The 72,089-nt window shown below is 41.9% G+C and overlaps 1 long non-coding RNA gene across 1 annotated transcript; it reads right to left on the reverse strand.

Moving 5' to 3' along the window:
* Positions 1-12,744: 12,744 nt before the first annotated feature.
* Positions 12,745-28,417, reverse strand: LOC127017206 (uncharacterized). Its single transcript, XR_007766548.1, has 4 exons — positions 28,352-28,417; positions 15,769-15,876; positions 14,839-14,944; positions 12,745-13,252 (listed from the first exon to the last, which is right to left on the reverse strand). It is a non-coding gene; the product is annotated as an uncharacterized LOC127017206 (long non-coding RNA).
* Positions 28,418-72,089: the final 43,672 nt, after the last annotated feature.

The following is a 72,089-nucleotide window of genomic DNA, read 5'->3' on the forward strand; positions in this document are numbered from 1 at the left end:
AGTTTTCTTCCAACAGTTGGAAGTGCTCATAGCTAGTGTTAATACTAGTTGGGAATACCACTTTTTAAATCACATTAAAGGAAAAAAAAAAAGCACAAGTGTTTCAACAAGTGGGCTTGCAGTGAGTTCTGCTCTCTCCCAGTCTTCTAAGCAAAGAGCTCCTGCCTCTCCCTCAGGGGAGTAAAATAACTGTGGTACTATTACTACTTTGGGTGGTAAGTCACACGATTCATATTTTGACTACACAAATATGTATCTAAGTCTTAAAAAGTTTCTGACTCCATGGAGTCCTCAGTGGGTTTGGATAGAGAGAACTTTATAAAGATGCAATATCAGTTAAAAAAATGTTTCTACATATTTATTTCATAGCTCAAGAAACATAGTCTTTCCTTGAGAAAGTAATTCCAGCTGTATCACTTGTAAGAAAGTATTTTATCTACGGCAGTGTTCCTCCCCTACTTCTCATCTCATTAACTTCTAGATATTTTCATTTTCTGATGAAGGTCTCAGTTGTTAGAGATGTCCAGAAGAAACCTTTGCTGGGTCACAGTATTATATTGATGTAGTAATGTTAAACTCACAAAAAAACTTCCACGAAAGCTTCCCAGGAGATCCACAGCAGGAACTGGACATGCTATCGTTTCAGTCCCGTCCAGCTGCATTTTCCAGAGCAAATTGATGGGGTTTGCCAGTAATAGTAAGGCAGGGTCATGCTGACAGAACCACAAGCAAAGATACTCCTGTAGAGAGCTAACTAGAAGAGCTCCCGGTCAAGACTTCCACTTAAGATAACACAACACGACTTCCACCCACTTCACTGGGGATAGGCGGCAACGGGTAACCCATCTCATGCTCGTTAGACCAAACTAAGCACGTGTTTGCTGAGGGGATAATTTGATTTACATTGCTTCAATCACATCAGTCTGAAGTAATTCATGAAGAAAACAGGCACAATAATCAAGAGAATGGTATCAAAGTGTATGGAAGAACAGAAGGTCATTGGTAGGGTAAAATGGCATGCTAGAGAGCATGGGAATTATCTGGCAGAAGACGAAGAGGTAGTATAAAGCAATCACAGTCCTTTCCTTGTAGTGCCATTCGCTGGTGAGAGAACAGCCCAAGCCGTTCTGATGGACCAGAGCTGAAGATGGGACATCAGTCAATGCACAAAAATGATGGAGGAGAGTCACTGACAGACAGCTGAGAGAGATTCCTGCAAGAAAGGCATTAGAAAGGGGATGGAGTAGAATTAAACCCAGATGTCTGTTGAGTTTCCAGCCATTTCCTTTCCCTACATCTTGTTTCCGACTATGGTTTTTATCTCTAGAAGGGTTGATCTGTAGGCCATGGGAGACCCAGCCATGAAAAATCACTTGATGTGAGTAGGTGCGGAGGATTATTTTACCTTATTACCATAAAGGGGCACAACTGATTCGAAGTTACTCATTTGACAAGTCATACACTTCAGTAAAAGTCGGTACTAGTGAGTAGAGTTTGGTCCGCCATTTAAAACTAATAATCAGGTGATCCGTTTACAGCGTGTTGAAACAGGATAGCTGTTAGCTTTTGCCAGAACGACGCGGCACAGCATTTGCTATATTCAGGTAGTTCATACATATAAGGCAATGTACATCTCTTGTTCCAAGTCTGTTTATCTTGGATTTACATTGTTACCAGATGAAGTATACAGCTGTAGGACTTGACTTCAGTGGGACTACTCATATGTAAATAGTGACATAACTGTTTAGCAGTTGAGGCCTAATTAAGCGGGAATCAGTCATACATTTTTCCCTCTCTTAGACAAAAGAATGTGAAGAATACTGCAGGAGCATTGCTAGAAAGTCACAGTGCCTTGAACCAACCTGCCAAACACCCCAAAATCCTAAGTGAGCCGCAAACATTTGTTCCCTGTCTTAAAACATCTTTGAAAACAATGAGCTATTACTGGTTGCCTTTTTCACATACTTGAAAGGCTACCAAAATGTGTGGATGACTGCTAAGCACACGCTAAAAGACATCTTACATCCATTATGCATGGGCTGCTGGTCAGAGATCACTGAAAACCCACCTCAAACACCAGCGTTAGCAATCTGAGCAGAATCAGACGATAACAGTAGCTGTCAACTTTATGGAGATGCTTCTGAAATAAGAGCTATATTGCATCATTGCTGGTGTGAAATGGGGCTGCCAACTTCTCTCCACGCCAGCAATCTAATGGCGTGTTTGGAAGAAAGGTCCCTCGGGGTCATTGTGTGCTAGTTGGGCTGGTAACCTCCTGCTTCTTCAACAGACGGATTTGGCACCTGCCCTGTTACTGCCCGGAGGGTAAATACCATCCTCTCAGTACATATTTGGGGTAGCCTCCCATCAAGTGTTGATTTTCTGTGCCTGATCTCGTCCTCCTGGAGATTATCCCGCTCTGCTATCTCCATCTTTTCCCCGATCTTCATACTGCAAGCGTTAGCAGTCTTTCACTCTACCTCCTCCCTCCCTGGAAGAGTTTTCCTTTCTTTCCGAGCCTACTCATCTTCAAACTGCTCCCAGTTGCGTATATTCCATGCTGGTAACATGCAGATGAACATCGTAGTCATGATCCCACTCAGATACTAAACAAGCCTCCCACCAATGCCTAGTCCTCCTTTAAAGCGTTAGAACATTTCAGCTTGCTTTCAGTCTCCTGAAAGCACCAGGAAATCCTCTGGAGTAGGCAGGCAGCAGCAAGTGTGCTTGCTGTGTTTGTACCTCAGAGAACAGCTCGGCACGGACTCGCCTCCAAGCGCACGTTTGGAGGGAAGAGAGAGTGAGACCCTCAAGGTGGGGTAGTGGGTCCATAGCCAGCACAAAGCCTTGGCTCCTGCCCACCTCAGCTCTGTGCCCCAGGAGAGGGGCTTCAGCGTCAGCATCAACAGGAGGCATTTTACACGTTGACTTCTTTTAAAATCACAAGTTGTGCCAAGCTCATGTTCACGCTTGGTAAAACCAGGAGAGAGACCCAAGGGCAGCTCAAGCTTGGTACGCCCAAGGAAACCCAGGCCTGATATAAGTCAAGATAACATCAGGGTTTCCATCATCCAAGGTGTTTGGAGCAAACACCCTGAGATGGGCGCCTTGGCCAGTGTTCCCGCACTGTAGAGGCAACAGTGCAGGCTAGAGTGGGAGGAAACGTGGCAGAGGTAGGTAAGAGTAGGTCTGCCAGTGTTGTGTCAGCCACCGATTTGCTCACGCTGGGGAAATCCTTCGCTCTGCACTTTTGGCTGGATCTAGGTCCCCCTGCATCGCTCTCACAGCACACCGGGGCTGTAGCGAGGGTTTAAGAACAGGTCTGAGAGTTTTGCATTAAGTGTTTATTTGCCATCAACTATTGTAAAAAGTTTTGCTTATACTATTTCTGTTATTTATGGAAAAGGTGTGTTTCAGGAAAACTTCTAGAATTAAGGTTTTGTTTTTCTCAAACTACCACTGATGCAAATGTAGTTTTCAGACTATATCTTATCTGCTTGTGTGACACTCATTTAGGTTAGCTGCAAAAGACAGGAGATGAGATAAATGTAATGGAAACTATTGGCCCATGTAAGTTCTCCTGGATGACCTGAGCAAAATGAGCCACTGGGTATCTCTTACTAGAAGAAAACCAGAGATAGGGAGAGAAATCAGAACCTGGAGAAAAAAGAAACATGACAGCCGTAATCTGTTACTATTGCAACCTGATTACGGGATTCATTGACATGGTGGGGGACCCTTTCTTTTGGCTATAAAGAGTACGTCTTCCTTCATGTAACCACAGGGAAAGTGTTTCCAGACACGTCAACCTTTAAAACTGATTCTTTCTTCAATTTCCTTTAAAAAGAGCAAACATACAACATGACGGTGAACAAAATAAGCTACACCACCACCTCATCACATTTTTAAATGCTGTTCTGCACAGTCCTGAGTTAGTAAAGAACTCCAGCACTTCCAGTACAGAAATACCCTTATAAAACTAAAGGGGATTAGCCTTAATTGTACTTATGAGTGAAAAGTAAACACATACTTTAGTTCCTTTCTAAGTTAATGTTTAAAAGGAAACTATCTCCCAAACCATATTAATCTAATTCTCGACAGTCAAATACCCTATCAGCTTCCATGGGAGTTCTCAGTAACAGCTGCGTATTTGAACCTCATTGAGCATGATGGAAATGTGTTATTGTTAAGAACAAAATATCTGTTGGAGAAATTATACACTGAGTTAGCAGAGAGCAAGAGGAACTGGGTGCATATCGTGTAAGGATTATTAAGGGATGCTGGCAAGCTCTGAGTAAGAGCAACCCTTGACTTTGTCTTGGTATTTATATGATGAACTCTTTCAAATGAAACTGTGTTCTCTTTAAGTCCCCTATGTAAAAAAAGGAAGAAGGTGAGATGACAACAGAAGAAGAGGGGAACAGGGAAATAGTAATGTAGGAGAAAAATGCTAAAGGAAAGTAGAAATACAGAGAAACTTTTATGAGGCTACCACTGAACTGAGGGCATTTAGTAAAATAATAACCTCCATCCACGCTCTTGCATAGAGTTAACTAAAAAAACCCATACCAGCTATGTTTGCAACTGTCCGGTATATTTTTATCCTGTCATTTTCTGACTAAAATGACAAACAAATTCTCCCCTGAGACAGTATTCACAACAGCCGGGAAATAGTGCTAATGTTGACCTAAATAAATAAAGCTTCTCCTGCGTAAGAATTCCTGCAAGGATCCTTTAGCACAAGGTACTTTGAAAACATTTACTGAAAAATGCATATGAAACCCTGGGGGACAAACAACCTGCTAGACACTATGGTCTCACTATCCCAATTTGGCAAGCGAGGTGGAGAGCTTTATAAATATGCTGCTGAAGAAAACAGTGGTACTCAGGGTAAGACTTCTGATGCCAAATCAGAAGGTCCCGGATCCTACTGGTAGACCTTTCAGTTAGAGCACAGATGAATTTTCATAGAAAAAAATATTATTTTGTGGAGTTGTATGCATGGGTTTGAGCTAAGGGGTGTTGGCACACATACAGCTTTAACTACCTGCATTGTCTTATGATGATTCGCATGATGTTTTCTGCCTCAGGTGGTGCTATTACTCCTGCTTAACTTTTTGATAGGGTCATTCATTGCTGTTAATGAGAGCAGTTACACACTTAAGAAAATAGATCTCTTTAGATGCACTGTTTATTGAAGTGAATTAGATCTGTTGTTCTTAATCAATCTGAAGCGGTAGAGCTGAGAGCCCTTTCCAAAATCAAGCTGCCTGAAGACAGGGGCAAGTCTAGAGGAAAATTTTGTGGAGGCTTATTTAGGATTTTATTGAAACGCATCAAACTCAGCAGTGTTAGAGGTTGTTGGTAAAAATATTATTGTTAGTCCTACTTTCTATTTGCATCATAGATTTGAAGCTGGTTTTGTTCCATTTGCAGCCCACATACTGCTGCAGCATCCTTCCTTTTGGTCTACCTGATAACCCATCAAAAAGGTGGGCCATTAGCAAAACCTCCACTGAGCAGCAATTAGCAAGTCTTCGGTTCCAGCAGAGATGACAAAAATGGCTTTTGTTTTTCCAAGACTTGGAGCTAGAACGGCAAAGAAGGGCCATTATTTTCATTTAGTGCCCCTGTAATGCTGCCCGCTTACCTTAAAGGTGGTGTTCTGCATGGGCTCTATGAGGCAGTACCTTCCTTACATGCAACATACATACGAAGCCTTTAGGTGTGCAGACGTCATTGTGAATTAATCCACTTCAGCCACGTAAGTCCTTTCTGCCTTTCATCACCTCTACTGGAGTTGAACTAAATATAATCTACACATTTTTCCTTCCACTTTCTTTTCTGATGCACTCTCCTATTCTAATTGCTCCTCATCGAGGCCGACGTAACTTTTGTTTGTGACCCAGGGAACTTTATTGAATAAGTATATCTAGAAGTGTTTCTAACACTGAACAGCACACAAACTGCATGATTACTTTTAGTGTCTCTTATTGAACAGAAAATATTTTAATAACCTGAAAGATTCTTCAGTGAACAGTGCTGGATCTGCGCAATTTATAGTGTATTTAAATATTTTTACTTTGGTACCCAAGATTGAATTCCAATATTTCTCTTTTGTATCTCTGAACATTTTAATACACTTCTGGGAACACTTACCTTTTATGATGAAAACAATATTTTCTAACATAAAGTGGTGATTTCAGCTTAAGTGCAACCATATGTATCTTAGGGCAAGGGCTTTTGGTTCTAAATAACTGTTTAATGTTAAGGATCTTTCACGATGGAAATGTCACAAACTACCATATACCAGCTTTCTTGGAGAAACAAAGATAAAACGCAGAACAGTACAGCTTCTATAGTTAAGAATAAATACTTTGAAGCACAACTGCAAATTGAGATTTTTTCAATGGAAATTGTATAACTACAGAAATATGGGAAAAACACAAAACAAATCTGCTTGATTTAATGAGCCTGTCTCTCTCAGTATGGGTTAGATCATGCCCTATTTTAGTTTACCAGTCTGATTACTGGTGGGTAATAACACCGCTAAACCTAATTCCACAAAACTATGCAAATAACTTATCCCTGGGTCTGTACAACATATACCCGTCATCAGTAGAAACATCACATTCAATTATTTTGTTTCGGGCAAAGATCTCAAATCTTTCAGAAACCTGAATTAATCTTTACGGCTTTGTCCTGGTTTCAGCTGGGACAGAGTTAATTTTCTTCTTAGTAGCTGTTACAGTGCTGTGTTTTGGATTTAGTGTGAGAATGATGTTGATAACACTCTGATGTTTTAGTTGTTGCTAAGTAGCACTTATCTTCAGCCAAGGACTTTCCAGTTTCCCGTGCTCTGCCAGTAAGCAGGTGTGCAAGAAGCTGGGAGGCAGCAGAGCCGGGGCAGCTGACTTGAACTAGCCAAAGGGGTATTCCATACCATGGAACGTCATGCCCAGTATATAAACAGGGGGGAGTTGGCCGGGCGGCGCGGATCGCGGCTCGGGAACTAACTGGGCATCGGTCAACGAGTGGTGAGCAATTGCATTGTGCACCACTTGCTTTGTATAGTTTAATTCTTTTAGTATTGCTATTGTCATATTATTATTATTATCATTATCATTGTTTTTCATTCCTTTCTGTCCTATTAAACTGTCTTTATCTCAACTCACGAGTTTTTTTTCCTGATTCTCTCCCCATCCCAGGGGTGGGGGGGCAGTGAGCGAGCGGCTGCGTGGTGCTTAGCTGCCGGCTGGGGTTAAACCACGACAGGCTTTGAGGGACATTTTCATATCCATTTTACAAAAAGAAAAACTGAGGCAGAGAGCATTTAAACTGCCAGTAAATGACTCTGATAGCGCAGAGTCCCTAAGCAGTTTGCCCACAATAATAATGCCGGTCAAGATTTGGCAGTCCCAACACTGTTTTCTAAGAAGTATATAATAACTCTTCTCCTGTGCCCACTGGGTATATTACTTTGACACTGGGAAAAGATCCATGTAAAAATATTTGTATCATAATATCAAGGATATGCACTCATTCATATCGCCTAACGGCAAAACACTGGCGAGGAGCAATTATTAATTTGGGGGTAAAATGACTTTAGTTCAACTTGTACGTAAATCACAAGAAAAAGCAGAGGACCTGGGCAGACAGCAAGAGAACAGCAATCAGATTTTCCGGCTCTTAAGCCTTCTCAGACTTGCACTGTCTACCCTAAAAGTTAATATTCATCTGTGGGTCACAACATGTTTCTTGTGCATTTACTCCATGGCCTGCACCCTGGGGTACTGAATTTGGAAGAAGTTCTATGGAAGAGACGTGAAATCATCTCATAGAACCACAGAATCATTTAGGTTGGAAAAGACCTTTAAGATCATCGAGTCCAACCACAAACCCAACACTGCCAAGTCCACCACTAAACCATGTCCCTAAGTGCCACATCTACACGTCTTTTAAACACCTCCAGGGATGGTGACTCAACCACTATCCCTGGGCAGCCTCTTCCAATGCTTTATAACCCTTTCAGTGAAGAACTTTTTCCTAACATCCAATCTAAACCTCCCCTGGTGCAACTTGAGGCCATTTGCTCTCATCCTATCACTTCTGACTTCGGAGAAGAAACTGACCCCCACCTCACCACAACCTCCTTTCAGGTAGTTAGGTCTCCCCTCAGCCTCCTTTTCTCCAGACTAAACAACCCCAGTTCCTTGAGCTGCTCCTCATAAGACTTGTTCTCTAGGCCCTTCACCAGCTTTGTTGCTCTTCTTTGGACACGCTCCAGCACCTCAATGTCCTTCTTGTAGTGAGGGGCCCAAACCTGAACACAGTATTCAAGGTGCGGCCTCACCAGGGCCGAGTACAGGGGGATGATCGCTTACCTAGTCCTGCTGGCCACACTATTTCTGATACAAGCCAGGATGCTGTTGGCCTTCTTGGCCACCTGGGCACAGTGCCAGCTCACATTCAGCCGGCTGTTGACCAACACCCCAAGGTCCTTTTCCACTGGGCAGCTTTCCAGCCACTTTTCCCCAAGCCTATAGCATTGCATGGGGTTGTTGTGACCCAAGTGCAGGACCCAGCACTTAGCCTTGTTGAATCTCATACAATTGGCCTCAGCCCGTCGATCCAGCCTGTCCAGATCCCTCTGTAGAGCCTTCCCACCCTCAAGCAGATCAACACTCCCGCCCAACTTGGTGTCGTCTGCAAACTTACTGAGTGTGCACTTGATCCCCTCATCCAGATTGTTGAAAAAGATATTAAACAGAACTGGCCCCAATACTGAACCCTGGGAACATCACTTGTGACTGGCCACCAACTGGATTTAACTCCATTCACAACTCTTTGGGCCTGGCCATCCAGCCAGTTTTTAACCCAGCGAGGAATTATGTCCAGGCCATGAGCATCCAGTTTCTCCAGAAGAATGCTGTGGGAAACGGTGTCAAAGGCTTTACTAAAGTTCAGGTAAACAACATCCACAGCCTTTCCCTCATCCACTAAGTGGGTCATCTTGTCATAGAAGGAGATCAGGTTAGTTAAATGCTCTGGGAGCACCCGGCCGTGGAGGCAGGGGATGTCGCTGCTTGTGAGCCTACAGTGGTTGCGCTCCTCGCCTGGTGCCTGCTCTCCGTTCATGGCCGGGTACCCTTCTGAGCCCTACCTTGCCTCAGAGCTACAGGAGCTGGGTAGCGAGATGAGTGCGCTGCTCGTCCCCTGAGCCCCTGCGGTGCTGGGGTGTGCCGTGCCGGGGCGGCTGGAAGTGCGCGTGCCCGGGCGGGCGCTGGCAGCGAGCCTCACCCGCGCACCCTGCGATGCCGGGGGCCCTCCGTGCCGCCGCAGCCATCCCGTGCCGTGCTGTGCCGCCAGCCTTCCCTCTTTAATCAGGCTTTTAATCAATCAGCACTTGGGACAAAGCACAGGCCTGAAGAGCAGATGATGTATGCCAGTATTTTCCGATCTTTTATGAGTGACTCATTTTTTGTGCAGCCTATTTTCCATGAGGAGGAGAAGGCAACCCAGATACTACCAGGGAAGGGAGGTGTGAAGATTCAGATAACTACAATAAAGATAATTCCAAATTATTTATCAGGAAAACTCAAGATGACTATCGTTATTAATAATTACGGTCTCTGAGGTCTGTGCAGTTACGTGAGACTGAAATGAAACTTGGCCTAAGGTTTCCCTGCCTTTCAGTGGGTTTGATTGTTGGCTTAGAGATGCAGTTGCTGTGAAGATGCTGTCTCTCATAATCTCACATTTATCTTTTTCTCGGGTTTCTCACAAATCTTTCGACATTTCTTGCTTGGGAGTAATCCCCACTAAATCTAAAGTATGTGGCAGTACTCTGAAGGAAAAAATCTGGGAGTAAAATCTAGAACGAAAACCATAGGCTGAAAAACAAATGATTAATCGCAAGTAAGTAGGTAAGAAGAAAGTCATAGAATACGAGTACTTCTCAATTATTTAAACTTAGCAGCAGCATATAAATCACTGTATCTTAACGTGACACCTTCCTGTACCACTAAGCCTCTCTCAAAAAATGTATTTTGGGTATTGGCCTGAAGAGTGTTCTCAGGCAGTAGAGCACCACAAGCAAAAACAATGGTAAGATGAAATGATCCAACAAAAGTTAGATAGTTAATTAACAACATAAAGCTACCTAAAAAGCCTTGAATGCAATTTGAAAAGTGCAGGCTGCATTCTTAGCTGCTTAAATTGACATAGCTCCATGGCTTTGTGGAACTGAGCCACCTTGCACCAGAGCAGGATCTGTCTTACGTGCCTTGGGCCTCTTAGAGAAACAGTAAAGAAGAAAACCAAACAAAACCTGTTCAAATCACTCTAACGATTGCTTGTCTATCTTGATAACTAAATGAAGCTAATTAAAAACTTCTTTTTTTCACTTAATTCTTTATTATGATGAAGGCTTTTTGTTGTGCAACCTCATTAGTAGAGCTTATTCTCTGTCATTTACATTTACTAACATAAGTAGCCAAAAAGCACTGATTAATAACCCACTGGCTCTGAAATCCAGCAGTACGGAGAGGTCTATGCTCGTAGTCACATGAAGTAAATAAGTACAATGTGCTATCCTCTGTTGCTAACATTCCCCATCCTTATATACGCCATTTTATACATTTGATGTCAAGTTATTCTTCCCATTGGAGCTACGTAGGCACCATCAAAAGCAAGAAGCACCTGAAATAATTGTGCCCTGATGTCAGGGTGCATGCTAAGCCCTGGGAGGTGGTGCTGTGCTTTATGAAGGGAGGTAGGAAACCGGCTCTTCCTGGGCCAGCCAGAGGAGCCGTTGGGAGTACGCGGGCTCTCTCTAGCAGCTCCTCCAGAGGAAACAGAGTAGGGTTGGAGCACATAGAGCCAGGAGGGATTAGATGTAGGTGGCACCCGCTCTGCAGGTTTCTAGCTGGAAAGCAGGAATTGCTAATAGGTGAGGAGGTGTTTGTTGAGGTTCAGGAGCAGAGAGGGCAGCAATGGGGCCTGGGAGAGACGATAGTGAGAAGGCCCCGGTGGGAAGTGCCATGCCAGTCCAGTCCAGTAGCACCTGGGGAGACGCAGTGCCGCAAGGGCACAAGAGCTCAGGTATCTCAGGTGCATCTGGACTGCAGGCAAGAGGAGGCATCTCCAGGTGTAACCTCCAGTGCAGACCGAAATTCTTAGGAAGAGATTAAAATCGGAGCCTCTCGCTTGGATCTCAGCCCTTGCAACCTGCTTCTCCTCCCAAAGCAGTCAAGGCTGGGGTTTAGACAAGACTTTCCAAGTTTACCTTATGGAGACACGGCTGGTGGTCATGCACCATGCTTGGGTGAGTCCTACAGCCCACTTGTGGGAGGGGAGGCAGGCAGAGCATGGCCACCCTTCACCACGGCACATCCCCATCAGCGCCAGGGACGCCGTGCAGAGGAGAGGATGGGCTAACATCTGCAGAGATGGCAGAAGAGCTCTGGCAAGTAAAAAGGCTTTTATTGATCTTAGGACTGTGGCTACGTAAAGCAGGAGTGTCACGTCCCAGAGTGAAAGGTTGGGCGTTATATTGGCCTACTGCTTCCCAGCCTTTCCGTACACGTATGCATATATGAGTAACACATATTTACATGCACCTGTATGCATTTACATGCACACAAAGACTGACTGTAAACCAGAATGGAAATATGACAATTTAGAGAATAAAAAACTAGAGATTAGAGAATGACTGAGAGCAATGGCACAAGAAATGGTCTTCCTCAGCTCCTGATGCCCCATAAGTTGGAATGAGCTATCTGAAGCCTTTTCCCTGGAGGTACACTGGAGGAGGGGAGCCAGCAGGAGTGCTACAGTGAGAACATGGCTGGGAAGATTATTTGGATGAGATAGGGTGAAAAAAGTCATGAGGACTTCATGTCTCTGCCATGCTCTCCTATGGATGCGACCCTTTCACGTGCATGGCTCTCATTGGTTTACAGGAGTAAGTGAGACTGTGAGAGCAGGATCTGAAATGTGTGGGCAGTATTTTTCCTCAGTCTTATCAAAAGCAAAGCAACATCAAAATACTGAAGTTGACAGAAATAATTTTAATGTGTAATCATCGTTTCCCACACATAATTTATATCTAGATTAGCAAAAGCATTCTTACTTAACCACTCTCATGGACAATACATGGTTCGATGGCCAAGTACTAAGAAGTTACAATGCTTCTCCCAATAAACTTAGAGCAGCGTGGGGTGTAAAAGCCATTGTAGCTGTGCAAATCTCAGGCTCCCTCACCTTTGCCTCCTACACACGCAGGGTCTATGGAGGACACAGGTATTGGTGAGATAGACAGGAGCACGCAAGGTGAGCCTGGACTCCCCGTGAAAACTCTAAACCCAACCTACTTCACAGTTTTCCATGCCCTCCCGGACAAGTCACCCAATCCCACCTCTGAGAAGACATGAAGAGCCATACAAGCTCCTTACCTCCCAGAGATGTTGGGAGGATGCAATCCTCCGTCTGCAGGGCACGCGGGTCCTGCCACCATGGGGATTTGCCAGGCAGAGGCACCGGAGCAAACACTCGCGTGAGTGAACAGACCAACAAATTTGTACAGATGTAAGGTAGCGGTTGTGTAACAGCCCTGGTGATTTACATTTGCTATCTGCAGATAGGGATGAAACGCGGGTTGCCTGCAGTGTGCTTGCACGCTCGTACACGCACACCCCGGAGGGAGAGTAAAGTGGAGCCCTTGGATCTCAGTCAAGGCAGTGATTCAGAGGCAGAGCAGCATGCGAGGGATGGGTAGCTGCTAGCCAGCTGCTTGTTGGGTGGGCTCAGGCTAATTAAGCTGTCTGATTGGAGAAAGGAATCAAAGATTCAGGAGCAAGAAGAGAACAAAAGTGCAAGTCAAACTTCAGTGCCCGTTAGCTTGATGTGTAATTTCATGACAGTTTACAGACCTGTGCAGGAGAACAAAGTGGAAAGCATCTATTTTTATGTTGCAGGGGGATGCTGAGCTGAAGAAAAGACTCAGTTCATGAAACACAGAGTTTGGCTTCTTTTTCGTCTTAATCCACCTCCTGCTACACACTCCTCTGTTCAAAACAGCACACATCTTCATAACATCACTTGCATGCAGGGTAGCCTTGTTTTGTTACAGGACCGGGTTCAGGGAGGAAATTGGTTTCTGATGCTCTGAATGGCTTTGTAAATGAATGATGAGTGAAGACGCAGGCAAACCGGGAGATACAGGGAAGAAATTGATAAATAGAAGAGAACGCTGTGGAAAAAAACCAAGGGGTTCTAAATTACTTCCACAAAATCCAGTAGTAATTTGCGTGTTTGGTATTAGGTATTAATGGCATCTCTCTCCCTGCTGCACCGAAACATGTTTTATATGCACAAATAAAGGAAACTGCCAACCACCCCAGTGTTTGTGTTAGTTTTAGAAAACCTGCACATTTAATTTCCAAGCTTAAAAGGAAATAAGAAACCTGGAGCTCTGGAGATCATTGCTGTTTCCTTCCAAAGCAATTCTGCATGTTTGACATCTTATCTATTGTTTATGTCAGGCAAACAGTGCCTGGACAACACACAGAGTGGGCTGCAGCGGTAACACGGCGAGCGAATACCTATGAGTCTCGGTGATTCATCGCTCCAAGGAGCTCTTGCTTTAATCACAGAGGACTGGCAGATGAGGAAGACCATGAGGATTTATGACTTTGGGGCAGAGTGACAGCTGTCCCAAGTATTCCAACCCAAATCTACAAATCAATGCTTTTATTAGAAAGTGACAGTATTAATGGTGAAGGGTTGAGCAACCAACCGCCCCCCCAGAACAAAAATGCCACATGAGAGAGCAACCCCGCTTCACCCACAGAAAAATCAATCTGAAATGAAAGCTTTTCGATGGCTGAGGGATCTATCTGTAAGCTCATCTCTAGCTAAGGTAATCTCGCCTTTCTGAGTGTTGGGCTGCCTGTTTTATCACAGACATAAAGAAGTGTAGAGTTTAGTGCCAGGACCTTGTAAGCAGCAATTAGCTGTGGAGCATCCCCCAGCCCTGCCAGCTTCCCTGTGTGGCCACTGTATTTCACTGCTCCACTTTCACAGAGACCTTTTTACACCCACTCCGCTGTTTTAGATGAACAGTTTGGTGTCCACATCATGTTTTACCTAAGAGACCCATGCTCCCTCCACAGCTGCACTTCTCCTCTACCACAAACAGCTGGGTCCTGTCTGAAAGCAGCAATCCCTACGGGTCATGGAAAAATGAAAGCTTCCCTTCAGAACCTGTGGCTGGAGTGTATAACTAGAAATTAAGAGACCTGGGCTCTATCGTCCCTTACAATGCTCACACGTGCAAGTGAACAGTTTCCTTATCTATGCAACTCAGTTTCTCCATCTCTGAAACAGAAAAGCTGCCTCTCTGGAGTGTTTATTCACAAAAATGGATTTGAGGCTTTCAGCTGGGTAGGGACATGAAAGTGCGAAGTGCTGGTATGGGCAGCAGCTGTGGCCTGCTTACACCCAGAAATAAAGAGAAGGAACTTCAGGAGGGACATACTGAATGCGTTCATATCACCTACCACACAACCCTCTGTACAAACCAAGAGATGCACTTTATTTTAGAGAAGGGACCTGCCCCGCGGCTGCTGCTGCCTGGTAGAGCAGAGAGGTACAAGGGACCCTTATGCAGAACCCGCTCCCAGACTGAACTGCTCCAGCAAAGGCAATACCTGCCTTCTAGCCTCAACGAAATTCCACAGGAATTGTGCCCCCTTTCCAGCCCTATTTGAATCACTTAAAGCTGTGAGCCTTTCCAGCCCGCAAGCACTCAATTAATCAAGATGTGTCAGCCCGTACCTGCTGCGAGGACTGAGCCACATGGCCGCTGAGGTGGCCATTACAGTGTCCCATCAGGGTAGTTTAGGGCTGGTTGATTTGTCTGTTTGATTTCAGTTTTCAGTAGCTGTAAAAACAGCACAAATAATCAAAAGAGGAAAAAAAAAAAAAAAAAGAAAAGCTCCAATACTTGCTTTCCGACTGCAAGCCTTGCAGTTCTTTGCAGAAAGCAAAGTCAAAAGCAAGGTTGCATTCACAAGCCAATGACCATTTTGTCATCGCAAGCCATATGGACCACACATTTAATTTAGAGATACTATCTGTGGAGCTAAGTGCCAATACAAGATAATGGTCACCTAGTGCTGCAAAGGCAACGCCAATATGTTTTTCTTCAGAGAGGACGTGAAATCCTACGTGAAGCCCATTACGCTACCATGGTGTCTGTATTGCTGTCTCTGAGTAATGCTTGGGAAGAGGAGGGTCACCGCTCCCAGAGCTGCTGGAGGCTGCCACTTCTCACTTGGCGATAGTTGACAGGGCTATCGTTAATTGGCAGGAGATCAAGCAAGGAGCCCACCTCCTTCTGAGAAGGGGCAACCTGTTCAGAGCTTTAGGGTCATTTGTAATAACACTCTCGTACTAGTCTCCATTTGCTTTCAAGGGTGATCAGAAATGTATCATTTGGGGGGCAGGGTGGGGAAGGGAAGAGAGATTTTTGAGGGACTGATCAACCACTTGAGATTTTGTTGCATCCTCATGGCATACTTTTACCATTTTATTAGGAAATACTGCTATTTTTTCTTGAGCTCTAATCTTTTGGAGAGGCAGCATCAGTAACCAGAATCACCATTGAAGTTTCTGGATGGAAGCATCCTCACCTGAAACTTAAGGGGTTGGCATAACATTTTCCTACTTCTACTTTCACTTCTGCAATGGGTCACTTCTACCCACCTCATAGGCATGATCGAGTGTTACTTCTGAGGATGTTACCCCAGGGATGCGATTTTTTCCAGTTGTTGATGGGAGAGACGAGAACTATCTTCCGAGTCATTACTGTGGCTATAATCAGTCATCAGAGAAAAACATTAAAAATATTTTGGCACTTATATAAAATAGAACAGTATCAAACAAATGCTTAGAAATTAGGAGACAGTAAAAATAACAAGCCAACAGTATCTTTGAAGTTTCTACAGTAACATGAAACATTGTTCTATCATTTTCTTTGGAAAAGGATTTCCTGTGATGTTGCCTCTATATGCACAAGATGACTGTTTACGCAGCTAGTTCCTAAGCTCTATACATTTCCAGCTGAAAGACCAGAAAAAGAATGGACAAGTTAGAAAATGTCACCTCAGCTGGGATTTTTGATCACAGAAGACTCTTAGTAATGACCATGGTTCCCAGGATAAGATGACGGAGTGTTTGAAAGAGGAAAAAAAAAGTGATATTGTCAAGGTATTGCCTGGTGACTTGGTGGCTTGAGGAAGAGTTTCGCAAAGATACAACAAAGCCGATGGTGCTGTGGGCTGTGATGCTCCAAACCATCTATCAGCTTAGCACTTCTGTTCTGGAGAAACTCTGAATTTCACCTATTTTCCCATTCTCCAGAAGGGGACGAATAAGCAGCTTTGGAAAACAACAGATTCCAAGATCTGCCATAAGAGTATTTCTAACATTTTAATGACCTGGGAGCCAGACGTTTTTTTTGGTTTTGGTTAGTATTTCAGTAACATGCCTCAGATGTTTTTCTTCACTTCTTAACCTCAAACGCAGTACAGCATAGCCAGACGCTTGCAATATGCAGCGTCATGGACGGGCACCAAAAGAGTGCTGCATATACAATGGAAAAAATGCAGTAGTGACACATACGCATCTATAGCTATATATACACACACATGCTGCCATTCAGGTGAGCACAGGCAGCCTGGATTTTCCAGGCTGACGTGTTATTTACTCTTCTCCCAGCTTTGGAAGATTTTCCCTGGAGTTCGTAACCTGCCCCCCTCTGACAGGGCTCGGGCTGAGGAACGGACCCACCGCGAGTCTCTTCCGACAGCCTCCAGCTCGCCTCCTTTCCCAACTGATGTTAAGTAAACATCGGCTTTTAGCCCCTAGGGTATTACACTTGACCTTTGCACCCACTGCAAATATCTTCATAAATAAATGATCGAGTAACAAGGAAGGAGACGACAGAAGGATTCAGGGGAAAAATAGCATATGCAAAACTCGATTGAGCTGTCTGGTCACTACATCCTGATACAAAGGTGATTGGGGAGGTTTCGTGATGGATGACATGTCATTTGCAAGAGCTCTGTCTGTAGTTGCCAGCACAGAGAGAGGTCCTTAAAATTCCAGCAGCTGAAGCCCTGTCATCCATCAGGGAGAGGAACACAGCCATCCACCCACCCGCTTGGCCGGCGCGGGAGCCCAAATGATGAGCATAAGTCACAATCATTTTGTTTGTGCAAAACTCTTGGCCATGAAGTAGCAGCCGGTGCCTGGCTTACTGTGTGCGGCACTCCTACTTGTACTGACAACTACATCTGTATACAGGGGCTCCCAAACTCCTGGTGTGCAGGGCTTTTCCTACCTGGCAGCAAACTGGTCAGAGGGGGAGGTGCCGCTGCTTATGGTGGGATTACTCAGTCATGGGAGTAGAGTGCACTTCTACCTGCGAGAATGATTGATTTCATAAAACAGCTTGGAAATGAGGTCAGTGTTGTTTAGGCTTCCATTTGTAGGCATTCAAACACTGTTGTAACCCAATTCATCTTTTTTTCCTGTCAACTGTCACCCATCACGTAGGGTACAAAGCGGAAATGGTTTTTGTCTGCCTTTGTTTGGATCTCAGCAGTGTTAATTTTTAATTGAAAGCCACGCTCTAACACCAAGAAGCCAGATGGAATTGATTCAAACTTCACTCAAGCATTCTTTGACTGAGCTTCGAGTACTTTATATTAGTTTAGACTAAAATAAAAAAAGTGATCTATGCAATGCACTCCCCATTCAGAATGTTTGGGGAACTTTGCAGATAAGACCCACCTTTCCCCCCTGCAGCTCCTGGTTACTTGGTCTGGTTCCCATACTGCTCACACTGGCTAAACGCAGACCAATTCCTAGCAAAATAAATAGTGTTTCTTAGTCAGTACAAAAGCTTGCGGCTTCTTTGCCTGAATTATAAATTCTCCACAGGTTACACCTGTGGCCAATAGGGCCTAAGGGATAAAGCAATATGAAAACAGGTCATTGAGTAAACATGAGATGACGCCACAAGGAAGTATTTGGCTCACCAGGTGGCAGAGAGAAACAGCAGCAGTATTCCACTTTTCTCTGTTTCTTTGTCAAAGCGGGCACTACCAGCCATTTTTCACATCACACAACCGTCCTCCCCCATGCCCTATGGGTGAAGCAGTGGTTTAGGGAATGATGTAATCAGAGCAGGAATTTGGGCTCGACAGCTTTTTCCCCACCGGTTTGAGGCACCAGCTGGGGAACACCTGCAATTAACGGGACCAGCATTTTGATATAGAGAACACAGGGCAGTTGGCAGAGGATGGTACATCTCATCATCCCCGATTTACACAGAGGAAACTGAGGTATACATGTGCAAGTCAAGGCACACATATTGCTGCAGCTCAGAGTTACTATCATTTAATCTCGATTTTCCTGGACTGAAGGGGAGCTACCTGGTGAAGGGAGAGGGTGTGGGGTTGATCCCCAGTTCTCCTCCCGCAGCCGGCCCCCAGGCTGGCAGGATCTGCTCGCTGACCTTTCCAGGAACGGGGCTGCATGTCTGAGTGAAGACTCACTCAGGATCAACCCCCGTGACTCTGGATAAATGAAACACTTTGCCGTCTGGCATATCACTCCGTTTCCCACGAAAGGCACAAATAGTCACCACGGCATGTACAAACACAAGGAATCTATTATTGGCACCTCTCCTTGGCTTGCCGTCGTGACGTCCAACCTGGAGGCAAGTGTTAATGCCCTTATAAGGCTCCTCGCACACATTTAAATGTGTTATCCTTTGGCCGATGATACAAACTGCTATCTCGGTAGCATACGGCATGGGGAGGTGGGAGATTTTCTTGGCTCTGTGGTGAGAGAGAGAAATTAAAAAGGAGCGTACAATGCTGAGTCACTGTGACAAATAACTTACTATGGAATACATTCAGGCTTTAGCAAGGAGGCAGCTGATAGTGAGTCAGTGACTGACTAGTGCCTCCTAGATTTTCCTGCTTGGGAAAGATTCAATTTAACGGGATGAAGCGCCAGCAAAAAGTCGTTCTCGGTGTTACCGAGTCAGTATCACTAATTATACACATGGTTAAAACTGTCAAGTTACATTATATGTCGTGTAATATGTGCATTTTATTTAGTGTATAGTATCCCCTCGTTATGAAGCAGTTCAGTACGTCCCATTAAAAACACTGGTTTTCAGACGCTGGAAATTTTGCCAAACTTCCACTGTTTGGCCATGTTAATTCAAGCATCTCCCCTCTTTTGGTTGCTTAACATTGCAGACTTATGAATGTCCTATTTAGCGTTCTGGTTTAGCACTCCATAGCACAATTTAAACCAAAATAGATTGTTTTGTGTTAAAAAAACTCCTTCCAAGTGCAAAATGGGTACAGTTTTGAGGCAGAAAGTAGAAGAAGGTCATAATTCACCCAAACATTTAGTACCAGTGAAGTCAAATTCGCATGTGCTCAATCACGGCCAATTATTTTTTTGGGGGGTGTGTGTGTGTGTGTGTGTGTGTCTTCCCCCCCCACCTCCAGTCTGACAGACCCATGCTCAGACAGGGAAACAAGATCTCACCCTGAGAAGTAGCTCACTTAGGACCATGGACCCAGAGGAGGGGAGCAGAAAGCAGGTCTGAGCAACTTTGTTCTGGTCCCCTTCCCCTGGACCCCAGGTCACGTACCCGGCAGTGAAACAGCAGAAACATCAAGAAACAAAGCCTCCCAAGAGCTGAAAAGCTGCTGCTGAACCCCTTTCCTATTCACACCACCCCCTTTCTGTTTACACTGCCTGGCACAGCTGCCGATTAAATTCTCAAATATTCACACCATCTCCTACCGCCACGTGACCAACACTACTTCCTTTAGAAGACAGCTTGCTGTCTTGCTGAACATAAATAATATGGAAAAAGTTAAAAGGCAATTCTGTCACCCAAGAACCAAGCACTGAAGCCTTTTCAGCCAGCCCATCCTTGGCCATGGCAGCAGGGGATCAAGGGGCCTGAGCAATGTGATACCTCCTGTGTTCCCACCAGGCTGCTCACCCAGCTGATGTCCCTTTCATCTTTGCCTGTTCTCTTGCCTCCAGAGAGACCCACTAGCATCAACCCTGAAATTCCTAAGATACCATGCTAACCATTACATTATGGGGAAGATTATAACTATTCCTGAGCAGACCACAACCAGGTGGAAAGAATTTCCTATCTTCCTCTTCCACCTGCACTCTGGGAGGAGACATGAGGTTCAGCCTGGCAAGGGGAACATTTTCCCCTTGAGCAATTCCAGCTGGGACACTGCAGTCAGGCCACACAAGTCTAAGCACAAGTATCATAAAGGCATAGAACAATCCACTGTTCGCTTGAACCGTTAATTAAGGAGTCATGCTAATGCTGTTCCTGTCTAAAGACTGGCTGCTAAGGAAGTGTAATTATTCATTCACATCTGTTGTCCAACGCATATGAACTACAGTGGTCCAGTTGCTAGCGAATGGAGTCCGTAAAGCTGGTCAAATATTTTTGCTCCATGCTTTTGTTTGTTTCTTGAACAAAAGTGTCTTTTTTCCCCTAAAACAAAGCTTTTCTTGAGAAACGGTGATATCATCAACAATTTCACTGTCTTTTTTTAGCCGAGTGCATCTCTCTCCAACCCTGGGAGACAAAGGGCTTCCTTATTTCCACCACGGCTCTAATACATCACATTACAAACCCCACTATTAAAGCAACTGGCATTCTTGATAGGGGCAGCCAAGGGCTTTTCCAGGCCAGGGAAGAGGCAAGTCCACAGAGCTGCAGGGAACTATGCGTTCCACTGATGCCAGCGTTAGCTCGTCTGTGGTTGCTGAAGGACTTTTGAGCCAGGCTCTCATTGGCCCTGAGGCGAGGAAGTGGTCTTAATGTGGATGTGAGCGTATACTTATGATCAAAAGAATCTTCTTTTAAGGAAGAATTGTCTTCTATCTGTGAAAATCACACACAGACCCTGCTTTTAAGAGCAGCAAATTCATATAATTTTAAGGAAAAAAATTACTCGTGTTTTTCTTTGCACGCTTGTGAAGAGAGGCTCTCAGATATGACCTTTCCAAAATGCCTGTCAACGATCAGCTATAAAACAAGAGATCTCAGTAATATTTTTCTAATGCAGAGTGAAGAGCAGCCAACTTCCCATAGAAAAGGAGGAGGATTTTCTCAAACTAATTTTATTTCCTTATCTTTAGTCATCTGTTGAAAAGAAAACACTAAATATATTCCTCAGTCTACTCCTTCCAGTGATAGCTCGAAGGAGTAAAGAACCATATGCTCCTTCAGCTGATCTATACTGTCTCCATGACAATGCACATTTACAAAGTTTGCTTCTAACAACTTTGTAGTATGAGCTCCAATTGCTTGTAATTAAGGGTACGAGGCAGCCTTTCAGGAGAGAAGAGCTGCTTGTTGCTGCAGCTACATCAGTCAGGCTCCCCTTCCCACTTCTGCTGGAGAGGGATGCCTTTCTGCACGGGGCTCTAGGTGAGGCCGTTACACTTCTGCACAGAAACTGTCCGGACCTTCAGCTGGTGGAAATCAGTTTAGCTTCAGCCATGTCGGTGCAGCTCAGCCACCTAGCACCAGCTGAGAAGCTAATACACTTAGTCCCTTCAAGTTGCATACAAGTTTTAATACGCAAGACACCTTAAAAGGATTTTTACTTATCAGAAAATCTTAGATTTTCACGGTGTCCTCCTTGTTAGAGGATGTTTTGCTCACAGTGTTTTAATTCAGTGAAACCAGACTTCCCAAAAGTTCCTCTCTCTGGAGCACAGCGGGGTCTTGAAGCTGTGACCTCCTTGAGCAGGACAGACGAGTTGAGGAGCAGGAGCTGGGCATGGGTGCCCTGTGCGAGGGCACCCACCGCTGCTGGAACCCAGGCAAGGGGAGAGGTGTTAGCTGGCTAGTGGGGAAGGGAAACAGTATGCCAGAAAATAAAGGGGCATGATTTACAAACTAGGAGGCTTAAGTGTCAGTAGTAAAAGCAAAAAGTAGTAACTCTAAGATGGGAAGGTGCACTGTTTGTCTCATCAAAGACAAATTATAGGATTTGACAGCATCGCTTTTTAATGTCTTAAAAAAGTAATTCTAGACATAGGCATATTTTATACTTAAAAAAAAAAAAAACAAAACAATTCCTTGTTTGATCATCTTCCCAGTACTTAAGACAGACTGAAGTTTGGAAAGTCCCGTGTTTAAGGCTTTTACTCCTCTCACTGGGGCAGCTCAGCTCACCCCAGTGCGGTGGACTGGAATTTCTTCCCATGCTCAGTGTGTATGTCGGGAGGGGTGTCCCTGACCTGCGGGGAGGAGAGGGGTCCCAGGCAGAAGCAGCAGATCACACCCATCCAAGGAGACGAGGCAGTGCCTGCCCGGCCACGCTGCTGCCTCTTCGGGTTGCCTGCGGCGGAGATGCCTTGCAGGGGCCGGGTGCTGCGAACACCCTCAGGGCTCCCGGCACAACCTGCCCAGGATCCAGACCCTGATGGAGCAGACTATGTCCTGAGCCCTATGGCACTGCAAACTCACCCCAACAGGGATTTATTTAGCTTATTGACGCTTACTGGCGTGCCCATGGTTAGCAGCATGCTGTGTGACGTGCACAGCCATCTGCAAAGGGCGAGGGAGCTGCCCAGCAGAGCACTCAGGCTGGGGCATCTCTAAAATTTAGGGATCTTTTCCAAAATAGCGTTTGGAGAGGTCAGGATCAAGAAGTCGCTTTACAGCTCCAGATGCATCATATCAGGGATAACCAGTCGGTAAACAGTCGCCTTCTTGGGCAACTTTTACCCTGTGCAAAACACTGGACAATATCTGTTGTGAGACTTCTGGGAGCTCTCAGCATCCAGGAAAGACATCAGCCAACAAAAAGGCAGCCACTACCACCCCTCCTGCTGCCCAGGTATGTCAGGGCAATGCCAGGGAGACACCACACTCTCCCTGGGAGAGGAGATGATGCAGTGGCAGATTTTACACCTTTGCCCTTTAGATCTGTTGGATCTTTCTTAAAAAGAGTTAAGAAAGGGTCAGAAATGCTGGCAGGTGGGCAGCACCATGAGAGCGGGACAGATGCCATGTTTGTGGGCGCAAACAAGCAGATTGCCCATGATGGGGACCACTGCTCCTGGAGGTGCAGGTGACCAGCCTTCCTGGCTGAAGCAAGGTCTTACCACCCAGAACCAGAGGTGTGGTGGACCTCTTCTTTAGTCTCCTTTAAGACCTTTATATTCCTGTTTTTTCCAAGTTTCTTGGGTTTTCCTTTTTTAAAAAAAACCTTAATATATGGTAATTTTTAATCTTTTATTGTTTTATATTTTTCTTCTGTGTTGAGGGTTTTTTTTACTACAACTGCAAGAATAACTTCCATTTGAAACACCATTTGCCGGAAAATGTTGACATATTCCAGTACTTACAGAAGCCACGTTACACACCAAGCAGTATACAGAAGTTTGGATTTACTCCTAACCAAGCAAGCCAGGATGCCCAACATATCGACTACTTTAATGGACAAAAAAAAAATCTTATACTACGATATAATAGCGGAAAAGCTTTCAGGAACAGGCTGCGTCTGGGCCACAGGCTGTCAATTGGCAGCCTCCACCTAACCAAGTGCAGAAAGACGTTATATTGTTATTTTCAGAGCCTGTGTGTTTCACTATTCCCCAATCGGTACAATAGCTGTCAGCACTCCTGTTTTGAATTTCACACATTTGCTTAATCAGAAACCAACAGAAATACACAACCAGCTGAAGTGGTGCATGAGACTCAAATTCTTTCTTTATCAAGGAGTAACCCAAGATACGGGTTGCAGATCAGGTTAACCCCACATAATCAGTTTCAAATGGACCTATAGTACGTATTTCAGCTCAATAGTAAAAACTTCAGCTGGCTAAGATGGGACTGTATTTAAAAAAAAGTATAAAAGAACAATGATACATTTATTTTAAAATAAACCTGACACATTTATTTGAATTGTCAGAATGAAACATTTGGAGATTTTTTCTTTCCGTAGTTCACAACCCCATAAACTGACCCAGGCAGCAAAATCCCTATGAATTTATCAGATATTTTGATTTTTGCTAGACTGGCAATTTTCACTAAGAAATTTCTATCATTAAAATTTTCTCTGCTTGTATATCCCATTTAAACACAAACAGGACTCCCAAGAGCTGGCAAACACAGATTCCTGTTGAGCAGCTTTCTGCTGCTCTGCTCCTCCCAGCCCTCACCCTCACAGCAGCCAGGCCCAGGACACTGCTCACAAGCTGTCTCCACATCCACTTGATGCCTGCAAATATATGCCAAGTTCTAATTATGCTTGACAGTCCTCTAGAAATCCAGAATTCTTTTTCCCCCGCCCTGAAAATGCCAGATTCCTCCTGAAGTCTATTTAGAGGGAGTGAAGCTAAGGCTTCTCTAATTAGAGCTGAGTCTCCAGTTATCCCTTCACCCCGTATACCAGGAGCTAAGACAAATTCTGCCAGAGAGGAGTCACATCTAGACTAAGTCTACCAGCATTATGCAATGAAAGGAGGTGTGCTGTGCAAGAAGGAGTTTCTGCTGGGAAGAGAGACAGCTCAGAGTCACAGCTTCCTCTTCAAGCCTCCGAAACTCACGGATTCAGAAAGATTTGGTTTCCCCAGTACAAAACACCCTTCTTTCAGGGAGTAAGAGCCAGCCCTGCTTGGGCTTTGCTAATCTCTTCGTTTAGTAGGAAAGCACACGAGACTCGGCGTGCCAGGAGCTTAGGAGGCACCGCTCAGTTATTTGGTGCCTCCGAGAGCTCCCCGGTGAATGACAACGTAAGGGATTCAATGTGTGTGCCCAAGTGTTGAACAAACACTGCCTATTAAAGAGTTTAAGGGGAGGAAATGCTTTCCAGACACACAAGCCTTTTCTAAGGGAATTGCTACTCCGTAGGATGTCAGACACATAATGCCGATGTCATAAATGTCACCATACAGCAGTTTTCATTCAGAAAATATGATTGATGTCAAGAAAACCCAAAGAAATATATATCCCTTTTAATTCCTCTTACCCCTGCCCCTTTCTCTGGGGCTTTGGGAAACAGGCTTCAGGAGAAGCTTTGAACAGTCATGCAAAATCAATCACCTCCAGCTTTCAGAGGGTGGGAAAAAGCTAAAAGATTGCCACATCTTTTGGGAGGTTGAGAAAGGGGTGCAGCCCTGGCAGATAGCTCCCGCACAGCTCTGGAGCCTTCGCAGCCTGGCTCCCCAGCCCGCTGCACCCCGCAGTGCTGCCAGCATAGCCCACCCTTGGGGACGAGTGGCTGGTGGGTCCCAGGGACCTACGAGACATTTTTTGCTAGGAAGGATGTCAGGCTAGAAGCCTGGTGGAAAAAAAGCCACCAGTGCAGGTAGAAGAGTTGCTCGCTTCCTGCAAAATTATTGTACTCCAATTAAAAAAAAAAAAAAAAAGTATTTTTACCTGTCCTGTTTGGGGCATACACACAGTGAAGAGCAGGTGGAGCCAGAGGCACCTTCAAAGGCTGTGGTCAGATGAACCCAAATGAATAGGTATGCATGGATGGCGGCAAGCCCTGAGCGCACGTGATCAGCTGTGTCTCTTTGCTCCCATAACACTGGGCTCAGGCTGGGACTGGGCTGCGTCTCCTCACCTTCCCCAGGTCGGGGAACCCTGGAAGGGGTCCCCTTATCCATATCTAGGAAAACTAATCTGTTTTTCTTATTCCTTTTTCCTATTTACTTTGTTCGGTTTACATTTCCCTAAGCCAAAAACTCTGCTATATTTATTAATTTTGATCCTAGAGGAGTGTCTCTGGAGGTTCAGGGTAAGCGCCCATAGTTACGCTGCCACAGCACTGAGACACTCTGGCTTGCTGGGGGCTGCATCATGTTAGACCCCCACAAGTACATAGTGAGGGACCGCAACAGCCCAAAGAGCTCACAGCCTGGGGAGACAAGCCAGGCAAAGAAAATATTAGGGTCCTTATTATGTAGGGAGACTAAGATCCTAGTTAATTTTATTTAATTGCCTCCAGCTCCCTTTGGTCAATAGGGAAAGACAGACAGCCAGGGGTGAGCTGAACCAAGATGGACTAAATGCCCTGGAGATGAGCCTATATAACTCCTTAGACGGTGCAGGGAACCTATAGCAATAGCCCTCCTGGTTTAAATGTCCTAGCTAGGTGGGGTTAATCCAGGCTTGAGTTACTGGCTCAGGACTGCATCCAGGCTTGGGTTCAAGTTGAAAGCCTACGGCTGGAAGAGGAATTGTGCCTGCAATCCTTGGAAACCCAGACCAAGACCTGGAGTGAACAGCTACCCAGTCCCCCTATTTTTTGCTGTATTACTGTTGCATTTTATGGTCACCAAGAAGGCTTTCTCCCCCCCCCCCCCCCGCCCTTGATATGTGACTCCCTGGAGTAGGCTGTTTGTCCCCCCAGCAGAAAATAAAGAGTCACACCAGCAGCAGAGGGTGTGGGGGCAGACGCTTTTTGGGCATCAGAACTGGCAGTTTTTAGAGCCTCCGAATGAGTAGGCGACTGTGCTGAGGCTCTTTCTCCCACCACAAATCACGAAGCCAAATCTCTCAGCTGCACTGCATGTCTGCAGGAGCTCCTCCTCCGGTGCTGGCTAGTGTGGGAAGGGCTCTGCTGGCACGCAGCTCACCCGAGCGCTTGTGTGCATGTGGTCAAAATTAAGGCGAGCCCCAGTGCATGTGTTTGAGATGCATACGTGTACAAAGCCCTTCTGTCACTTACAGCCTGCCTGGCTTCACGAGAGCAACCTGGAGCACACCAAGCATCGGGACTATGTGCAACCAGCCAAACCCTCTGGGGTTGTTGGCACTTAGATAGCCCTGTGCAGGGAGGAAGGCATGGGCATAAGGGCACCAGAGAGCAGAGGTCTCTGCTTCTTCTTAGAGAAGGGTGGGAAACAAATTAGCTAAAGGTAGTGGAAACAGATGTAGTTATGTATCTTGTACCCTATAAAGGAAAGGCCCTTCCAGTGAAACAGATGGGTTTAAGTGCCATTTAAAGCAACTCCTGCTTTACCCAAGAAAGCCTCACACAAGCTTTGCGTGTGGATTACGCAAGCAGTTTATACAAGAAAGAGTCTGGCCACACATCTCTAACATCACAGGAAGCCTTCTTAAGCAAAGCTGAACCAGAGGAGTCAAGAAAAACAGCCCCTACGTCCTTGAACCTCAAGCAGTGCTGTTGACTTAAACTACCTGTGGTTGGGAGCTGAACTTAATTCTGTAACTGCTGCTTCTCCTTCCCTTTTCTGCTCGCATCCTTTGATAGCCCAGTCTCAGGAAGACATTTTTTAGGAACACATAACAGCATGGCTTCATTGTTTCTCGTGAATCGTAAAGACCATCACAAAACCGCACAGGCAAAAGGTGAAGAGATGTCCCAAAGACAATCACACAAGCAGAAGCTGTCATTATAGACATCGTGTCTCTAAACTCTTCAGAGTTGAGCCACCAATTTAGCACATACTGCCTCAGCCAGTTTGCACCTTCCCCTACATTAATTTTCTTCAAGCACCAGAGCAACAAGAGCTAAGCAATAGGCTTCAGAGACTTCCTTTTTCTGCCTCCTTTCTTTTGCAATCCTGTACTGCAGACTAGGGTCATAACCAACATGCACTTTAGACCTGTGAATGGAGAAGAATGTGGAAGACAAGTAACACCTTAATTTCTCATTTTGTTCAGTGAGAAGGCACTAGACACAGAAAAAGGTGGAGTTATTTGTTTGTTCCCTTTCAGTCAAAGCACTACTTAACAGCTAAAACCTAAAAAAAAAAAAAAAAAAAAAAAGAAAAGCAGTAAAAATGATAGAACAGTCAGACTTTGTTAGAATAATCAATATGGATAGAAGAAAAATTAGCTTGAATGAAATTTAGAGAGAAAAATATCCTCTCATCCTTCCTCCATACAGGCTAGTCCAACCACTCAGCTCATGCTGCTGCTGCTGCTGCCATTTCAGAAGTGACAGCTTTCAAAAGAGCCAGGACTGGTTTGCAATGCTAAGCTGAGGGAAGCACATGCAGGCAATAGCTGAACACAAAAATGCAGAGGAAACTAAAGTGTTTTTAAAAGAAAAAAAAAATAATCCCAAGGATATAAAATAGAGTTGGTAAACTAGAGCAGAGTCAAGGCAAAAGGCTCCCAGCAGTGAAAGGAAAGTTGCAGTTTTGGCTCATTGCTTAAAGCAATACTTAAGAAAGAAAATCTAGTACTGACAAAGATGAGGAGGTAGGGAAACACTCAACATACCTGCTGGTGGCTACACTGAAAGCCTGAAGGTTCGTCTCCTGCAGAGAAGAGCATTCCTGGTAGACTACTGCTTCATCTGCTTATACCCATGAATGCTCCCACCACCAGCACTCATTCACTCTTGTCAACAGCGCACACTTGAGCCTTTTCCCTGTGAGCGCTTACAGCTGTTTCCTGTAAAGCTGGTGGCTGTGCTCACACGCTTCTCTTGCCTGCTAGGTTAGCGATCAGCTGGCCCTGTGTGAGCCATACCTAGGAATAGTCCTTGCGTCCTCAGTACCTCACCTGTTACACTTCAGATGTCACTCTGACTAGCCAGGGCCCCTCTGACAGCGTGGGAAGGAAACGAGTAAGTAGCATGTTAACACCATCACCTCACTCTTGTTTCCACCTCTTTAGGGTCAGCTGCCCGCTCCAGGCTACAGCCCCATGGTTGCTAACAGGGTTGGAGTCACACAACCCCTTCTGTTCATCATAAAAAACCAATAAAGCAACACGATGTTTTTGGCTGAGAGGGGAGAGAAAAAAATTGATTGTAACTATGAGTCCAAATAAACCTGTCTGCTCTTTGCTAGATACTACAGGAGATGCAGTGGTAGATGAGCGCAAAGCTCTGGGATAAGCCTGGACAAGTCGACAAAACTAATGAAGCAAACTTTTCTCACATATTTGAGAGCAAAGTTGCTAAAATGTAGCTACTGTAATGGTAGGATGGGACAACACTTTGTGGTACTTTCACAGGAGAACAAATTTGTCCAAATTTTCAGTCTTCATATTGCATATGTTTCTCAGGCCAGATTTTTGGTGGCTCTTTCTTGGACGGAGCGTTTCCAGAGCTGCTCTTGGCCTATAGAGTGAGTCCTTCTGTCCACAGCAGGAAAACTGAGTGAAATACTGGCAAATACAGAATTTGTACAGGTATAACTCTTCTCACCTCAGGATGACCACTCCTGACTTACACCCGTAGTGACAGTGAAACCTGAACTGGGACTGGATCTTCATTACTGTTTACTGGCTTTGGTCAGTGCTTTAGGCAAGGCTCTGAACAGCATTGTCTCTTTCTAACAGAACAGGAAAATGCAACAGAGTCCTTTCACGGTATGTGTCTTGTCGTGCAATTCAGAAATGCATGCAAAAGTGCAAATACTCAACCACCCATTTAAACAACCTGGAGGAGCATTGCTGAGAGGCTATAGGACACTAGCAGAGCACAAGGATGAGGGCAGTGTATTTGGTGAGTGTTAAGGTTAAAGTAAATATTCGAACAACAAACTGGAATTCAGCCAACTCAGCATTTTATTCAAAAGGAAGGACATGAGGGATAGCTGAAGCTGGCATCAGGGTAATAAAGGAAAGGAGAGAAAATAAACAAACAAGGATATTCACAATGGAAAGAGAGCTATGAACCACCTGATGCTCAGAGAAAAATCAGTTTCAGGTATGTGGGAAACAGATCTCTGGCTTGAGAAGAAAGGTGGTTGTGATGACTCGTTAAGAAGGGTTTGGGCAAAGCCAGAGAATGACTGAAACTAAGGCATGAGGAAGGAAGAATGGCTGTTAAATACCCAGCCACGATCAGATATCATTTAAGCATGATGCTGGTTTTCAGACCAAAAATAATAACAAATCTTCCGAAGGAGTATGCTCAAAGCATAAAAATATTAGAAAAATGTTTAGGAAATAAAAAGGTATATGAAGGCAAAAGAAGACTTCATTACAAGTTAAATCTATGTTTTGCCAAAGGCACTTACAGAGCACCCACTGGTTTCAGTGGAGGAGGCATTCAGGTTATTTGTCTTAGCCTGAGACTCCACGTAAGGAGGAGGACTTGGGTTCCATGTCAGGGAGTGATGAACGAGGAATCTCCTCCTAGAGCTCATTTAGCCCATCTCTTCTAGGGAGTCAGAGAGAACAAAACTGGCTTGCCTCTCAGTTGAATCAGAAAAAAAAGTGCCAGTTTTGGGCCACAGCAATGGTACTGTTTTGTGTGCTTGTTCTCCCTTATTTGAGAAATACCAGGGAAGCTTGATGTCATTTGGTTTCTGGAAGCATTCCTTGTAAGACGTAGAGGGATGGAGCTTGCAGCCTTTGACGAGGAAGACAAACAGAACTGAATCTATAACAAGAGGAGGAAACCCTTGTAGGTTTTTTTTCTTCCAGATGTTCATTCAAACATTTGAGTTAGCATTAAAAAAAAAAAAAAGCTTAAAACAGACTAACCAAAATCACTCTTAATCAGGTTTTGTTTCCATGGCACCTTTGATGTCATAAGCTTAATAGCTCTCCAGTGATCCATAGAGTCTTCCAGGAAAAAAAATAAGTGGCTAGACAACCTGAATGCCAAATGTTGAATACACACTTAAAAATATCCTTTCTGAAAAGTTTCAGGCCTCCCTTCTCTTTTAAGAATCAAGGGAAACCAAAAATCAAACCAGGAATTTCCCCCTCCCACACACCCCCACCCCGCATATCACCGGAAATCTTTGCACAGCAGTTGGAATATATGGAGACCTACAAATATATTATTAAACTGCAAAGGAAATGCATAAAAAAGACTGTTATAAAAATAGCCATAAAACACTTTTTTTCATTCTACAGATGCAAACTCTCAAGAAACATCTTTCTGTCAAAACCGAAACAGATTGTGGTGTTCAGCAGCACATTTCTTCACTAGGGAAACATTCTTGGTACAGTATTTTTGCTCTTCGTCTGATGTTTTTTCCAAAGATTTTCTAATTAATCATGGTGCTGATGGATGATAGCAGCCATGCTATGGCCACTACTAACACACACAAGTCTCGCCAGAGGTAAAGTAGGTGTAATTTGCTTTTATTTAAAAGCTCAGTAATATTTTTATGGCCTGATCTGACACTTGTGGTCAAGCAACATTCCCAGTCCCATCAGTCTTCAGGATCCTTATCTAATTTTATAAGAAGAAAAAGGGGCAGATCTTTGGTTTGCTGCTTTTCTGGTTATCCGGCCACTGCCAGTGTTTGAGGAGCAACACATCCCTCTGCCTGGTGGTTTTAGTATGTATAGGAGAGGGACTGAAGCTTCAGATGACAAGGCTTATGGAAAATTGCTGCTGGAGAAATTAAATATCATGAACTGTACTAAAAAAAGCAAAATCCTAATCCTGATTAGAAGCTTTGTTTTTTTGAAGGTAGAGTGTAAAGATTGTGCTGCGGTTATAGTAAAATACACAGCAAAGGTCTACTAACTTTGATGGAAAGAATCACTTAAAAATTCAACTTCTTTTTAAATAAAAGTTGATAAAACTCTGTTTAAGAGATGCTAAACACGTATATCAAACAAGATACATATAAAACAAGATATGAACAAAATAAAAGAGTTCTTCAAAATAAAAGCCACTAATCAAATTCCTTTATCATTTACTGTTGCTGGAGTAGAAAAATGAATCAATGCTGTATCCTTCACATGTCCGGGCTTGAACCCTGCAATACATGTAGAGTGAATCTGGATGCTGTCAAACGAGCCAATGTACTAGCTAGCTATAATTTATAACCCATTTAACAAAATAAATAACCTGTCATATTGAAACAATTATATTTTTAAAGGATAATACCTAATGGAATTTTAAGCATAACTTAAAAAGTGGATGTTACCTCTATACATGAAAGGGTTCGAACTAAAATCGCTATACTGGTGAATTACTCTAGGCTTTTGATGATCTAACAGAGAGTGTAACAGAGTTTATTGTACCTTAAATCACCTGTGTACATCTCAAAATTTGGCCCCGTCACACTTTCTCTGATACAAAATGTAGTGGCTTGTCTATTTTGGTCTAGAATGGGAAGATAATAAATAAAAACAAAAAATAAAATAAAATAACAAAAAAAATAAATAGACGTATTCCAGAGGCAGTAATTACGTATTTGTTTTCTTTTTTGGGTTACTGACTTGTTTGTCGCTCTGACCTTGTGTCATTATGGAAGAGATAAAGTACGTTACTACAGTGTATTAAAAACCAGAAAAAAACCCTTCTCATATTTTGATAATACTTTTTTCCTAGTTATGTTGTGTGGCTTGTATTTTGTGTAATGGGACAGATTTATTTAGATACATATTTATATATTCATATATTTATATGTTATTATTCCAAACTATGTTCTGCAACAAACATCAGCAATTTTCTCACTGGGAATTTTTCCAGGTAAAATTTCCCAGTGAACCATCCAGCCATTCATACACAGACCCATGTTCAAGTTTTAATGTGTTTCTATTTATCCTGCTTAAAAACAAACATCTCCAGACAGAAGAGACTGACAGGCACATGAAAGACCACTTTAATCTCCTTCCCCAATCAGTGCAGATATATGAAGTGTGGTATAAACTGGAGCATGCTTAACTCACGTTGTGGGAAGCCTTGAAAGGTGCTTTCCAAAATACAGCTGTATATGAGAACTTTCCTTATAAATTACTTTATAAGAGAAGGATGATGAAAAATAATATTAGTCTCTGTAGCTGGTATCGGGAACAATTGATAGTTGAGCTTGGTGGAAGCTGGTTGCTGATATGCCTACAAGCTGTGTTAGGTATGGCACTTACAAGGCAAAACCGAGCAAAACACGCCTGCCTATTAAGTTAATATGAAATGCACATACTATAAATCTTATGAAGTTATACATACCTGTCTTCTGTTTGGAAAGTGAGTCACTGATTAAAGACAGGGGCCAGGACCTGTAGGGATCCAGATCCATGACTGGAGCAAGTGGAAACCACAAATAATTCAGAATTTTTAAGAGCATGTTGTTATCATCATATTACACACCCACATATGCACACACTGACTTATACTAACTTCCTTTTCCTTTTTTTTTTTTTTTTTTTGGTAATTGGAAATCAATAGAATCTTTTAAAAGAAAAAAAAGTCTTACTGAAAGCTGTTAACTTTTCCATCTTGAAAATATTCTCCTCCTTTTTTTCTTCTTAGTCATAATTTCTCCTTCCTCAGACTTGTCTTAGCCACTTTCTCCCTCCCGCTTTCTTCCTCTCTTGGTGACTAACGGGTTTCAGGAATGAACTTCAGAGGAGTCTGAAAGAAAAAAATCTCTTCCAGGTTGGCTATTTTTCGATTAACTCCTACAAATACATATTGCAGGCAGTTCAGAAGACTGGCCATAAAATACACACTCTTTCATCTCCGTATTACCCTGTCAGCTGCAGTTCCAGGGAGTAATAATCAGAAGCTGTCAGTGAACTTCAGTCAGCATCGCTTTCCTGAGGATCCATACTCAGGACCGATTTTTGCAGCACAAGTTCACCCTTGCCAAAAGGAGATGTTCTTAACAAACACGTCACCTTCTTCTATTCTTCCATCACTTTTTTTCCCCCGCCCCTTAAGAGCATATTAGTTTCCTTCTTGATTCAAATCCTCTCTTAAAATGACTTGAGTCATCCACCCTCTGTTTTCATAGCCAGTGGTGGGATTCCAGCATCTTTTCTGTCTGCATCATCCACATAACAGCTCTTTTTGTCTCCCATAGCGTGTTCCTTTTGAAGAGCCCAACTCAGTCTGCAGCAATAGTTTACCTTAAAAAATACCTCCTTCTCTCCTATTATCCATTCTCCACCCCTTCCTCCCCTCCATCCAATCAGCAGAGTAACTCCAGTATTAAAGATAAGCATTTTTTTCGAACTCACTCAGCATTTCTGTCCAAGTTAGATAAAGAATATAGGTTTTCTATTCCCATTTTTAAGTTTTACCTTTAAACTACTATTTCAGCACCTTTTTACTTTACCTGTTCCATGTATCTGATTTCTCTTATGTTTAATGTTCTTCTGTCCTAAAGTTCAGTATCAGATCAAGTATTCAAAGGTACCAAGTAGCTCCCAATTATTCCAGATTTACATCACAGTAATAGAGAAAAATCTGGACTCAAAGCCCCAGAGTGATGCCTGTGCCACTGATTTTATTGTTATTTGCATGTACTATAGTGTCCCCCATAAAAAACACGTCTCTGATTTACACAATGGCGTCTAACCTCAGAGTTAGCTTTTTCTTCCACAGACCATTAAAATGCACATAAGGAGAAAATAAGGGCCATGGCTAACATAAGTGTGAGCTGAACTGCAGCAGCTTTAGACCCAGCAGTTTCTAATTGTTCCACTTCTGCAGGAGATCAGTGGCCAAGTGAGAGGCAGGACCCTCCGACAGCACTGTAGCCCAGCCAGGGGCTCAGGAGTCACAGAGCATCACACACCAGAGGGAACTCATAACACATCCACAGTTTTTTGTTTATTTCGAAATTAAACCCAACAGAGCAGAAAATACTCAGCTTGATACACCTCAGATCAAATACTTCTTCATCGTTCTGCATGTATACCATGTACAGGACCAATCACACCACAGCACTTCACCTTTAGAAGAACTTGTCTAACGATTACAGCAAGGAATGAGGAGCTGGGATCCCTAGGTTATGGTCCTAGCTCTGTTTGAAATTCCTCCACAAAAAAGAAAGAAAAAAAGAAACCCAAAAGTTTGGAGAGCTTGCCAGCAGGGCACTCCACCGATTCCCAGAGCGTAGTGTGATTTACACCAGCTAGCACTCTGGCCAAGGCTCCACTTCTGTTTCACAAGCCCTATTTTATTTACTTTCTTAGTAAGAAGAATCTCTGTTTGTGCTTCTTCGTTGATGCTTGCTGGTTTGAGCAAAACTACCAGCTGGCCCCTCTCCTGGGGGAACGAGACCACAAACTTCTGTGGGTGAGAGGGGCCAGTCTGTGTTTCTAGCTCACACCTGTAGTGTTTATCAGGATGGAGAACTGGATGCTACATCCTGCCGGGAGCTTCCTTTTGTCGTGGAGTTTGAGCACGGTGACAGAATTCTTCTGAATGAGACCTCTACACAGGTACTCAAAACTAACTGTTAAGAATGAACTAAATCGAATTGAAACATGGACTGTTTTACTGCTACCAGCTTCACACTCCCAACACTTTACAAAAGCTAGAATTTAAATAAATGCTCTTTATCTGACTTGCGATGGCTTCAGATCAATCCCAACAGCCATTATAGTATTTGAATGCTTTATAATGTCATTAGTCTGGCTTTTTTCATAGAAGTTTAATTTGAAGTATTTTTGCTGTGTTCTGAGGATATTAGAGTAAATCGTGCAGCACTGCACTGGCTTTTTGGTGATGACCATCCAGCAGGCTGGTAAAAAAAAAGAAAGAAAAATCACAAGGTAACAGGCTCTGGTTGCTGCTTTTTAAAGTTTTTCTATACGCAGGATTTCAGCCACATAACTTCTACCCATTTTAATGGCCTTACGTAACAAAAATCCTTTTCACATGTTTGGGCTAGTACTTAAAGCACTGTGATGTATTTGTGGCCCTGTTTGTCCACGCAACAAATGTTCCCTAACATATGCTTAGGGGTCTGAACGACAAGATGGAATGATTTATCTTGAGATGCTTTTTGTGGCTGCTGCCTCCAGTTGTCCTTCAAGCATCTCTCTGCAGAGATGCCTCAGCTATTCACAACGTAGCTGCTGAGTCGCCAGTTTGCAATTCAGTGTACGAAAGAAACCTACACTTGCTACAGGTTTACCTCAACGTAAACTCCAGACTGTCAGTAGCTGCCACATGGAGAGATGAGACACCACCCTAGCACGGGTGGGAAGAAGGGCAGCATGGACCTCTGCCTAAGAAATCACTATTCATCATAGATTAAGTCATCCCTGCTTATCAGTCACAGCCCTTTGGGTCTTAGTTGTCATTTAAACTAACATCCTTTTACACAGCCCCAGCCGTATCCAGACGTCTTCAGGTAGCTATAAATAGAAATTATGGCTATTGTAAAGCCCCTTTACTTTGCGAAAGAGGTGAAATGAGGTTTACTGTGAATAAACATTCAGGTGAAATCTTTCCAAAAGGCACAGTCTTTGGGATTTTTGACAATAGATATCATTTAGAAATAGTTTTGTTTTGATTTTAAATCACATTGTTTTCTTCTCTGTGTAAGTGGCATGCAAAACATGAGTAGGTCAGTGAATAATGGTAGATTTGGTGGTATTTGCTTCTTTGGATTGGTGCCTAAGTAGTCTAAATCACGTATACACATGCTGGCATCACTGGATGTGAGATTACAGAAATGGAGAATTACATATGCCTTTTTAGTAATTAAAATTTCAGTTGTATTTGGTGTCTTTATTAGGAGTCCCTGAGCCCTCTTAATTCCCAGTGTTAGAATCCTTGTTGCCTATTTTTAATATTCTTGCAATGTAAATACATTTTTCACATCGCTTTAAGGACCTTGTGTGAATAATACGCAAATAAACACAAAACAGTGAATCATAATTTCTGGATACTTCACACGCAAGTAGTATGAATTCAGGTCATGGAGCGCAGTGAATTTATGAGGATGCTATACTGGCTTGTAAGACCAATTAAACAAAAAAGTAAAGTAGATTGCTTTAGCTGTTTTGCAAAAAAACTTTGAATATTTCATTTGCATTTTGTTTACCAGGAGCTCCCAGCAAGTTTCAGTCAGATGCGTGTTCTCACGAGCTAGTCCCTCCCATTTGCATTTTAGCACTGCCATATTGCTGCGGCTCTGACAAGCAGAAGGAAGAGGCCATTCATTTAAAAAGGGCAAGATTCAGTACTGCCGAAGAGACGGCAACGGGCTGACCCTGTCACCTGCTCCAGTGCGAAGCGGTACCTGCAAGCAGCAACTACCGCAACCTCTGAAAGCTGGATAGGGTCATAAGTGAAATGACTAATTGAAGAGGTGAATAATGTAAATGCCAATGTATTTGGTATATGGTTCTTACACCCTCTTACCTTGCTAAACTGTCTATGCACCAAACTGTCCATGCAATCTGAAAGCAAGGCTGCGGTGTGGTTTTGCTCCTAATTCTCCTGTGACCAAATGGTGCCCTGGGTAAAAGCCCTGATGTTTGTGGCTTGGCAGTAACTACACTGGATACTATATTTAATATAATTTCCAGATTTCAAACTGACATAACAAAACCTCATAATGTTACTGAAAGTAGAATATTTGAATAGGCAAGAAAGGAGGAGGAACAAAAACTTTGTATATACTGCTGTTACATATCCAGCTATACTTAACACTGAGTCCAAATTAGATATCATTCTTAATTAGCACAAGTGGAACAGTTTTACTGATTTTTAGTGTTTAACTTCCATTCCCCTCACATTTTGCTTGGCAGGTGTCTGAAATGTCTATCAGACTAACTTCTGTCTTTTGCCCAGGGCCCCTCATACATTACTGTGTTTTCACCAAAAAAAGACCAGGAGTTGCCATAATAAATCAACCTGGCACTGCCTCTGGAAAAGGTCAGTCCCAGTTATTAATCATTGACCTGTTTATATTTTACCGTCCAAAACTGAGAAGTGTCATGTGAGGTGAGGTGGGGCCTGAAACCCTTTGCCTTGTGGTTTTAGGAGTAGATGCTCTGCTAGGTCTTTGTCTGCAATTTCCCATAAGATGGGGCAGGCTCAACACTTTTTCTCAGCTTCAACATACTACAAACATTTTGTCACAACGAGTAGGACATATCTGCAAACAAAGATGTAACAAACAACTTCAGACTTTGTTCTTTCAAAAAGGCTCCATTCTCTACGTTCAACAGTAACTCCCGAAGTCTGACATATTCCTGTGAAAGAAAACGGTCTTCCCTGGTTTATAGATTCTGCAAAATATGCTGGATATCTGCCTCAACAATGAGTATAAACCTTCAGCTACCTGAAGAACAGGTCAGAAAACTGGATGAAAACAAGGACATCGAGATTTCCTGAAGAAACGATGCTGTGATATTTTCTTGTTTTCATCAAAACCAAAGTATTTTGATGAACGGTATTTTAAATAACATGGAGATTTTAGTTAGTAACTGATTTTTTTCCCCCCAACATGCAAAACCTTTTTCTCCCCCCAAACAGTTGCATTTCTTTTGGCATTGGCTTACTTTCCCAAAGAGCTAGAAGTGATACCAAACAGTGTGAGTGCACGCTGAACATATTTTTCTGGGTGCCTACAGGCACAGCATCATCTTGTGAAGAGTTTTGCTGGGGAGGTTTCAACACTCTATGTTTCTGCAACATTTTCAATGACAGCATCTGGATATGGACCACATGGCCACCTACCAGACCCTCCTGAGAAAGACTCTGTGACATTTCTGGTTAAAACTTCTATCAGTGAAAACTGCAGAGCTGTGTTCCCAAAATGCTCACAGATGACTCTCACTTTTGCCAGATTTTTCATCCAAGTTCAAAAGAAACCATTCCAGGGTCAGAGAATTCTATTTGTAGAGTCTTTAAAAAGCTCAAAATCAAAACGAAAAGTTTCTTGTTGAGAGAAATATTTTGTCCAGTATGAAACATATTAACTTTGCAGTCCTTCAATTTTTAATCTTTTTTTTTTTTTTAGGGAGCCAGCAACTCCAGAATCAACCTCCTCACGGTAAAACTTGTCTTTTCCAAGAGGACGTGTGAGGCAGAGAAGATGTAAAGCAAGTGTTCCCAGATTGTATAAGTGACCTAAAAGCAATATTATTTTTCTTTACCTCAGGCAAAAATACACACCAAAACACCTGCATATGTGCCTTTGCATACCACGCAAATGCTTTGGGGTCAGGTGCGGGCTCTGAAGATGGACACCAAAATGTTTTCCCTAAGCGTGTCTTCTCTTTGGCACAGTTGGGCTTTCTGCTTCACCCGTACCTTTCTGCTCCCTTGCCTGTATTCAGTGTAAATGACTGGTGAGAGGTGCTGGCTGAACCTGGAGACCTCTTGGGCAATCTATTCTCTGATTAAATTTAGGATATACATTGTCATGTCCCTCCAATGTTCAACGAGAAAAATTAGTTTCTTATTCTGGAGATTTTCATATAATAGAAGACTGTCAGGCCTTAGTCCTTCCTTGCTCATTAACATTACAGTTCAGCATGGGAATAACAGTGCAGGGGAGAAGCCCCCAGCCCACGTGGCTTCCTTTCCCACCTCCCAAGGTTAAGCTGCCCAAGGTGGAGTCCCCGCTCGTCACGCAGCGCCAGCAGTAGCACCAGAAAAAGCAGAGCCAGGAATAGCACTGACATAGAGCTATCATTAAAGAAAAGAAAAGAAAAGAAGCCACGGTGTCCCAGGTCATTAGATGACTAGGCCATTAAGATGAATGGAAATAAGTGTATTTCTCACACAAATTGCTCCGCCACCTGCTCACCAAGGTTCAGCACTGGCTTCCCATGTTGTAACCAAATAGGAAGTGTCAGAGCTCAAAGAAGCGTCTCCCAAACTGTGGTGAAGGAGAAAGGAATCCTTCTCTCCACTGCAGTTTCAAAGCAACAGCACATTTGCCTCCCTCCATCTCCTTTTCTCTCTTCATTTTCTGTATTTATTTCCTTGCAAATGTTGTGGAAGTTGAGGCTGTGCATTAAGCAAGTATACTTCTCCTTGGATGCTATGTACACCAGACTTCCACTTCTTCAGATTTTACACCAAAGTAGTTTCATTATTTTCAGATTTTATCCCTTACCTATTGCCATGACATCTGATGAGATAATCTAGTGGGCAAACCTGATCAAAGCACAGGTTTCTCCCTTCCCCCAACACGGGGGCACAAGCACATATAACTGCGTTCCAGCTAATTTAACAACATAAAAGCGAAACATTTTACATGTAGGATCCGGAATCATCATTTTCTAATGTCAAAGGTCGCATGAAATACCTCTTATGTTGTCTCAGCCTATTTCCTGGCATAGAGTTGTAATCTCCGAGAACACATAAATGTTTCAGTATTAGTACTAAGAAGCCACATGAGGGAGCATTTGGAGAATTGAAATGCTTTCCTTGTATCATTGTAAATAAGGGAGGGAATCAAACTTGATCCCTCTGGGATATATAGAATTCAGACAAATCTAGATGTTATTATCCATTTCTCCACTCATACAGGGATGCAGAATTTGTGATTCCCACTGAAGACAGAGTTTCTAAAAAAAAGCCCATTAGTGGTCTGAACCAGACAATGTCTTACTCTTGCCAAGGTACGCTGTGACTGGTATACCTGAAAGGGAGCACAGATAAGTGGGTTTGCGTTTCAGCTAAATGAAAATATAAGACACTCTGTACAGGTTATTCCGGGTTGAGCGTGGCAGCAGTGCCAGCTTTCCCAGGTTATCAGCAGCCTCGGACAACAGTGGCAGGGAGTGGTAAGGTCCCAGTTCCTGCAATCTTCTGACTAGGCAAACAGCTCAGCCTACACACTTCTAAATAACTTTTACATCTTATGCTTTTATATCTTAGGGTTCACTAAAGAAAATAAACCCCACAGATACATAAAGTGAAACCAATCTCAGTATTTTTATTAGATGACTCACAATTTTTTTAATGTTTGAGGTTGGCAATGCTGAAGGTAACCAAAAAGGGAAATAAAAAAAATGTCAACATGAACCGTAATGGGAAATGGATATACATTTCTGTTCTGTACTGTTATCTTAGCAAAAAAATCAGCTGCAGCTTGGGCTATCCTCATCATTGACAGAGTTATCTCAGTCAAAGAACAACATCAAATGACTGTACTGAAAACATTTTTGCTAGTAGTGCTAAACAGGTGTCGTGGTTTAACCCCAGCCGGCAACTAAGCACCACACAGCCACTCGCTCACTCCCCCCACCCAGTGGGATGGGGGAGGGAATAGGGAAAAAAAACCCCTCGTGGGCTGAGATAAAGACAGTTTAATAGGACAGAAAGGAAGGAAAAATAATTATAATGATAATAATAATGATATGACAATAATAATACTAACAGAATTAGAATATACAAAACAAGTGATGCACAATGCAATTGCTCGCCACTTGCTGACCGATGCCCAGTCAGTTCCTGAGCAGCGATCCACCGCTCCCGGCCCGCTCCCCCCAGTTTATGTACTGGGCATGACATCATATGGTATGGAATATCCCTTTGGCCAGTTTGGGTCAGCTGTCCCGGCTGGGTCCCCTCCCAGCTTCTTGTGCCCCTCCAGCCTTCTTGCTGGCTGGGCACGAGAAGGTGAAAAATCCTTGACTTAGTATAAACACTACTTAGCAACAACTAAAAACATCAGTGTGTTATCAACATTATTCTCACACTAAATGCAAAACACTGCACTATACCAGCTACTAGGAAGAAAATTAACTCTATCCCAGCTGAAACCAGGACAACAGTTGTTGAATGAATAAAAAATTTAACACTCTACCTCCAAAAGTCAACCTCCATAGTAACTGTTGTCAATCAGAGAAACTCATATTAAAGGTCATTTTGAAATCAGTAGAAAAGCACCAAGATCCCACTTTTCCTCATTATTTACACGTAAAATTGACTAAAGAGCAAGTAACTAATGAACCGCATGAAAATCAAGTTGCAGCTATGATGTTATGAGCACACATTGCTGCGAACGTTTGACTAAGAAATTTGCAACCAATTTTAACAGGCAGAAGTTCCAGCAGCCCCTTCTTTCCTTCTGCCTAAACCATGTCACCAACTGCAACCATGTTAGAAAGGTGGAAGGGAAAGAGAGAAAAGAAAGATAAACTCAAACTTTTAAACTGAGTACGTTTGCTCGGACTTGATGGAGAAGGTCTGGGATGCTCCTCACTGCAGTATTCGTGGCAGGAGCGGTGGATGCCTGCTGAGCCACACCAGGTCCAGGGCGCCTGGTGGCCACCTCCAAGCTGCCGTGGGGCTTGGCCGGCTCTCTGTGGGGTGGCCCTGCAAATCACAGCGTGCAATTTATCTGTATTTGAAATAATCCCTGTTTTCCTAAGGATTAAACTTAACCCAGATCACTCCAGTGAGCCGGTTTACGGCTCAGTCCCCCGTGCAGTCGTGTCACTGCAGCCGAGGGGGGAGCAAACTCTGGCACGGGAGCGCGCGTCCGAGGGCAGGACCTCCGCAAGCCTCCTCTGCTGCTGAAACCAGCAACCTGGACATGCACAGCCTGATGGCAGAGGAGAGGTTGGTATTCGCCCCCTCTAATTTTTACTGTTTTCACTGCTTACTGGTTTTCTTTACATGAAATCATCTGACCATTTTTATTAAACTGAAGAAGGTCTGAAAGTCTGGTGTTTGCCGTTATCCTCATCTCCAGAGAACAATTCTTTGCAGCTCCAGTAAATAGGACTTAAAAGGTAAATGGTATTATAGTGTTAATTTCAAAGTGAATTATTCAAAAAGTGCTCCATATGTCAGCAAGCATCATTTTGTGGAACTATATTAATGTCTTCCTTAAATACAGTTCTCCCTTTCTAAAAGCTGTTTTATAGATCCAGGAAATATGTCTGGTATGAAGAAGTGCTTATTGTAAAGGATGTTTTAGCAGTTGTGTTCAATTAATGAGGAAGGCAGGATGTAGCCCTATATAAGAAACAGCATAACAGCAATAATTCCTTGGGGCTTGGGAATCTTCACACTTTCAGGCACTGCGCAGTTATCCATTCATTCAAGATACCAGGTCAGTTTTGTTTCATATTCTGTATTTTATACCAAAAAAAGGTAATACCTCCTTGTGACAGGACTCTCTATAAAGAATTGAGAAGCTAAAAATAAAAAAGAAACTGTTGCTTTTCAGCAGAGATGCCTGAAAGTAAATCACTCGGAAAGGACCCCAAAGCTTCCAGGATCAGCTGAAACAAATAGAAAACTCCCAATGCTGACAGCAACGGCCATTCGGTAAGGAAAGAAGCAGACCACAAAATTCTGTTTTATCCCACTGACTCAACCATCAGCTCCCTTTCTGCCATTTCTCAAATTCAAAGGATGGCAAGGAGATCTATGAGCTGCAGAAGACCTCCCTAGATTTCTCCATATTGATGTGTTATTGGACACTGCTCAGCAAGCAAATGGTAGCCTTGATTTAAGAGAGAATGTTATACGCTTTGAAATTGTACAGCAACAGGGAAGCGCTTAGGAATCTGAGCGGTAAACCTGGTTTTCTGGATTTCTCCTGTTCAGTTGAAAGGACCGAAACTCCGCGTCTTTCACATTCCACATCCATTTCATGAACTCTATGACACTGAGGATTAAAAACAAATAAATGCAAATATTAAGAGGATTTAAAATGTCTGTGAGGTGGCTGTGCCCCTGTCATCTTTAGTAAATAACGGCTGTATCTATGTTTATTTGTGTTACCAAATTGCTTAGAAGCTCAGCCAGGCTTGGGATCCTACAGCGAGGGCCGGTACAGATAGAGACACGGAGGTGACAGCAGGCAAGGATTGTTCTCATCCCTATTGTGCAAGGGATAATTGCAGCGTGGGGAGATTACTCCCAACCGTGCACCAGTCGCAGTTGGTACTGGCGGAAATACTAGTGCAAGGGACATGACAGAAAGCTGGAACTGTCACCTCTGTGTCTAAGTGGCATCATAGGTGGAACTGGAAAAATCAATGGCTCCCCCCCAAAAAACAACTTGTCTGGTTTAACTTATAATTACACTTTCTGAGCCTCTTCAGTGCACTTTATTGTGTCCACAAAAGAAAAGCACTATTTACTGGTAACTGGGATGTCAGTGCTTTAACTCAGGCTTACTTGGGAGGCTGGATCTAAGGTCCAGAGCTTGGTCTTGGCTCTCCATCTCTTACTATGCAGGTGAAAAATCTAGCCAGACTTTATTTATATTTTATATATGACTGTATTTATATCAGATAGTCTGTGGATTATTGCATCGTATTACAGAACGAGTGCTATTATTCCAGTCTGTTTCTGGTACTCACTTTCAAATTTTCCTCTCCTGAAGTGGTGCGCTGATCTACACCGTTCATATGTAAAATATAGAGCAGAGAACATTTGTGGTGACACTTTTCAAATCAACTAGAAGCCCTGTAATATTCAGCTGTCTTACAAACAGCACGTGCCTGCAAGTCCCCGTAACTGCAAACTCCTGCAAATCGCACTAACTGTTAGTGATGGAAAACAAAAGAGTAAGACCTCTTCTATTCAGTGATTTTCAGACTTTTTTATAGTGAGTGTTACCTCTTATGCATTTGAACTGATCGCAGTGTTGACTTTTCACGTTGACAGTTAATATAAATAAGATATTAGTGCAATATTTAGTTATTGGTGATGACTTTTGACTTTAATTCCTCAGGTTTATTAAAAAAATTAATCCCAGTCAAAAATTATAGTAAAGGCAATAAATCTTAAACTGCTCTTCTCTGTGAAAAACATCCATTGGCATATTCAACTACGTTACAAAAATCACCTGCATGGTAAGTGGCTAGAAAGAAACAAAAATTTAGGATATTTTCTTATGGACAATTAAAGGATGAGAGCTCAAAATCCCATACTCATCTCATTCTACCTGTAGCAAGTCAAACTGGCTCAGGCAAGGACTTGTACCATGCATTTGCCACTGGCTTACGATAGCATCATGGTCTCCTGACCATATTTTAACTGCCGTACTGTCAAAGCCTAGCTCAAAATTATTATTATTATTATTATTATTGCATAGCAACCCACAACCTTTCATCAGGTTCAGACACCGCTGTGCGAAGTGCAGTACAGGAAGCATAAAAGGTGACCACAACTCTCTCATTCTGAACCTACGATAGGAGAAGCACCAGGAGGAGGAGAACTTGATAGGGGTGTATCGCCCAGCAGCCAGAAGGGACAAGTGGAGGAGAGCCCCCCCCAGCCCCTCCTGCCCGGCGCTGACAGGTGCTGTGGAGAACTTCGGCACTGCTCACACACGCTGCTGAGCGCAAGCAAACACATTTTTTTTCTTCTTCTTTCTGGGATTTACAAGTTGGCCAGGTTTCAGCAGATTTTCATGAGGATGGCTAAAAGCACATCGCCAACATCAGGCTGACAGACCTGCTTAGTTCACCCAAATAGCGCTTTGCCAATTTTTGAATTCCTATTCTCAAGCATGAAGACACTATAAATGAAACAAGTTTTCCTAGAACAAAAATAAAGTACTAAACCAACGTATTTCCCACTAGCTTTACTCCACAGGTTACCCTCTGTTTCTTTCACACACATACACAAATCAGCTTGATGCAGTCTTCAGCAGGGAAAATGTCATTCCCAGTAATGAAACTCTGCCAAAGTTAAAAACCAGATAAAGACAGTCTTTACTGGGCCATGACAGGCAGCTTTCATGGTGGTGCTCCAAGCTGAGCCAAAAATATTTGTACGTTTAAACAGTGTAAGAGAGACAACTAGCAGGAGAAATGTATCTGAGACAAGTCTGGAGGTGAGATTTGAACAAGAAAGGATTGCAAAGAGCTTTGGCTCTGAAAAGTAAGGTGTGGGGTGAATGATGTTTGGTGTAATCATACCTTTCTTTTTTTTTAATCCACATATGCTTCTTCTTATGAGTTAACTTCTCTGGAATGAACACAGTTTAAAGCATCACTCTCGGAGTCTTTTGTGATATAGTTATTTGTAAGCGGCTACCATGCCCGTGCTGCCCACCTCGTCTAACTGAAAATAGGTGACTGCTTTGTACGCAAACTATTTATGTAGCTAACCAAAATATGTTGAAGTGCCGTACACAGTAATTTCAGCTAATTTGTACAAAGACAGTCACAAAGTTAAGGTCTGATGAATTATTACGTAAGAAAAATACAATTTCAGGAGTCCAATCCATGTGCTATGAATGCTTGGTACAGGAGCAGCAAAACCTGTGGGCTTTGATGACAGATTCAGCACCGGTACACACACCACAGCAAAGCACAATGACAAGGAACTTGCTCATAAAAAGAAATTTCACTGAAAGAACAAAATATGTGGCATTTTCCTGCAGTTGAACCACAAAGGCGCATCTTTCCCCCAGCTGTGCGGACTGAACGCGAGAAGAGGTTTGCCCTCATCACAAGCTCACTCTTGAAGCCAGCAGTGATGCGCTTCCCGCTCAGTCACCAGAGCGGCACCTATGTTCAGCAGTAAAAGAGGCTGTTTGGAGATGTTAAGAGAAAATGGCAGGGTGCAATTTGCACCCATACACTAAGGCGCTACCTCATACCCCAGAAGAGAGGGCCCGACCATGCTGCCCATCAGAGGTGGCCTCTGGCTCTTGCTTTCCCTCTAACTGTGCCCTGGCACATCTGGGGAGGGCACCATAAGGGATGATGGAAGGTGGGTTTACGAGTGCTAGAACTGATCCCTGTGCCCATCTCTGTCTGATTTGCTGGTGTAGTGGTGGCTCACAGCCCACGATGACCTGCAGAAGGTTGTGTGTGGCACAGCATGCAGGAGAACCAGCTGGTGTGAGGAGGGACTTAGCCACAGGCTTTCACAAGTGCATCCATTTCACTCAGGAGCAGGCAATTAGTCACTCTCTGTGCAACCCAATTGCATAGGCTGGCTTTGAAATTCAATAGAGAGAGTATTTGATTTTCTTCTCTCTTTATGCCTCCTTTCATGGGAGGATTAGAAAGTCCATGAGGAGAGATTTACCCAATCCTTTTCCTCAGCTTCCTTGGCCCTTCCTGCAATCAGAGATGTTTGGAGTCTGCTTTAGATCTGCTGAGCACCATCCCTGAGGGTGTTTGCTCCCACACATGCTTTTATTCTCCCAGCTCTCCACCTATACCCGGTGGCTAGGAGTGACTGGCACAGCAGCCAACCTGGGCTTTTTGGCAGCTCCTCCCCGAGCAGCTCTTGGCTGGTGAGTTATGGCCAGCCCTGCTGCACTGCCCATCAAGGGTCCGCCCCAATAACCTCACTCCTCGTTAAATGCACCAATTCCCACAAAACTTTTTCTATAAGGAAAATATGTTTTTGCAGTATTACTTGCAGTCTCTCCACCAAAATGGTAATACATGAGCTTCGCATCGGCCCCTCCACCATCACTAAATGAAAGCACTGGCCTTGTTAATCTGTGTCAGAGGCTATATCAATTACTCCCACAACAAACTCTTTCAAATTACAGGAGAAAATGGATAAAAGCAAAGCAGAGAGAAGGAAAACATGTGCTGCAGTCTTCAGTTTCCATGATATCTCTCTCCCTCCCTAGTGAAATAAATGAGTTGCTGTGTGGTCTGTTCGGCAGATGGGTCAGCAGAGGCACTTTCTGCTGTGGATGGTCTGCATAAAACGGGGCATGAGTTTACATTTACTGCATGTGAATCTACATTTTTAAGTGGATTCACAAGCTAGTGCACTTACAGCACTAAAACTAGCAGCAGTAAGTAAACTTCTGTCACAGCAAACTGAATACCAGTGTCAAAGCCATCACTGTGGTTATATTTCCAGTTGCCAATATCCAGCAAGTTGAGAGTTTTGTAGATCCTGCAAGTGCCATCCATGTACAAAACCAAGACCAGGTCTTTAGTGATTTTAAAAGTATCACAGATAGCTTGCTCACAGGATGGCGTGTTTAACTGGAATTTGTCTAGTACCTGCTTAAAGAATGTAACGAAGCGATCGAAGAGCACAATGGCAGCTGATCAAAAAAGCGCCAGCTGATGACATCATTCTCCACTTTATTACAAATATATAAACCTGGATGGGCTGACTAGGGTTAAAATCTAAAAACCCATACACCACTTTTTCACAGATAGTGCAGATGGAGCCCATTTTGTTTGTCTGTGCTCTGTTTATCTGTCAATGTGTATGCTTTGGAAGGGCACATTTCCCTCACTTCATTTTTTTCTTCTAGTTTTTCAGCTTCTAGTGCATGGAAAGTTGGTAAGAATTTTGTTACACCTTTTTTGTTAGCTACCTCTTCTCTTCCAACTTAAGAATTGCATACCACGAAGATAGCCCAGTGTTGCACCAATTGCCTTTCTAAATGCATTATGAAGTACCCAAAGCTGTTGCTATGTCAGTTCTAGGTGAGTTTGTTTCTGTGTGAAAGTCCTTTATTTTCCTCCTTCATCCCTAAATTACTTCTACCTTGCCTGTCTCCTTCCACATTTGGTGACAAGGAATAAGAATGGCACTTTCAAAAGAAGGGAATGACTAATTTCTAAAACAGAATCATATATTTATACTTTTTCCCCACAGGATTTATATTCCCCCTAGCCCCCGTTTTTCTCATCCCTTTTGGTTGCTATTTAATACCGAAGAGAATTTCACTGAACTGAGACTACGTTGATATGTGAATTGGTACTACACTGACACACAAGTCTTCCTTTGGGGTAGTGGCGACTCATTAATTAAGAAGCCACCTCCCGTGCACTGTGATGTGCATTTACCAACAACACCTTCCCGATGCTGTTTTCTACCCATTCTTTTGTCTTGTGGAGGTCCTGCACTTCTGCTCCACCTTCTCTAGCCTGCTAGGGAGCCGTGGGTCTGATAGGAGTGCAGAGTTCCCATAGATACTTATGAGCAAACTGTTTACCTCTGTTTTTCCACAAACCTATAAGGAAATGCTCCATGAAGAACAAGGTGACGGCAGCCACCCGGGAAAGGGCACCTGAGTTAACACAGAGGAAACCTCAGCACCAAACACCAACTCCTGGCACCTACAGGTAACTACAGGCCTGGATCGGAGATCAGTGCAGTAAATTTGATTGCAACTGAGCAAAAGAGGAGGTTTAGGAGTATTGCTAACACCAGAAACCAAAGCTTATTGGGCATTTACACTGGAATTTGTTGTTTCTGTGCAAAATCTGGCTTGGCCACGTGAGTCAAAGGTCCTTGCGTGATCTGGAAATAAAGCCTTTCCATGGAAATAAAGTCCTCCTTGTGAGTGTAGCTAGCTGGAAGGGTCAATGGGGAATGTAGTCCGGGAGTTGAAGAGACCATGGAGCTTGCCCTCTCAGGGAAGCTGTGCCTGTGCTGGCTCACTGGCTTGCTTAGAAAGGCTGGACACAGCCAGGAGCCCCCCAGATCTCCCCATCAATCACTTCAAGGGTCATTCCACTCCTGATGCCTTGCCAGGTTTAGATTTAGAGCAGCTTCTCTTTTCTGGCCACTAACCTCTTTAAACTTAATAACACTTTACCTCTCATTTCATACTTTCTCTACTTCCTTAACAGTCATTTGTGAATACAGAAAATCAGGAGATTAAAGAGGTACATCTTTCCGTAAGAGAGAGGCTGGTTTTCCTCTTCCAGTTCATGTCCACTGCCAAGCGTTTTGAACATCCACTTATAATGATTGTTTTTACAGGTTTTCCTAGAAGTAATGAACACTAACTTGTACTTCATTGGGGTCATCACTCTTTTTAGAGGATACTGAAAAATACCACTTTAATTGCCATTATAAATGCATCTACTATAGGCACTGTATCTAGTACATACTGGCTACTTTTATATGGGAATGTTTTAAAGCTTTATACCTAAGCTCCTCTAGAGTCAAAACCCAAGCCCTCAGCTATTTCATCGTCTAGCTTTGGTGTCCTGTTATCCCTCAGCTGATCTATTTCCTGCAAAATGTATTAAAGCCGCACCTCAGTCCCAGACTGTGTCATCTTTGTTGCCCAAGGGAAATTGGTGCCTCCCAGCAGCCTCCCCAGAGAAGACTGACAGAAGTACATCTGCGAACTCCTCAGCAGTATCCTTTAATTACCTCTCACCTTTATTTTCTGGTAACCCATTTGTCACACTATAACCTTTATTTTTCTCCTCCAAGATGCTTAAAGAGTTTCTTGTTTGTTTTCACGCTTTGGCCTCCTACTTTCCACTTTTGCCCTTATCAGTCAGAGTTTGGACTCTTTTTTTTTGGCTCCACAGTCTGGCTTAAGTACCTTTGCGATTTAACCACCAGGAAGATTTCCTTCCTTTCTTTTTTATGTGCCCAGTACATTTCATGGTCAATTAGTGGGTAAAACTTTGTGTTGGCCACTCTGCTTCACTCTCCCACCTTTTCTGATTATTTTTCATCTTTCCCATTCTTTGTGATTCTATTTCTGACATCTTCAACTTATCTAGACTGGAATTCCTGGTTCACATCCAAAAATAGAAAATCTGACCTGTTTTCACCTGCCCCAATACTCTGTTTCTTCTCACACTGATTCTTCCCTTCCTGTTTTCCAAAGATACTCAACATCCAACGTATAGCAGATAGTTCAAACCCTTCCACATCTGCTGTCTTAGAGATTCAAGTTTCACATCCACAGATAAAAATCTTTAAAGGGAGATTAACCCCAAATAACAAACTCTGAGGAACTGACCAGTCCCAGTCTTTGATCCCTCTCTCCTCCATAGTAATGAAATCTTTAAAGTGATGCTAACCTTACACATTAGGAGTTAAAAATGAGATAAAGATAACATTGTGTATGGCCTGGTTGAGTGGCTTTCTGAACAAAGAGTAGACATATGGGGTATATTACACAAAAATCAAAATCACTGAGGTTTTCCCATTCATCTTCAAAAAACACAAGCAAATACTCTCATCCAGGGTTCCCTCAAGGTGAAGTAAAACTTTCTCTGCTTCTGAACATAAAGAGCTAATCAAGATAGATACGATTTCCAAAGAATTAGGGAGTTCTCAAAATGCGTTCCAGGCAAAATGGATATCCAATTCTATTCAATGTACATCATAAACAAAATAAATGAATGTCTCGAGTTACATATAGACAGAAATGCTGTTGGTTTCCTAAATGTTTTTACCACACATGATTTATAGAAAGTGTTCATATTAGACCCAGCAAAAGAGGCCCCAGAATTTAAGATGTATTGCTAGGGTGAAAGACAGTTCAAAATTTGAAAGTTTGTTTTGTCATCAGGCCAACCAAAAAACAGCGGAATTGTTTTAATGCTTTGGTGGTTTTCCCTGACATAATTTGATCCATAGGAACTTCCGTCGAGTAAATTGCATGGGAAGAAGAGTAAATGATCTTGTTAATTAAGAGAGACAAGGACATGAATAACGTTGGCGGTTGTGTGTATCACCGTGCCATGTACAACACCTAAAGCACCTACAGCTACCAATAGGTGGCAGAATATTAAAAAAGAAAAAAAAAAAAAACTGAACTCACCTTTTAGCAGAGATTCAAACGTAAGCATCTTTGCCACGTCTCTCCCACATCTGCATGGAATTAGATGCAAAGAGAAAAATATTTGTGAAGGTGACGGATTACTTGCTAGGATTTCCCATATTTTTTAATAATTTCAGCAATTTCCCTAGAGCGTGTGAAAGCCCACAGTGCAAATTATTTGATCCTTGTCACTGTTTATATAATAAGCCATAAATGCCTCTGACCTATTGGAGGATTTAGCTCACTCCGGGCTCTGAGGACCCTGTTCTTTTGCCATGTAGTCCCAAACAACAGCCTTTCATACTTCCAGAGGTGAACAAAGCCTGTAAACTGTGCGCTGTTAAAACTAAAGAGAATTACTCTGAAATAGGATGATCAGATGACCAGCTGAGTTTTTGAAGAAATAGCTTCCTAATGTTTCTGAAGAAAGAAAACTTACAGAATTTTAAAATTAACAAGCTTTTAGCTTCATATCTAAAATAATTCATTGGAAGCACTAACAAAATAAAGACATTTCAGTCATGGTAGCCTACTATGAACTTTAAAATGCTGATTATACCATCGATTAGTACAACTTACCAGGGGTTACCTGTTTTCGACAGCACATCAGTATAGTGGTTCTACAGATTTCTACCTTCTTAGGTCAGCCAAGAGATCAAGAAAATTTTTTAAAAAGGAAGACTCTGTAGTTAATCAAACTTAGATCCATCAGTATTTATGATTGATTTGTTTCCAAAAAAGTAATTACAATCACCACATTCTTCATTTCATTGGTGGTATGTCAAGGAAACCTACTGAGCCTCCTATGTAGCTATTAGATTTGCACAAAAGAAACAGAGCCAGATGTGCTGGTGAGGCAGGTCTGGGATATCTGGTTGCAGGTAAAATTGTTAATACAACATTTTTAGCAGTAAAATGCATTTATAAAGGTTCTTTGCACATCTCCTATCTGTTCCCATCACAGTCAAATGGACAAACTTTTAAAAACAAAGAGATTGGGCTAATAGGGTTTAACATTCAAATCATCAGCAAGATTAGCATCAGCTAGAAAAGTAAATGAAAATATTTACACCCACAAATGTAGGCTATGGGTTTTTTTTCAAAGAAAACAAGACTGTTCTGAAATTTCCAGTACCTTCTATTTCTGGGCAGAAATCGACTACATAAATGCATCAGCCAATGGAAATCAGAATACAGATCCATAAACTAACACTGGAATGAGAATTAGTCTGGACAAAGTACTTAATATCCTATGCACTTAGTGTCCAGGATGTGAACGAGACTTTATATGCACTTGGAGCTGAGTTGGGGAACTTCTACACTAAGCCGTATTGGGCCAAATAAATGTTCCCCAGGAGAGCCCAGACTCAAGTATTTCAAGCATTTGTAATGTCCATATTCAGTTATGTCCATGAAAAACTGACCTTTGAAACAGCTCAAAACCCACTGTCTTCATTACAGGCCCCCTCTAACATAGCACGTCGAGGAATAGCTTTATGTTGCATCATTGTAGTATATTCTTATAAATCTTGTGGATTAGCTGAGAATGGAAAAATGTGATGCACCCAGCTGGCTGAGAGGAAGTAAAAGAAAAACTGTAATGTTACAGAATTTCAAATATTATTTCTTTTCATTCTCAAAACGGTGAAAGACCCTTGTGGTTTTGTTAGCTGCTTCCATTCCGGCAAAGGGGCTATTTCTACTTCCTACCTCATTGCTTCGCAGCTGACCTAGGAGAGATGACAACTGGTAAATGAACAACATTTTCAACCCTGCTCCTAAAGTTGTTGGAGTTCTTTGGTGGTGGTTTTGGGGGGTTTTTCTTGCTTGGTTTTTATTTTGTTTTTTTAATTTTAAAATTTATTTAACGTAAAGAGAGTTTTCTTGCCAGGACTGTTTTTCTAAACTCTTGCTGCTCTATTACTTACATGAAAAAGAAAATAAATAGGATAATCTATAACATCACCACGTCTATGATGAAATCATGCCAGAAGATTTTTCCCTGCCTGGCTTCATGTTCATTCAAAGACCCGAAGCCAAGTAAATGTCAGGCAGTTAGGACTAAATAACCCCTTAGGAGCAGAGGGGATGAAAGATTTGCAAACACCATCCAAAAGCCTCCAGTAAGCATGGAAAGAAGGAAGTTAAGAAGGAGAACACTTTTCAGCTCCAAATATCTTCTTGTAAGCCCAAGCACGGAGAGGCTTAATGATTTTGAAGCAGAGCATAGTCACCCCCCACCCAACACACATGCATGTACACCCAGCCAGCGGCCACCCCTTCTCCTTCCCTTTCCCAACAAAGCCATGGGGTGCCACAGGGGTGACCTGAGCCCACAGCAGCGTGTTTGGGCTCAGACTTGCATTTATGAGGCTTGAGTACAAAGCTGAGCCAGGTGACCCTCTGTCGGTGCCCCATACACGAGTCGTCTTTTTCCTCTGAGCTGGTTTTGCGATGAACACTGAGCAAGCTTTTACAAACAGCGTGGGGTTGGGATAAACGTCTTGGGAACAGCTGGAGGTGACCGATGTCAACACAGACAACACTCACTAAAATGCAGGGGTAGATGATGCTCTGTTAGTCAGACTCTGACATTTTTATTTCTTAAAATTTCTCTTACGGTCAGCAGGTTAAGGTAGGACTCATTTCTGAATGAATATATAAAAATTTTACCCTAAGCCTATAGTTTTCCCCCCCTCTACAGTTTTCCAAGCCATTCAGAGTTATTGGGCTACATTTAATTTCTTTGGATATGCTCAATTGTTTAATCTAATTTACCAGATTGGGGCATTAGGCATTTATTCTTCATTATTGTCTGGTTAGAGCGGTCTGGAGGATGCTCTCGACTAGGGGGGAAACAGCAGCTGCAATCTGCTGCTCTAGTGATCGTAATATTCCCAGGCAGACACCAAGGGAAAGCGCAGATGGAAAGCACAGTTCTGACGGGAATGAGAGATGAAGGGTGCCACAAGTCAGCCACTAATGGCTCTCCACACGCTTACAATATTAAATTTCAAGAACCAAATACTATGTTTTTGAGATGTTGTTTTAATTGACGAATCTTTAAACGGAACTGAATTGGATAGAAACAACGCAGTGCAGGTTTTTAGCCGCATTAATAGGCAGTTTGATTTTAGTGCATTATCATTTTAGAGAATAAGGTTAAAGCTGCCACAGGTGACAACGAGAGGCTGGAAACGGCTAATAGGTGTGCTTGATAAAACAACAGCGTACCTTGAGGAGGGACATTAATATACTGCTAGTAACTTTTTTTCCAAGTGTCTAAAGTTCTCCCCCCAGCTTCTGATGTTCTCATCTAATTTCCAAGTCATGCTCCTGAGGCCTTAACATCCTTTTGCAAATGCCAATGTCAGATCTTCTGTCTGCAGAGGAGAAAGGCACTGGAACTCCTTTTACCTACACACATATAGTTTCCTATTTCTACTTGGGAATTTGAAGGTAATGCAATGCAATATATGGTACCATTGAAGTATGGACTTTACCTATTGTAGAAAATGTTAATTTATGGTACCTATAGCACCAAATATCCAAGTATACATGCAGCTTATAGTACCAAAGAGAGGGTTTGCATTTTCTCATTATAGTTTATACAACTCCCAAGGCACAACAAGGTATGAAGGCAAGAGCTCTCAAAACAGGATTTTTTACTGGAATCATTATAATCACCATTATTATGTGGGTTTGGCATATGCAGCCTCTTGTCTGTACACAAAAGTTCCAAGATTCTTATCCCCTAACTGAAATTACTGTGCCAAGAGAAGTTTCTATCTCACACGTAGCTGCTACGTAGGATACGACACTCGTGGCACATAGCTAGTTACTGTAGAAAAGCAACAACAATGTGTATCCTCCTCTCTATCTAATCACGACCTTAAGCATCCGAGTCTGCTCAGAGAATACTTTTCCCTACATTAGTCAAAAAGCAATGAACATTAAGAAGCATTTTATTTCTTTACAAGGCATAGGGGGCTCTCAGAGTCAGCCTCCGTGTCTATTTCTGCAAGCTTACACAACAGTGTCTCAGCTAGATAATAAAAATAAACATTTTAGGGATAGATTTCTTCAGGTAAATTAATTTCCCTCTAAACCAAAGAAAGTATACCCAAACGTTATCTCACTTTATAACTGACCAACAAAAAGATGCTCTCTGCAATGCCTCCTTCCATTTCGGCTACTTGAATTCCAAATGATGACTTTACTATGTTGCAATGTGGGGCTCTTTTCTTGTCATCCTTCACCTCCATCTGACTTACTGCTGAGTATTTAAATCTTAAGGGAAAAAAAAATGTAAAATGATCTAGAATTGAACACACTGGACTTTTGCCCTTGAATATAGCCTGTCTGGATTGGACAAAGAAATAGACATGGGCTTTTTGGTTTGGTTGATTAGTTTTTGTTTTTTATACTTACACATTGTTTTTCTTATTTCTACGATTTGCTTTTGAGCGTGGTGGTTTGATTCAAAGAGCAAAGCTGAGGACAGGGGGTTCTTTCTTGCTGGCCCGTGCTGGTATGATAGTCACCCAAGAAAAATGTTTCCTTTGGTGGTCACCACCGTGTTGGTGTTTCTGTTCCATTGGTGGGTCAGAAGGTTGAGAGATAAGACTAAGACATTTCACCCCCTCCTTTGGCCAGGTCGTTATGTTTTCTAAAGAGCGTTTATTTTACCTGCCACTTCTAGGAAAGATGAATAGCGACACATCTACAAGAGCAAGAAGCAAACCCAAACCAAGACCATAGCAGCAGTTTTCAGGAAAAAACAATTTGGAATGTTTAAGTCCATTTTTTTGGATCAGTTAAATTGATAACATCCAAACCAAAATAATTTATGCTTAGCTCTTGCAAGTTCCTTGAGCAATCAAGAAAATCAGTCATGTTGCATGTTGAATTGTCAATTTAATCTGCAAGCAGGTTAAAAAAAAATGAACAGGAAAGTCATTAAATAATATTTTTTCCATACTGTATAAATCTCCTTTCCACACAATTGCAACCCCCTATACAAAGTTGTTTAGCAGGGATCATTTATTATTTATATTATGTTACCAGCTCATTGGTTCCCTTCAACCAAGCCCAACCTTTACTCTGCAGGGCACTGCACAAATATATATAAATGACATTTCCTGGAGCTACATGTGGCAGAGACCATCAGTCACAGTGCACACATGGATGTGGAATTACAGCCCCACTGAAAGCACAGGGGCTTTGTCATTGGTTTCAATAGAGGTGGAATTTCACTCACGTAAATTAAGCCACAAAAAATTAGTTGACTTGTTTCCTTGAGGTCAGATAGGAAGAGTCTTTCAAAGTGCAGTGTGGAGCATTTAATTTTCATTGCTTAAGTGAAATCCAACGAACCATGGATCAGACTAAGCATTTAATTTTATATATTCCCATTTCTTGTTCAAAGCCTGAGATTATCCACGTAGGATAATATTCCATTCAGAAATACAGGACTGTCTTATATCACCCAGGAAATTGAAAACATTTTATGTGTTCACCTTTATTCCACAAGTATAAAGAAATATATACAGAATGTACTTTATAAATGGAACAAATTATTTTTGACGATGAATATATTTATTATGTATTTGATGGTTGCTAATGAATATATTCATGTTGCCCCTTTGGGATAGCTTTGAAATTCCAACGATTTGTTAATTGCATGAAATATAAGTGTGTCACACGTTATACACTGCATAGCGGTCCAATAAACCACAGTCTAACACTACATGAGACTAATAAACCATTTTTTAACATTCAGAATATCATTTGTCTCTTTTTGCTAATGTGTCTGTTTTCCAACCCTGTAGCTTTATTTCAGTATCTCTCAACTGGAGAAAATTAGATTAAGGCAGGTCTTACAGTATTGTAGGCTCACCTTCTGCTCTGCTGGGCTGCAGCACCTAGAAGACATGCTGTGTGGGACATCCATACATCCCACGTATTGATCATATAAAGTTAATAAAATGATTAATGCATGTGACAGAAAAATACAAGCTTTACCAAAAAAACCCAAAACCATAACTGAAAACGTTCTTTTTGTTGTGGCATAATGATATGAAAAGGTGAGATTCATTTTTGATTGTTTTGTTTTGTGCTGACATTGGTTCAAAAGAAAAGTTGTTTTTCTCCCCCAGTTGCCTTTACAAAACAAAGCCAAACCAACCAAACAAATGAAAAATAAACAAAAAGCCACTTAGACCTTCTAGTCATCTACCTTTGCAGGGAGATTTTCTTTTAAATTAGGCCTCATTGGGTGACTATAAAAATACAGCAAGAGCAGCGCTCAGCACATAGCTCTCCGCACCGCTCCGTGATGCTCAGAGAAGCTCAGCCCATGTTCTCAGCGGCACGAAGGCACACGAGGGCTACAGAGCTGAGGTTCGGATCTCTTCCAGGGGATGTTCCTAGACAATTAGGCCTGTGGCAGAAGGATCTTAGCATGTCACTCTGAGTCATGAAATACAGAAAGCGTACGTGTAGGAGTTTGTAGCCACGCAGCTGGTTGAGTACGTTTTGCATCCAGCGCTGAGGTGAATAAGCCTGACAGAAGGGATATTGCCAAGGCCCTATTTCTAGAGACCACAAAAGTTAAGTCTGGGATTCACCTGTGATTGTCATAGAGGGGAAAAGTGTTACACTATGAATATTTCATTATGAAAGTGAGAAAACGCTTTCCCCTCAAGCAGATTTTGTTAGTTAGCACTTTTCATCTCTAGCCTTCGCAGCAAAATCCCAGGTTGAATTTCATGCTCCCTGAAATATGTTGAAGGAATTCCCCTCTGCTCACCACAAAGGCACTTTCCGTGGTATAGCATGGAAGGAAGGATGGGAAAAGAAAAATCAAAGATAATTAGAAGGAGAAAAATGAATAAAATATCACTAAGAAAATTCCCGCTGTGGTGCATCAGGGAAATCAAGGAGAAAATCAGTACCTCAAAGATCTCTTTTTCAGCCTAGATTTTTCCTTATGCAGCGAATATATATCCAGTAACCCATGGATTAGAAGTAAATGACTTTTAGTATAAAATGGAAACATAAAAATAATATTTAATTATGCCAAGATTCATACCTGAGGACTTCAAAACACTTTCTTACATTTTCTCTCTCTCTTCCACTTTCACGAATGCAATATGTAATATTAAAAATGTTCATGCACCATTGCCAGCAGATTGACTGAAGAGAATATTTGGCCAGTTGTACACTTGCCTGCCTATTTTATCACACAATTATCTGGTCTGTATGAGCATTATTAGTGCATGTATGTCCCAGAACATTTTACACAATGCAGTGTGCAGAATTTTAAAGGGAATTTCTTGAATGGACCAGACTTAAATTTTCTGTATAGTTTACTCTTTGAGACAGTCTTGGATACAGTAGATTTGCTCTGACCACTAAAGGATACAACAATTTGCCCATTTTGGATATCTAAACTGTGAATTGCTCATATCAAACTTTTTTCCCACTAGAGAGAAGCTTTTTCAATAATCATAAGCCAATAATTTTTTGAAGTTTCATTTGGCTTCTTATATGTAGATCTCAGCAAATCTTTGTAAAAGTTTGAAACATAAAGTTACTGTATCAGATGTGGAGGGAACAATCCTGAAAGGATCGTCTAATTAAAAGAAATTAAAGGATCTTTTATCTAGAAGAAATATGCGCTCTGAGTTAAATCTTACAGTGCATAGGTAATGTAATCATCTATTGTTTTGTAATTTATAGTCCTGCCATTTGGATTTTTTTTAAATTTAAATCCCCTTTTAAGTCTTAACGTTAAACATTAACAATCTATAAGGTCAAACTGAGCAGAGAAGGTGCATTTGAAAAAATAAAAATGAGGACAGCTATTACCATGAAAGAAATTTCAAGGAAAAAACCATCCAGAAAGAAGGTGCGGCCTCCTCTGGAAACATCCCTATTTAGCTTTCTGTATGCATCATGCACAGGAGAAATGGGAACTCGGAGCTCTTCCTCTTCTAATTTGCAGGTGATTATAAGGCTATGGGGAGCTGTCAATTGTTGGAACATCCCTTGTATAATTACATTAACCTCATCTGGTGAAATCTGAGTGTAAATTACTTCTTCACTTAATAAGAAGATTTAATTGAAGTTGTTCTCAGTCACTGTGTGACAGATTTCTTAGGGAAGGTTTGATATTATATATATTTTTAATGGTGCTTGGGTTTAAAAAAAATAACTATTGAAAAGGAATTTTACGTCTCTGTGATTTTTAAGAATGGATTTCAAAGAAAGCAGTAAAAATAAGTATTCTTGTCCTTACTGCTGGCTATAAATGGCTGGGATCTTTAGCCACGGTAAATGAGAACAAGCACACAGATTTATGAATTAAGGTATCAGCCAGCCAATTAGCTGCAGAAATAACATCCTTCCCCTCAGGATGGAGTCATCTCTTCCCAGTTATAGCAGCTCAAATGTCAAATATGTAGTAAATGTTGTGAATGAGAAAGAATCAACACCTCTTTGCCTTATTTTAAACAAAAAGAGCTAATATTTTTAGAGTATGTTATTTGAACACCCAGTGCAATTTCCTGCCTCCTCCAACATTGACAGAGGTGGTGACAGGGGAGGGGGCCAAAGTACTTTTCAAAATGGTTAGAGAACACTATAATGATTGGCTACTCATTTTCCCTCCCCCTGTCATTGAATTTTTATATGCCTTTATATAATACTTTATTGCTGAATACATTTAGTGGTATTTATTTCCTTTAATAAACCTCGAGGTGATGAAAGACAAGCGAGACAACTATAACAGAAGTTTCTCTAGCTCGACACTTTTAGCCTGACAGAAAATATATCACCTTTTTGATTTATTTATTTTTGAGCTGAACAACATTCTTCATAACTTTTGTGCAGATTATTTTCTCAAAAAACCTTCTTTTTTGTTGGAAGATACTTAAAAGTTCTTTATATAACATTTTCTGCCCTTGTTTTGTGAAATATTGCAAAAAAGGAAGGCTTGTAAGAAGAAGTAATATCTCTTGTTAAACTGACTGATAAACAGGTACGTTGTTGGTCACAAAAACCTCTCCACAGCTCAGGGAATGCTCACGCGTCCAATTTTTTATCCCCCCCCAGTTTGTATCAGTTGGTCTAATAAAACATATAACCATACCCTGCAAACCTTGTCTCCCTTATACCTTTGGAACATCAAAGCTAAAGCATTACTACTGTTTTAAAAAATAAAATCATTTTAAAATGCTTTAACAATTCCAAAGTGCTTCCTTACTGTAAAAAGAAACATGCTGAATGGGAAAAGAAATGTTCTGGTGAAAATGTTGGTGATGTTATCATGAAAATCTTACTGAAAAAAATGAAAGCTTGTTTAATTTCAAAACCTCTAAAGTAAAACCAGCTTTTTGAAAAAACAACACAAGGATAATAAGCTATAACTGGAATCTGACGCTAGACACTCCTCAGCTAGAAATAAGATGCAAATGTTTAACAGTAAGAGTAATTAACTATTGGAGTAAGTGACATTAAGATGAAGACAGGATGTTTCCTAAGAGGTATCTTTTAGTTTAGCCATATTTATGGAACTGGAAGCAGGAATTAATTCAGGGAAGTGCATCCATTAGATGCCATGGATGAGTCAGCAACATCTCAGAGACAGCAGCATCAATCTTTCCATGAAACTATCATGTAGCACTTTGTCTATTACAAGTAGATCATTGACCACAGGCATTAATATCTACCTTACTCTGTATTGCAAAATGTCCTGAAACTAAGCTGATAATGACTTAAGAAATTCAGCTGAGGTCTGAATCACGACACCTTCACCATCATTTTTCCTAGCTAGGAACAGTTATAAAAAACAGGTTCCTGTCAGGCTTGTTAGCATCAGATGATGGCTATATTAACAAGTCTCTCTTATTTAAGGGTGGTTGGCTGCTTCTCCTCCCAGAATGAGGCATGAGTAATGCCGTAGCAAAAAACAAAAAAACAAGCAAAAACAAACAAAAAATGGGAAACAGAAAAAACAATCCTCCCCACCCCAAGTTACGCTGTCACAAGCATAGGCCAAAAGTTTGTGCCAGTACTGTTTAATATTAAATTTTTGGGGACCATTAATGTTGATTTTATTTACCCTTCATGTACCAGAGCAGAGGCAGTTACATCTCAAGTGCAGCAACAAGAAAAGGAGTTTTCCAGGCAGTCGGATGTGGGACGTGCCATTATTCCCCTCCTGAGCTCTCCCTATAAAGTCAACCTGTCAGGTCTTTGTGGCCAGCCTGAAATACTGTGAATCTTTATTGACCCACAGTGGCAGCTAACAGATTTTTAAAAGCAACAAATACATACGGTATTGCAGATGCAACTGATAGGAGTTGAACTCAGCAAGTTGCCACCTTCGATAACAGGCACCCATCTCTATTATTCATCCTCGCTGTCACTCCTGGAGGTTTCCTATGACATATACTGCATTGTCATGTTTACTGTAAAGAAATCACAAACATCTTCAAACTAGGGACATTCAGCAAATGACATAATAAGTTAGTCTGTTAGTCTCAATCTACCCAGATTCCTTTAAAATAATACTTTAGTTCAGAGTAAGACATTCCTATCTCAATCACAGAAACCTGGATCCGTGGATGAGCTTAAAGAAATCATTATTTTGTAAATCAGGACTAAGATGTTTTGTTAAAGTGTTGTTTATTTAAGCTACCAGTTAACAAAATCTTGCAAAGCAAAACCATATTATTAATGGCTTTAAAATTTTTTTCCCAACATAAACTTCTACATATCTGTGCAGAAACACAGGATGAAACGAATGCCAGTCAAAACAAACAATATAAAACAGATTGTGCCCCCTTTTCCACACACCTTTGTTCAAGACCAGTGGGTCCCCTCTAAAACTAGAGGTTAATGTGTGGACGAAAACCTGATGCAGGCTGGTATTCCCAACCCTGAATTTGAGAGTTCAGCTGAGTCAGGAGCTGCCCATTCATTTCCTGTGAGTGGAAATCATCCTGCGGTACATGCCACTGCTTTTACTGGCCGTAGGCATGGAAGTCTGCAAAGCAAGGCTCCATTTTTTGGACCCAAATGAGAAGCGGTGAAACCATCTAATAAGAGTATTTTATTTTTATTTTTTAACAATATAAAAGGCATTCAGATACAAAGAGTCTGAGGCAGCACTCTCAAATTCCCTCTCTTCACTGCAGAGGAATTATTTTGATAAAGGAAGTGTACACTCAATATATGCAGGTACATCAGCAATGCTGTTAATTTGGGAATAAAATGACTTTCAGACTTCAGTAGCAATATTGATGCTTCCTTTTCTTTCTTGTAATCAGACAACTGAGTTCCGACTGCAGCAATATGCGCAACTAAATAAGATTATGTTTGTCATTTCTGATATTATTGATGAGTGTCTGAGTTCCCTTTAGTATGATACTTATAACTTCTATTCACATTATTTCATTACCTATAATGGAGGATAATCAGAAACAGGAACAAATAGTAGATTTTAATTCTTCTTTAAAAAAAAAAAAAAAAGACTTTATCATGACAGTCGCTTTATGTTAACATCATCTTTTGACATGAGATCATTGTGCTGAACATTACTGAGAAGTGCCTTGTGAAGGAGCAATTACCCGGACTAAATGGATTTCTAAGCAGATTCAAAGAGAAAGATAACAACAAGCAGCGAAATGTACATTAGCGAAATAAAGCTAAATCAAATCAGGATTAGAAGAAGCTGAATGATCCTCAAATAATGCAGTATTCTAACTGCTTAATTAAGAAATGTTTCTCATGCCCAAGAGATTGCATTGCATTATAGCTTAGCCATAGGAAGCGCAAGGTTGGCTAATGGGGTCCCTCTATGCCCGATTCCTCTAGGTGCTACTGTAACACAAATAATCAAAGGAGAGGGCCGTCGTAACAGCAAGGGAAATTGAGTTATGCTCCATGCGCTATCAGCTTGAGGACGCATCCGGAGAGAAGCGAGGACCCTTGTCTCGCAGCAGCCCTGGGAGGGATGTGCCTGGGCACAGACGGGGCTTCACGCTGCCCCAGTCGCAGCAAGGTTGGTTGATTGCAGCATCAGCGTGGAGCTCCAGGGACCAAACCTCAGCGCACTCCAGCAAGGAGGGTCTGTGCTGGGATATAAGACCTACTGAGTTTGATGCATAAGTTTTTCTCCTGATGAAATGAAATGCCCGACATTATCAACTTCATTGTATTGTGCAAGTTTCAAAGCCTTGAAACTTGATTGCATGAATCGTCGTGTTCAACAAGTATTTATTAAAATGTCATACAGTTGAAGAAAGGGCTGGAAAGTTTCTTTCAGGGGGTCTAGGACCAGCCTTTTCACTGCACAAGCCATTTCACTTGTTTCCCTAGAAATTTGTCTTATTGCTGATGGAGAAAACCTTACTTTTGACACCATCCCATTTATCAGTATACATATTAACAAAGTATTCTTTTCTTTAAAGAGGTAAAGAAAAAGATGTGCTTGGTATATAATAGGAGCTTCTAAATCCTTTTTATGATGTTTCGTCAGACTAGCCCAAGGTGCATAATCCATTTATAATGATCATAAATTCAATGCCAAATCCTGCTTCCCTGCATCATCTGAGAAGCCCCACTGTCTGAAGTGAGACAAACTTGGGCACTACGCAAACCAGCTTAGCTTGATGCGGGCATGATGCTTTTGCAGGTTGGTGTCTGAAATGCAGAGAGGATAAAATACTGATATTAAAGCTCATTAAAGGAGTCCTGTCCCTCTCTGCTTCTCTCATGCCTGCCCTTCCCCAAGACAGAAAGGGAGAGACATAGCCTCCGTTTGCTCTTTCGCGAAAGGGAGGGTTGGGTGGCTGGCCTGAGAAAGATTTGCAGAGAAAACAGGTCTTATAGCATATAGCATAACAATACTTTACAGAGCAAAAGCAGCAGAGTTTGGGACAACAGCCTGCTCTTACTCAGTTTTATAATTTCTTTGATTGTGAGACTTTCAGCTGTCTAGCACATAAGGGGTTTAGTCGTGTTAGCCTTGTACCCAGAGCTGCTAAGCCTCCTGAAACAAAATGTCTGGGTGACGAGTAGGCAGTTGTGAATTTAAGCTCCAAGACCAGGTATGAATAATGCTATAACTTCTCTGATCTTGTTTTGACTCACCAGCTACTGTAAAAGAGGATGGCTACTGGCTCCCCAGCCAACTCTGTCATGAGCTTTTTTTTTCAGGAGATTTTCTTGAAAGACTGCTGGATTTCACCGATGTTAAAACAAATTGGCAGATCGTATAACGCCTGTGTGACCTTGGCCCAGGTTTACCAAAGAAGAAAATGTCAAGAGGCCCTGCATAGCCACCGACCTCACTGCAAGTTTAAAACCTAATTCGTTATTGGAATCAAAGGAAATGAAAGTCATGCTGCGTCCTGAAGGAGGCAAGAAATTCCCAAACCAAAGAAACTCAAGAGATGTATGCAGCTGACTTAAACCAGGGCTAGGCTTCTACACTTGCTGTTAATTTACACAAAACAGCTGTTCTATAGTCATAATCAGGAAGCTTTAGGACGCATTTGTAAAATTAGACTTTGGAATACACTGCAAAACCTCAGACGCGAACACTCAAAACACTAATTACTCAATCACTATGAAATCATGTTCACTTCCAACAGAGAACATTTTGTTTGACGTGCCAGCTCAAGGCTTCTGTGTACTTGGCTATGTCAATCCTTGCAAAATCACATACATTGGAGGTTTGAATAACATACAACAGATTAGCTAGGAATTGGAAAGCATTGTTTGAAAATGAATTTCTGACTACAAAAGGCTGAGCTGTGTTGGCAGGCATCCTTGAATTTGACAACTTATGCACAGAGGGCAGAAGGAAAACACTAGTTTTTTTTTTCCTGGGGAAATTCTCTAAGGGAGTTCTCTAAGAAAGTGTCACAAAAAGTACAATAGCAACAAAGCAGTAACTACATCTCATTATCAGTGTGAAAGCCAGAAGAGAATTAATTAGAGTCTGCTCTCGTCGTTTATGTTACAGTGACTTATAGACTCCCTTATCAATGCACATCCACAATGTACATGGTACTGTACAGACACAACATTTTGCGTGGCTGTGGGGAGGAAAGGAGGAAGAGAGGTCGCTCAGGACCTCCTCAGCAGCACTCAGCATCTTGCAAGATCGGCTCAAGTTATTTACCTGAAAGTGCCATACTTAAAATGGTATGATGCTCTTTGCATATCTAAGGACTAATACCAAAATCAGGTTCTAAAATACTTTCATTTGCCTGATCAAAATGAACTTTGCATATTGAAATCACATTTCTACAGCTGTCATATGTACTAAAAGGGGGTGGGTTAGAGAGGAGGAAAGGATGATGGGGAAAAGGGATCGATTTTTGTTTACTATTTTCAGGGGTTATTACAAACTTCTTCCCTTGCAAACCTTATTCCTTCGCTTAACCCTCCCATGTTATCAGTCTAGGCAACCATTCCCCTGAGACAGGAGGATGACTCATTTCCTTCTGTAACATATTTTAAGGGATATCTTTGAAACCTACAGAACCTTTTAATGTCCAAAATTCCATCAAAGAGCACTGATCTCCTGAAAGATATTTTCCTCCCTTATTGATCTTCTCAGGTTTTAGAGGAATCATAGCACGAATATGAGTTTAAACTCTATTTTAAATTTAGCAAATTGTTGTCTACAAAGACAGTGTTCTAAATTTTTAGCTGCTTGAACTCCATACCTAAAACTTTTTTTTTTCCCATCCAGTTCCAGGGGACGGTCCTAAATTAACCCTTATGTATTGCTTGACATCTCTCCATTCAACTTCTCTGGTGAAGTGTCACCTCCTAATCAAATGGCACTCACATGCATGGGCAGTAAATCATCTTCACACCTCATTCCAGTACAAAATTTATTCAACCACTATATAAGAATTCCTAAACAGATTAATTCAACACACTGCTTCTAATAAGCCATATGAAAAGGTTTCAATAAATTCAAGCAGAAACCTTATCTGAAGACCAGAGGATGAAAGAAATTAATATTTTAACAATAATAAGGCATTGCTAGATATTTGCTATTTTGAAATATTTTACATGTGTATATACATTAGAAGAACTGGTAATCTACGCTCTTTAGTAAGCTTTGGTACCCAAGGAAATAGTTGCCTGGGATAATTCATTGCCCTATGCCTAACCCATACACAAAGACTAAATTCAGTAATAATGCCAAGGGGTGATAATTAAAATAAAAAAGAAAAGATCTTGACTTGGACATCTTAGTCCTACTTAAGTATTGTTGCAGTTGCTAAACCTAAGATGACAATTCTCAAAAGTCTCATTTTATCCTGTCAATCCTTGCCCATTAAGCTTTTGTCCTTTCAACTCATTTGTGACCCCCAGCTCCCAGAACCTCTTCTGTCTGGAGCTGAGCAGCTCCAGCTGAGGAGGAGATGAGTGGGGGAGATGCCAACCTCTCCTGCAAATCCCCATGCCCAGAGCAATCATTGGATGGAGTAGGATGTGCGTAGGAGATTTCAACCTATGGATTCCACCCTCTAGGCACCATGCATTGGTCTACAGCCTCCTCCTGAAAGAGGCATCCACCCTCCAGCCCTTTCACTGAAGCTTTCTCTTAAATAATGAAGATTACCTGGGCAATGAGGGGTGCAGGAACAGCATAGAGCAAAGACCTACACAATGTCATAACTCCAGCCACATCAGAGGGAGGAGTTCATAGCTTTCTTTCCAAACATGGCTTTCTTCAGTGAAGGGTTGTCTACTATGACGTAGAGGAGGACTGCTGAGACCCTCAAGTAGACCCTGGGCTCCCTGTGCCCAGGCATGCACCCACAGTGCTGAACTCTACATGTCATTTTCTCAAAGCTCAGATTCTCCAGGACACCAAAATAGATCTGATGCTGGCATTTTTCATAATGCAAATCATCAACCTCAGTATTTCTTTTCAAGTATCCAGTCACTGTCATTCCTTTTGGAAGTGGTGACTAACAGGCAGTAGCCATCAACATGAATTAACTTGATATTAAAGCAGCTCTCAAGTGGGGCTCCAGAAGTGTTCATTACAGATACAGCAGTATTAAGACATTAAGGCAAGTCATCCATTGTTTTAAAACAATGTGACATCCTATTCAAACTACTTATTACATCACCTTGTGTTGTTTCAACATATAACTCTAAATGAAACTTAAAAAAAAGAAAAAAGGAAGAAATGTTATTTTTAACACTAATTTCTCTGTGCTTCAGAATTTATCTTGGAGACTTTTCTCACATAATGAGATATTGATTCACTGTATCACGATCATTTATGCAGTCAGATAGAAAACTTGGGACAAAATCTTTTTCTCTGAATAGACACCATTCCAGCAATTTGGATTGTAGGTATTACATCTTCAAGGTTCTCTGTATGTTCTCATATTACACTCTAGTACATTTTACAGTGATACTGGGATGGGTTTTATTACCTTTTTGGGTGAAGTATCATTTGTTTAAGTCTTTCTAAAATGTAAATAGAACTGCTTCAGAGAAATTTACATTCACATGGTATATCACAACCAAAGAATAAGGTTTTATAATACTATGATATTTTATATCATATAACAAACAGGGTTATATTGTCAAGAGCACAGCATCTACAGTTGGGGTTAAATTCTCAAAATAACTCAGTTCTCCCTTTGGGTGCATAGATTACTCTTTCTTTTTTACCCTCTTTCCTTTTTCAGGCAGGCTTTAAAATCCTGGCCTTTGGTACTGGGTTTTTGGTATATATTTGGGATACTGAATACTCAAGAGCATAACGCCCAGTAACAAATACTTTTGGACCAAAGTACTGTGAAAAAGATAAAGTTGGGGCAATGGCAGAGTTGAATAAAGCTGTGTTTAGCTAATTATTTATAAGTAGGAAATAATACGCATTGTAAGACTGAGGTGGAAAACGTAAAAATGGGGCAAGAGAAAAAAAAAATGAAGTCTGAGACCTACAAGCACAGGGATTTTTATGACAGAAAATACAAAATTGTAGCTGTTTGGAGAGTGGAGAAACATAAGAGATAGAGACAGAATGAGTTAAGATATGCAAAGATCAATTTTTTTTTTCTAGAAAAAATGACATTTCAGAATCGGTTATGTGTTTAAATGGCATCATTTATTTCACATAAAGTGACCAAAGGATCTAAATGAGAGTAGTCAGGAAAACTGCTCTGTAATTACCTTGGAAAGATACAGCCTGTCTATTCGCATTCAAAGGGCAAAAAATTTTTGCATATCTGATAAATTAGCCTCACGGTCAAATGCAGCTTTGAGGGGGTTCCTTTTTTCCCCTTTATATTTTATATTACTATAAGTTACATTTCCATGTTCAATGGATCTCATTTCAACTACTTTTTGTCTTGGCAAATGGCCATCTGAAATCAGAGGAGCTGGAAAGAGATTGGCATCCCTTCACAGGCAGGTCCAATCTTCTAGAAATATAAAAGTTTAGAATTCAGAATAAAATATGAAATGTCAGTGTTTCCCATAGGATAAGTTTCAAAGATCTTTTTAAGATAATTTAGAAATATTTCATATAGATGCCCAAGCTAAAAGATCAGATACACATTTGTTTACTACAAAAATATGTGATATTAAAATCAGTATTTAAAAAATCATGCTTGCCATAATGGAAATTAATAAACAGGATTACCTTAAAGTTTGTATCAATTTTTTAAACTTTTTTTTTCTTTTTACACTAATTCTATGACATAATTATAAAAAATAAGTGTGTTTTTTTCTCAACAAAAAGGAAGCACTGTGAGTCAGATCTGGCTCCGGCCCCAGATACGTCCTGTGATTAATTGTCCTGGATGCATTCTCTGTGTATCAAGGTTCTTTTTCTCTACAATGGGAATATTTACCTAACTTTGAAGAGTTTAGGTTTTGGACAGCAGTTCAGATTCTTACTGTGTAGTAGCTGAGACAATATCTGTACGCGTTCACTGAGCATTGTTTGGGGTGCACGGTGATAAATCTAAATTAATGCATTTTTTAAGTAGTGCGAGATGATTGTAGTTAAAATAGTTGTCTCATTCAGATTTACTCTTTAGGCATTTTAGTATACATTGGGGGGGGGGGGGGGGGGCGGGGGCAGTCCCAGTTCCCTGCAAACAGAGATGTTAATTTAATTTCCTGAACGTGCCTTGCAAACGCATCTATTTTACATTCAGGTCACAGTTCAGAGCACACCTTTCTGAAAGCTTTTCTTTAATAGCTTTTCATCTGGCTCAAGCCATCACTGCATAACAGCCACCCCCGGACCTCCACCCTCGCACACGTACCCCAGGGTGGGCTGAGCCCTCCCCGTGGGGGGGTGGCAAGCATGCAGGTGGCTGCAAACTAAACCCCAGCCAGAAGTGGATTGGGCTGAAGAGAGCTATTTTGCTGGGTTCCCTTTCACACAGCTCCCTGATCCAATGGGAAGCCATTCCACCTCTTGTGCCGCCACGTTTTGGGAGGTAGCACGGAGCAGGACTGAGCACCTTTGTGCGCTGAAATACACAATACTGCCACAAAACGCGTAGCCATAGCAAATGCCATTCTTGAAACATATTCAACGGCTAGAACTTAGAAAGCAAAGCAAACATAAATGCCAAAGTAAAACCTCACCCAGGGGGCTATGCAGCCTGGGGCAGGTGGCATGCAAGGAGAAGGCCCCCGTGGAAGAGCCAAAGGGCGATCGCGACTCCTTCTGAGGTTTTCCTGGAGCAAAAAAGCAGGTGCTGCATCTGCATGGCATCCTGTCAGCTTTATGGGAGTCCTGCACACAGCAGGCACTTTTCACACCTCCACACGAATGTTGCAGCCATGGAATTGGTATCACAGGGCATGGGAACATAGGCATTTTATCACATCTTAAACACTGTGGCATAAACTGATGACTTCTGCAGTAGTGTATTTCTGCTCATGTCCAATGTTGGCTGTCTGGCAGTAAAGAATATAAGATCTGATATTAGCTATTATTTGAAGACAAGATTTTTTTTTTTTGCGCGTGTTGAATTAAGTTTCAACTGGAAATTAGAGGTTTTTGTAACTACGAGAGAGTTTGATTTAAAGTACAGGATGTGTATAAAGGTCATAAGAGAAAAATGAGGCAGCTGTAGATTATGTATTATTTATGGATATGCAGAGGAATAAATATTCATAATTCAAGGAAAACAGATAGCATGGGGCTAAGTTATTGAGTGTTGTCTATGGAAAAAAAAGAAAAAGTCCTTTTAAATGAAGAGAGATTATTCCTTCCCGTATGTGTAAAGACAAGTTCGAAAAAGTGTGATTTGTTTGACTGTGACTCATCCCTTCAACATTTGACGGATATGAATCAGATGACCTTCCCCTGGGAGTATATGCTGAAAACAAACTGAAGTTTCTGATTGTTTAGAAGTCTTCAAAGAGAGTTCTTGCAGTCAACAGGATCATCTTCATTTAGTGCTCATTTTTTATTGCTTTTCCCTTTCTCTATCAACCACAGTCAAAAAGTATTATTCCCCGATAATGACTTATCTCTCCAGTCTGGAGTGAGCAAGGTACTTAACAGATAATGTACTGGACCAGAGGATGGGAAATCAAGGAAGGAGGAGGACTCCAGCTGAGCGTGTTGATGGTTGACTTGACACCACTGTGCCAGAAGAACATCATCTGGGGGCACCAAGTCTGTGTGAGAACACTTGAGCAAACCAGTAAATTGCCCTGTGAAAAGGTCTGATCTTCAATCCATGGACAAGTCACTTACTGAGAAGGTCTCCCTGGAAACCTTTTTTTTTTTTTTTTTTTCATTTTTATGAAATGTTCTCCATCCACCTAATGGACAATGACAAAGTTGATTTGTAATCACTCCAGTTCCTCTGAGGCATTTAATTGACTTTGGGATGAGGTCAAAAAGTCAGAGCAAGGAAGTTGCCAGTAATGAAAATACCTTCTTTTTATTCCCACAGTTGCTGTTTTGTCTTTTACACTTTCTGAAAGTCAGCCTACCCTAGTTGATAAATCTGATTGCAAGTCAGCCACAGAAAATTTGGGACTCAGCTTGGGATCTCCCACAGCAGTGAAGAATGCAGCTGTGGGCCTGAAGAAGTCCATGAGAAGAACAATTTCCATTTAATAGGTAGCCACTCCCAAGCACTTCCATATGGTTGCTCATGTCCGTGTGGCTCTAGATATATGTCTTGTACAGGAGGAACTAAATCCCAACTGTCCTAAGAACTGCAAAAGGGTTTCCAGTGCCATCAATGACATTTTATATCCTCTTGGTCATAAAAGACAAAGTGTTCTTCTGCCTTAGTTATCTCAATTTAAAAATTAAGTTCTTCTCCAGAAACTGCAGGAGAACCTAAGTAGATTTTATGACTATGAATGGGTCCAAAACAGTAAAGCGCTGACATTCTTCTCATTATCATGAGGGAAAACTGGAAAACAGTAACACTGAAACAAACCTAAGAGAAACACGGAGAGCTAATGAGATGGGAGTTTACAACAATAAGTGGCTAGGGGAATGGAGAAACCATGCTTGTACTCACCACTGCCAAGGCATACCGCCGGGGACCACGGGATCCATGCAGCATTTGGGCACGCTACAGTTCCCGTGAAGGTTTGCTCGGCCTGCACTCGCTGGCGAGGATGCTGCACAATCTGATCTTGGCCACAGTTTGGCAAAATTACAGGTGTCAAATAACAGTCTCTAAGCATCTGAAAGGAGAAATACAGTGCAGGGAGAAGAACTGAGATATACACAGCCCTCGCAGTAAGAGGATGCAAAGAAGAGAGGACTATTTTGGCTAATTTCGCAGGGAAAAAAT

The sequence above is a fragment of the Gymnogyps californianus genome, chromosome 5 (assembly GCF_018139145.2).
Source record: "Gymnogyps californianus isolate 813 chromosome 5, ASM1813914v2, whole genome shotgun sequence".
In the NCBI taxonomy this organism is placed as follows: Eukaryota; Metazoa; Chordata; class Aves; order Accipitriformes; family Cathartidae; genus Gymnogyps; species Gymnogyps californianus.